The following is a 70,677-nucleotide window of genomic DNA, read 5'->3' as shown; positions in this document are numbered from 1 at the left end:
TTTTTTTTTTTTTTATGTCTGTTGCTACTTTTTCTCAGCTCTCACTGGACCGATTTCTTTCAATAATACGTCAAAAGATCACAAATCGTATCTAGTTGAAGACATTATTCTTAAAAAATGAAAAATTTTCCTNTAGTTGAAGACATTACCCTTAAAAATTTAAAAATTTTCCCTCGTTCCCCGCAAATGGGGGAAATATCCAAAAAAATTACAAATTTAAAAATCAGTAAATTTTGTCATTTTTCTCACTTTTTTTTCTTATAACTTCCATAACTTTTTCAAAATTGAACAAATTAACATAATTTTTTTTATACTAAAACCTTAGATATTTCCCTTTTATTTGATTTCATTTTTTTGAAAATCTAACACTTAACCTGCTCATTGGGCGGGATTTAAAATAGTAACTTTTTTACAAAAATTAACTTTTTCAACTTAATTTTTGAAAATGTTCCGGAAATACTGCGTCCTTTAAACATATATCAAATTAAAGCTTATTTTATGTACTATAAATTAAAAAAAAAAATTTGTCCCGACGACCTATCTTCTATGCGCAAATGGCTACCGTATTCAAAAATATGCTATTTTTCTATTAAAATTCTAGGTTTTGTATTTTATTTTATTTTAAAATATCTTATTAGGAGAATATATTGACTTTCATGAATATTATATAATTTAATTGACATAGAATAAAGTTCATAAGACATAAGAAATTAAACTTATTAAATTTTTTTTACTTTTTTAAAGTCGAAAAAGTAATTTTTAAATTTGAGTTAGCTTAAATAGCCAATTTTTTAGCTTCGATGCGAATTTTTTATACGTAAATACTAATTTTTAATAATATTAAAACTTAGAAGTGCTAGAAAAAGTCTAATTGCAGATTTGAAAACATCGCGAAAAGTTGATTTAGAATGGTATATTTTTGCTTCTGATGAAAGTTCCTAGTTCAGTGCATTTATTTAAAGTAACAAACAGATTTTATTGAAAAATATTGTATCAAGCACTTTAAATTTTTATACACGTAAAAATAAAGCAAAANTTTATAGTAACAAACAGTTTTTATTGAAAATTATTGTATCAAGCCCTTTAAATTTTTATACACGTAAAAATAAAGCAAAATACAACTTCTTTATTATTTTTATAATTTCTCCGTTTAAATTACAATATTAAATTATTGAATATCAATTTCATACTAAATTTAATAATTATAATTAGTATTTATTCATATATTATATTTTAAAATCAAAGAACTACTAATTAGGATATAATCAAAGATATAAGAGTTGATGTTGCTTTTGGAATAATCCACCAATTTCTCTAAATGAAACACTATCTACAGATTTGCATCGAAGCGTTTCTTATGATAGTGATTTTAATCACTGTCAAATATCATCTATACTTGTCCCAACTATGCCTTGTCTACACTGTGCCTCGACCCCACTGTGCTACCTTTTTTTTAAATAATTATTGTTTTTTTAGTCAACACTTAGAGCATATTTTTTATTATTTATCATTAATAACAAAAAAAAATAAATAACATTTTTTTTATTTTTTTCAAAATACTATTTTTAGTCCTTTTCATACAAATAATTTCGAAAAACTTTAGGACAAGTACTCACTTATTAAATAACAAGCATTTTAATACATAGNATATGAAATTAAACTTATTAAAATTTTTTTACTTTTTTAAAGTCGAAAAAGTAATTTTTAAATTTGAGTTAGCTTAAATAGCCTATTTAACTTAATTTAATTTAATTTAATNTAATTTTTTATAATATTAAAACCATAGATATTTTTCTTTCATTTAATATAAATTTTTTGAAAATATGACCCTTTATCTGCCTACAGGGATATTCAAATTAGCAACTTCTGTACAAAAATTTTAATTCTTCAACAAGTTTTGTAAATGTTTCATAAATACTCCAAGCTTAAACATATGCTAAAATAAAACTAATGTTATGTACTATAAATTAAAAAAAAAAAATTTGTCCCGACGACTTATTTTGTATGTGAAAAAAAATGGTTGCCGTAAATAAAAAAACTTGCAATTTTGGTGTTAAAATTTACGATTTCATATTTTATTTTTTCAACTTTAAATTACTATAATTATTTGAAAAATGTATGGATCGATACAATTTCTTTTTTCATATATATTTTATGTTTACTTCTTTCATTTGATATACATTTTTTGAAAATCTGACATTTGACCTGACCACAGGGGGGATTCAAAATAACAATTTTTACACACAAGTTAAACTTTTTCAACTCAATTTTTAAACATTTTCCGGAAATTTTGACAATTTTATTTAATTTTAAATTAAAGCTTATATAATATACTGTATTATGAAAATAAAATTTCAAGATATAGTGAACATGGTTATCATATTCAAAAATATGCTATTTTTGTGTTAAAACTCTGAGTAATGTATTTTAATTTATTTTAATAATGTATATTATTAAAAACTTTATTTAAACTTAATTTTAACGAATCATTAGTTTTAATTACATCTAATTTTTACAACTTTTAAGCTGATAAAGTTGATCGAACTGATAAAACCAATGAAATTATTAAAATTACAATTTTTACAAAAATACACGTTTATTATAGGGAAATTCTATGTGCAGGGCTCAAATGCAATCTGACGCAAAATTTTTTTTTTTGTAATTGTAGCTTAAGAGTTCTTCTACAACATGCATGTATTGGTGTAATCGTAATATTGCGTAATTTTGAGTTAAACTCTTTAAAAAAACAATGTAAAATAAGTATTTGCATTTTTTTGTGTGTAAAAAATTATTAAAATTAAAAAAAAAAAGAAATAAAAATTTTTTCTTAGTAAATTTGAAAGCCGATGACTTTTTAAACATTTTAAATTAAAAAAAAAAAATTAAGGTTTTTAATTAAGCAGGAAAAAATGATTGAAGAAATAATAAAAATCCTAGAAAAAAAACAAAAAAATACAGTGTTATGATATTTAAATAGCACCCAACCATTACTATATCAACTTTTGGCCTTAAATTTTTGTACATGACCTTATAAGGATATAATAAATAAAATTTGCTAAAAAAAAAATTTTTATTAGTTGATTTAAAAATGGTACTTTTGGCAGGCTAAATCAGCGTTTGGTCCTACTGTGCACAGGCGGCAATGATTTTTTTGCAATTTTTCCTTAATTATTTTTGAGTTAGAATTTTGCTTTTTGAATAATCCACCAATTTCTTAAAATTAAACTATATCTACAGTTTTGCATCGAAGCATTTCTTATGATAATGATTTTAATCAGTCAGATATAATCTATACCAGTCCCAACTATGCCACGCTCACACTGTGCCGAGACCCCACTGTGCTACCGTTTTTTTCATACTCAGACTGAGTATATATACGTAATCCCACAATTTTCGCTTAAACATGAAATTAACTCAAAATTAATTTGAACGTTCTACAATATTTTTGTTATAATTATTATCGCCGTGTACGCAAAAATAGACTTTAACAAACAAAAAGCAGAACTAGGAACCGAAATGATTTTTGTTTTTCAAAAATTTGTACCCTCTCTAGCAAGTTAGTTGATCTATATGAAATTTTTTACAAAATTTGTAATATTAATAATTGTAGAAACCGAAGGTATTACGAAATCGGTTTTAAAATCTTAACCGAAACTAAAAGTGATCTTATAAAGTTGAATTAAAGATTCAAAGACTGACTGATAATATTGTTTGTTGCTGTATTCATTTTTTCAACATATATTTTTCAAAATATTCAACATAAGAAATAGATAAACTAATTTACCAGTTATAAGAAAAATTGCCATAATCCGAAATAATTTCGGTTCCTTGCCATAGTTATAAGGGAAGCAGCAGTGACATTATTGTTGAGTAATAAAACACACAATATTAGAAGTAATAATAATGATAGTAATAATAATAATAATAATAATATAAGATCAAAAATACCAACGACGCATCTCCCCCCCCCCATTCGACCACCGTAATGATACGATGTACAGACAAAGCCGCACGTCGGGACTTCTCGAAGGGTTGGCGAATATATTAAAATATCCCGCTCGTATTCATTGTCCGCGTCATATAAGCAAGTGAGGGGTGAGAAAGCGTGTCTATTGATCCGGATCTAATTTATTATTTGTTTTATTAATATCCGCGAACAGGTGCTCTAAAACGGCTCGTGATATTAATAATGTGCTAGAGCGCTGTACACGAGCCACCAAAGTGATTTATCGAGCCCCAAATATTCGTGACATCCACTCGGCGACGGGTTCTGCAATCGCTATTTTATTAATATCCGTTGTCGCCAACAAAGTCTCTTCGGAAAGCGTCGTTTCAATTAAATCAATTAAACACAGACCTTTATTTTGTCGGTAGTAAAAGCCAATAAAGTGTAATATTACGTCCGGCATATAATGTAGAGAGATCATAATTGTCATTATGAGTGATAAAAATGTGTATTGCCAAACAATGGACGTGGCTCCACACGAAAAACGCGAAAAGCGAAAGCACCGAAACAAAAAAATTGATTACAATTACAGTTCTAAGTATGAAAGAGTTGACCGATAAATAGAATTTTGGAATCATCTATTTTTTACAAATTTTTCAACTCTTTTAAGGTTTGGTATTTTTAATCTTAACCAGAACGAATATGATGTTTGCGAAATTTTAAACCAATTTGATAACATAAACACGTGGTGACTTGTGCTTAACATTTCAAACATTCTGTATACAAAGTTTATGCTTTATAATTATCCTGCAGATAAAAAGTTATATGGTTAATACTTATCGAATACCTGTATATTGAAAATGCAGGATAAATACTAATGGAACACTTTGTATATTAAAATGCAGAGTAAATACTTATTATAAAACTCTTGAACATTAAAACTCTACTGGTCGTTAATAACCCAAACACCTGTATATTAAACATTCATAGTAGACTAATTATTTTTTTCCTACTGGGCAAATTAAAATTTTTCTAGTTTGCAATTTAAAATATAAGATGGTACTCCCAAATATTAATTATTTAAAATACGTCCCACAATTTTAACATATTTATCCAATCGGCATCCGAAAAAAATTGGAATATTTATATGTTTAAACATTTCATTAAACACATGGGCACGAAATAATGACAAAGGCAAAAATATCACTGAGATTCATACAGTAAGATATATTTGTTGATATTGTAAGTATATATTTTTTGTAGATTATATTATATATAACAGATTACAATTTAATCTGTCTAGAGAAACCAGTAGGGGAATTAATTTATTACTTTTATTTACATGCAAAGCTAAATAAATAAAAATCACTTAAAAAAATAAATACCTTTTATTGCTCGTATTTATAAACTTGAATATTTATAAAGTTTATCTAGAGTGGTATAATTTACAAATTATTATACGCATACAAATTTATAAATTAACAATAACACAACAAAACAACTGTTTGATTAATAAAATAATCCATAATGAGATTTTTATCATTATCATAAAATTTCATTGTCCAATCATCTTTTTTGTCGTTCCATAAAATAAATTTAAATTCATAAATTTTAAGCTAACTGTTATAAAGATATTAGTCATATTATGTGCTGTATATTTTATTATTGTTTGTGTAGTTTTGTGGTACAAAATAATTGATATTGCTTTTATAAACAAAATTACTATGTTACGAACGACGTACGCGGGTCGTCAAAGACTTTTGTGAATACCTGCGTACACGGTAGCAGTGTCAAAATTACAATCTTAATGTTTTAAATAATTTTTTTTACGTTCAAAAACTAGTTTGATATTATAATGTGAACGTTGTTATCCGTCTAACCGCGGAGTTCTGATTAATTATAATCGAGAAGTAGGTAGTGGTAGTTGTCTCATTTTTTAAATCTCTGCCAACATGTAATCACCACAGTGTTTTGTCTACACAAGGTATAAACTATAATATATTGTTAAAGGGGTTTATCACACGAATAAAAACATTAAAATCTGATGCATTCATTATTTTAGTTTTACATTTATGTTTCATTAAACTAAATGTTTTTTTTATTTAGATAAGCTAAAATAATACGAAATTTATAATTAATAATACTTTGATTGTAATAAAATATGTAGAACACAATAATTATATAATGAATATGGTATACATGTTTATTTATAAAATGTTAAGCAAATTTTATTTGATTTCACTTGATGTAACTATAATGTGTAAGTCAAACTATTAAATAAAGTTATTACTCATTGTAATACTTTGGAATGTTGTTGATTAATTTCAATAAAACTATGTAATTTGATCACAAAATTCTACTAGAAAATAACCATCTAAGGTGGGGTAATGTTTTCCAATATCTTATGTTAGCATACGTGTAAGGACTTATGATCTGTATAGGTCAAGTTTGAACGTGTGAATGAAGAGGCGGCGGTACTTTATATACGCATACTGCATAGCGTAAGTATTACTATTTTATTTTTTTGCAAAATATCGTCTCACGGGTAATATACAAAAGTACTCGAGGTTTATAATAAATATATATATATATTCAATTAACTAGTTTTAAATTGGTCGGACAGCGGCTGAACATAAAAGAAAACTTTTTATCGGAAGAATTTGCGGAATATCTTTTGAAGTGACCGATCCTCGTTTTCATCTCCCGTGTGTTTTTTTTTGCTATTCCGCCTGTGCGCTCTCATGTCACTGAAGCCGCCACTTCTTGATCACTGTAGTTAGAGGTACAGAGACTTATATCCCTCTGACCTCAGAGCATAAAATAAAAATACATAAACAAATACAAAATCGCCTCTATGATTCAGCAGCCCGATTTATTTATATAAGTACTTTACAAAAGCTTAATAGAACAACTAAAAACATAATTCACACGTGCATAAAACAGACACACGAACAACCACCATGTTGATTGCGGTTCCGAAAATAATCATTTCTTTCCCTCTTTCTCATTGAGGGAATTGATTTTTGTTTTTGGCACTAACTCGAACGACTTGGTTTTCTCTGCTTAAATTTATTACACGACTTGAATCGCTAAATACTCTTAAATCACCGTATCTGACTCATCACATTTGTAATGTAGAAGACTACTTTCATACATCTGCATTTCGTTTTAAGTATAGACACCCTATTATAAGTTATATATAATTATTTTTGTGTACAAACATAGTCTACATAAACAAATCATCGTTGACACCGTTTGATGTAATTTATTTAAATATAACAGCCGTCATACTATAAAACTTTTATTTTATTGAAGCTATTAAAACTATATAGCTAAAAATTGTATTTAACATAAAATTTATGTTTGAAATTTTTTTAATTTCAACCTCTACTATTTAAAACATATGAAATGTGTTAACGTTGATGATACCCAACTTTTTTAATTTTTCTTTTATTAAAATATGATTTTGTACAGCNAAAACTATATAGCTAAAAATTGTATTTAACATAAAATTTATGTTTGAAATTTTTTTAATTTCAACCTCTACTATTTAAAACATGAAATGTGTTAACGTTGATGATACCCAACCTTTTTAATTTTTCTTTTATTAAAATATGATTTTGTACAGCAATACTTATAATTTTTTTGAGTTGTTAGTAGAATAATTCTGAAACTAAAAGACTAAACCCTCCTAGTTCTTCCACTAATAAGAGTTGAGTTCGCAGCTTTAGGATACCTGTTAAGCTGATGATTGTCAGCAAATAATATGAATATATGTATTAGATGTAAGAGTGAATACGAATATTTTATTCGCTAAAAAATAAATCGAAGCGTGATGGATTTAGAACTATTAGAGTACTGTTGGTTCAAGGGTTTGTCAATGAGACCATGTCGCACTGATGCCAAACTATTCGATTTATTTTTATATTGCGCGTTTACTCTTCGGAGTACCATTTCTTATTGACAGAATTTGAAGCATGTCGTTTCTATACTGCGACTCGTAAGCACATGATGATGTTGTTCTGATCATTCGAAAATAATTACACTCTAACCGAATCCCCGTGCAAATTCCTGGCTGCATTTATAATACAATTTGCTACTCAATTAAATAGTACAGAATACCAAAATTATTGAATACAAATAAAATAATGTCGGTAAATTTGATAGTGTCATAATTTAAATATCAACATTAAGATATAATAGGTTCAGCGGTCGTGATGATTTTTGTACATGAATATTTATGTTCACTGCAGTTCACTACAACACAAGAGAATGTTATTGGACATATTATATACATTCTTTTTGTCGTCTACGGGTAAGATTTTATAGAACCGATAAAAAAACACAACCTTTTTTTTAACGAATGAGGACATGGGGTGTTTCTATTATTGTACGGTTCAAAACTATACACGTGCAGAGATAAAAATCTTTTTTACCATTATTTTCTCGTTTAACTTAGTGGAATGTAATAATATTTTTACAAATTCAATTGATAGTAGACAAGTAATTATAATAACAAAAGACCACTTTTCAGAAAGCTAAATGAAAACATTTTCACTTAGGTAATTATCTAAAAATAATTAAAATTATTATTTTAAACCTTTGAATGAACTTCATATTTTAGAGTTTCGAATAAGAATTAATCATTCAATTGTTGTAATGATTTAATTTACCAAATATATTATGTGTAATTAAAGACTTGTATTCAACACAAATTAAAGTTGACATTGCCTTGAGCGCCCCACATTTTATATGTTTGAGTATTAATTTTCGCTAATAATTTATTTTGTAATTGTCAGCTTAATGTTTTGCGCGCAGATTAGAATTACTTTAAAACAACTGCTAAGAGTCGCATTTTTTCTTTATACGACTCCGAATGTCAACTTTATAAAAAAAAAAGTTATAATAATAAAAAAGAATTTGTATTTTAAGTATAGACTGCAGTCAAAGACTAGAATAAATAATGATTGTAATATTATATTACAACCAATACAGGAGTTTATATAAATATATAAGATTTGAACTTTTGATAAATAAATTATTTATATATTAACGTATTTATAATCTGAGTAGGTAGTTTATTATTTCCTGGAAAACAAATTTGATAATTTAAGAAAATTAATTTTTTAAGTGAATTGTTCGTGTTTTTCTTGTGGTAAAAGGTATTTTTAATATCTAATCATTCGTGTTATATTGGCTGTATGTACTTTATCAAAATAATCAGTTTACAATTTTTCGTTGCGTTATATTAACAGTATGTATGATACATACGCGTTTGATTATTCTTATAACGATTAATATGAATTATTATAAAAATAATTAATTTATCAATGAGTGATTACAACTAGGAAGATAAAAATACACTGTAAATTACCAATTTTTAATTTTTATTAATCTATAGCAGTCTAACATGTATAATAAAAAAAAAGCTATCATAATTTAAGACTTAAATATATTGGTACATTGATAAATTATTTTAGTGTATCAGAGCATGTATGTTCTGATCATATCATTTTAGGTAATATATTTATTATCTAAATTATAAAAACTTTGGTAGGTATGATTAAAACGTTGAATTATATTAAATACATATTATGGACCTACTCAATATAGTTTCTAACATTGCACATCAACACTCGATACTAATCGTATTAAGACTATAACTAAACAAAACAACAATACCTATATTTACACATTTGATGAAATTTCTATAAAACATTAAATTAGACACCAAGAAAGGTATGGATAGATTTATTTCGTTATTGTAATTAATCACGTCTACAAGTACTATACACGAACAGCATTCATTTAAGCAACACAATAAAATCTTAATACATAGTAAAATTAGTTTAGAAATAAAACAAAATAACTCTAATCGATTTCGTTTCATGTGTAGTTTAAATTATATACTAATATAACAACAAAGAGAAAATTTGCTCATATTTAACAAAATGGCTACGAAAAAGAATTTATTTACCTTAAGCGTACTGTAAAATGAGTAGGCTGGGTACTTAATTTCTAAAAGCAAATAATGTGTTATCAGTGTTGTAAAAAGATATATATATATATACAATACAAACGTATGTAAATATACACAAATAAATAAAACTAGTTTATTATGTACAGTACATGTTAAAAATGGAATAACTTATAAACACTTGCTTCCTTCTTAAAACCAATATAGATCTTTAGATGTTTCTTGTACTTGTGCTTCTAAACCTGAAAAAAATATGTTGAAACTCTTGTAAGTTTTTTACTGCATATTTTTTAAAAATTTACTTCAATTAATATTAACTATAACCAATAGTGATAATTATAAACAAAACATTGTTCATTTAGTGACTTGTATAAATTAGGAAACGTAAGATTTTTCTATAAATTCGTTTATAATTAAAAGTTTCAATAAACTACCAACAAATATAAGTGAACAAATTAAAATATATTTGTCATTAAACTCTATCTATGCATTTTAATTGTGAAAATGAAAACATTTTAATATAAAAATAAGTGATGTCATGTTATTTGATTGTATACTGTGCGGTTACGGTTAGCAAGTAACTTTTTAATGAAGATGAATATATTTAACACGTCACACGTATATTAAGTTAGGCCAAGTACAGCTTTTCTCTGTATAGTTTTATTATTATTCATTTCGTTTCTTATAGTGTTGAAGTTGAGCAAGAAATATATATGTACATTATACACACACTGCTTTACAAGAGTAACTGTGCCAGTGACAGGGAAGCAGCTTTGACACAAGAAAGGAAGACGATGAGATAACGAACGAGATGTGGTAGCTGCGCATCTATATGCCGGAAAACACGGTTGTGTATATACAACGAGGGGTTGATGAAAAGGGGGATCCTAGGGTTTTATTAAAACGAAAGGAAGGTTGAGTTATGAGAGGAATTCAAAGCCGTTCATTTCACACACCACTGTGTTCCTCTACACGAGCCTGTCGCCAAGGACCGCCTACCACTGTAAGAAGTGCACTTTAAGTAAAACAGTCGAGTGACTTGAAGCGCGCAAAACAATAAAGTGAGAGCGAACGTAAAAAACGACTGCGTTTTTTCTTTTCCGGTTTCTTCCCGCGTAATGGAGTAATCATTATCCTCGACGCAGCTTTTCATATAGCAAATAAACGACGATGACCCCATTTCCTCCACTTTTGCTCATTTGAAAATTATTCTATAAGTTAAATCAATCCAATGCAAACTGTATGAGTCAAATAGGAAATTCGATATTTTTTTTTTTTGAAATCCATTTTAAAATTATATTGAGCTTCATAATTTTGACAACAATTTTAATCGACTATCAATGATAGATTAAAAATGATGATTTTTAAAAGCGTCTGAAAATACAAAATTTGAGAAGTTACTCGACAAGGATTGATTATATGTTAAGATTTAAACGATATTATCTAGTTAATAGAAATAACTTTTTCTTGTCTTTAAATAGCTGTATATATACGAGGGTAAACATTTTTTTTTTCAGTTAAAGTTATGTGAATTACCATCTGAAATAAAAAATCGAAATTTCTCTTTAAAATCATTATAAATAAAACATTTTTTTCTGAAAGAAATAGAAACCAAAATTAAATTAAAACATTAAAAATTTAATAATAATATTCTCTCTGTTTTACTCGTTAAAATCTAAAAAAAAAGTATCTTTGAAACTCGAAACATTTTGTTGAATGACAAATGCATGCAATATTTTATTATTAATCAGTAAACTAGTGTATTAAACATTATATTTACGAGCGCAATTAATTACACATTTTAGGCGTTAATAAAAAGCATACGCAAACTTATTAGCTGGTTTTATGTGCACATTTTATCATTTATGACCACAGTTGCCCTGGTAACGTGGCACAACTGTATAGGGTGTGGTCATCCCGAACCAATGACGCCGCCCGTTTAAAACGCGTAGCAAGTACCTACAACTTCAATCGATATATGCTTCGTTTTCTAAAAAGCGTACAAACGTACTCCTAAATTATAATATCATTGTAAATCATATTATAGTGATTTATAACAAATTACAGATAATGTTACATTTGCTCAAATATACAAAATAGAGGCGTTGTTTATGCCACACTCATCACTATAATAGCCTCGATTAAGATTTTAATTTAAAACGTTGATTATTAACACAAAATTAATTATTCCCCAATAACAATATTTAATACAACAATAACTGGTCATAAAAGTAATTAATTCAAAATCATTATTGTTTAAAATTTTATGGACATGTTTGTATATTTATGCAGCTTTAAAAAATCTATTTCGATAATTCGAATTCGTTAAAAACTATGCGTAGAGGTAATATCGAATAGAAAATCTCTTAAAAGTACCCTTATCGTATACAATTCACGATGTGCGTTTTAATTATAAATAAAATTAATACGAAAAAATATATGTACATATTCATTTATTTATGATTCTATAAAAATGATAAAATGCAAGTAGTAATTGTTAAGCAATGCATTTCTAAATATACATTTAATTATTTTTGTTTTTTGAAGTAATCTATATAAAGGGTTATGAGTCAATTAAAAAGTTACGTAGGGAAATTACTTTCATTGTGTTTATCATCTCAAATGTTGTCACTTTCCGTACGCCCAATCTTCAACGTAGGCATCGTAGACAGCAAAGTTGTTAATTAATTAAAGGAGCCAGAAAACTTAGTTAACATATTAAACTGACTAAGGTTACTATAGAAACAAAAAGTAAATAAAATTAAGTGTAAGTAAACTATTTGCAGTTTTATGCATAAAATTTCAATTTAAACGCATCTAAATCGTAGAACTGTACACTTGCATATTTTTTTCATAAATTCATTTACTCAAAATATGAAGCCAATGAAGATAACATAAAAATAATAATACTTTAAAAGAAATTCGAATTTCAATTACATTAATTAAAGTACTTCTCAAAAACATGAAGCTATTGTATTAGTAAATTCATTACAAACTCAATTAAATCATCATGTTATTCTTAAATTAAAATTTAACATGAAAACATTTAATTTGAAAATTATAGTGATGTTTAGTCCAAAATTTTCATACTCTGAGTGCATTTATCAAAATAAATCTTTTATACGTCTAGAGATGGCAGTCTCGATGTAGGTCTTTAGTTCAATTAACTTTATATGGACGATGTGATGACGTGCTCGACAGTTTCAAATCGTTTGTCAGCAATGCAGTTGTAGTCACGTGACCCGAAGTCCATGAGCCGACTTGTTTTTTTTTTGCTTTATCATTATTCTTTTCGCATAGGTTTCATTCGTTTTAAAAAGAACAGAAAATAAAAGGCAATTGCTAAATTATCGTCCATTGTGTCGGTTTTATATTTATTTATAATCGTGGCCTTGTAGTTGCAATACAACTATTGCCTAGTTATTCTGAAGTTACCTTAATATTTAGACATTTCTGAACTTTTCCTTTATTGCAATCTAAATATCATTGTTTAGCGTGATTTCGAATGAAAACATTTCTCTAACATATTTATGTATTTTTACTTAATAATTTTTTATATTTATGCCTTTACAGTTATGTAAACATGCGCAACTAACATTAATTCGATGTTTAACTACACCAACCACTTATTTAATCCATAATAGCAACGGGAGACCAATTTACCAATTCAAGATAAAGGGATAATAGAAACTCGTTAAATTAAATTAAAAATTAGTTATTCATAATTAGCTTTTGTAGTGGATGATTAAAAAAAGGTCTTTTCCTAAAAAATTAGGCCTCCCAATGACAGAAGTAGAAAATTTCCCCTTTTGAAATTTTTTAATTTAAATCTGCCATTTGTAACACTGGTATTATAACTTAAGTGTTTCGACAATTTAATACTTAAACTAGTATATTCAATTAAATAAAATTAAAACTATATTAAAAATATTATTAATTTAAAAAATAAAAATATTAAACTCAAAAAGCCACAAAAAATTACTGAAAAATCGCGGATCCATAATTCGGAAATGATGTTACCATTATCAATGCTAAACCCAGTATGTGGCTTTTTGATTTTAATATTTTTAATACAGTTTCAATTTTATTTAATTAATTAGCCACGAGTGATCGATTTTATTTTAAATTATACCATACCTGGAACAGTAGGGTATGATGAATAAGAAGCTCCAGTGTCTAAAACTGGATGATGAGCACTATTTGGCCATGGCTCCATACCAGGTTTACTATGATATTGATGTGGATGTGGGTGACTAGAAGAAGGAGGTGGCGGTGGTGGTGCTAACCTAGAAGTCGGTGGTGGTAATAAAAGACTGCTATACTGAGCAGCCATATTATGGTGGTGGTGATATTCATGAACAGCTCTGTAAATTAAATAAGATGTTAAATTATTTCAAAGCCCACACTAATTAGAGAAGTTAAATCGAATATTATTTTTGCATAAATGTAACATTTACCTATGATGGTGATGGGCAGCCGCTGCGGTATACTGTTGGTAATGGGTCTGCCAAGGATCTGCTGGAGTTCCAGCAGTGCTGTGATGATGATATACCGTTTCGGGATGGTAAACCTGACTAGTTGAGTGATGTGAATGATAGTTGCTGTTCCAAAACGACGCCGGGAAATTTCTAGATGACATCGGTGAAGAATCTATCAAAATAAAATATTTATGGAGTATATTAAATTGATGTATTTGAAAACCTCATTTTGTATTATTCTATTTTATTTGAAATAGAATCATTCGGTGATTAGATAATTTTACAATAAATGTATATATGCAACGGTGATGCAAGAGGACGATATGAAGTGGTTATAACTTTTAATGTATCAAGATCCGACACTGAATAAACAAATCTAAAATAATTAGGGTATTATATCCCCTTCTTAGAATAATATTTGAATCAGAAGGCAAATTTGAGGTATGATAATAATTGATCACTTGTGGCCAACATTATTTGAAATTAAAAATATATTTAAAATATAAATTGAAAACTAAAAAATTAATAAAAATATTTTTATAAGTCAAGTCTTCTTTTCTTCGTTTTCCTCGCCTTGATCCCAACTACTTGGGGTCGGCCAATTTTTCTAAGTTAAGTAATCATACAAAAATTGATTGATTGATCCCCTGCCAATACACAATTTTTAACAACGACAACTGCACTTTTGAATAATTTCCAGATAATATAAAAATCTAATTTGTTTTACTTTTAAACACAGCAAAAGAAACTTCAATTTTTTTTTTGCAATAACTCAACAAATTATTGAACGAATATCTTTGTTGTACTACTGTGTAAAGTAATTTGTCCTGTAGAATATTCTATTAAGAAGTAAATTTTCAAAACAAGTTGAGTTGTTATATCGTTATAATAGGTCTCTCAATTAATTACTGTATATTCAAGTAGACGAAAATATTTATACGGAATAAATTCCCTTATATATTTTTCTAATTATACCAATTAATAAAAAAATATTTAAATCTCATGGGGACGAGAACTTTTAGAGATTTTCATAAACCAAAAACAAACCCTCAACTTCAGTTAGGATCCTATCGTTTTTGTCTCCGCGTATACTCATAAGAATTATTTTAAAATCGAATTTAGAGTATTGGATCTTACCTATTTTGCGCACCGCGCGGATAAAAAGAGAAAAGATACCGATCGGAGTCGGCGTTTGGTCACAAAAGACATTCGGAGAAGTGCAAACGAATATAATAACGTATTGAAACGTGTGTAAAAAAAAACATTCAATAAAATATAAAAAACAATAAGGAATTAAGAAGCGAATAAAACAAGTGTGTGTATACAAAACTGGTTTGGTCAAGTCCAATATAATTTACAAATCTACTCGACAACACTGCACACACATACGCATACACAGACAAACTACACACACTAGTATAAATACACGAGCTTCTTCTACACCTGTAAAAGACAACAATAGCTCTTCCGAGCCGAAGAGTAAAATAAATAACTGAAACAGTGGACCCGTGGGAAAGCCCGAATACAACACATTATTCGTATTACAACCGAACACCCGACTTCTATAAATCTTTTTCCAAAATGACCGCGCGACACCGTTTGCTCACCGCCGATACAATTTCAATATTGAATTATTCCATAAGTGTAAAAGTCTTTAAGCAAATTTTATTTTAAGGTACACTGGCGTATGTATACAGATACGACTTCAACGATGAAAACATAAAAAACTCCTTTCCAATTCGGAAAAAAGTATTCAGTATTCTAGAGCGTCAAAAAATCCCACAAGATTTAAGGGCCCTAATAAATCTTTTGTAGGGATCATTTAACTAAATTTGATTACAAACGTTATTTTTTTAAAAGTTACAAATTTTGGAATATAATACCTAAAAAAAATCCGCAATACATAAAATTAATACGATAAAACTATATTATTCTCAAACCCATTTGGAGGAGGGGTAGTATTATACTGCCCTGAATTCGCCACTGATATATGAATCGTTATTTTGATTTTTGATTTTATGTAACAAAAATTATTACAAATATTATTCGTCTTACAATACCTAAAAAAGGGTTAATTTTTTTTACAGTGTGTACATTTTAATTCACTGGTAGAAATTCGTAAGCATTTATTAAATTATTTTCTTTTAATTTATTTTTTTATTAATTAATCGTATAACATTAATTACTAATTCAAATGACAAAACTAGTAATTAAAGTTACTGGACGTTAAATGTAAACATTACATTCAATGTATGGTCATTAATAGCTAGTTCATCCGGGAATGTACTTGTTAAATATCAATAAAAACTTTTACTAGTGACCTAGAAAATCAACTTTGAAAGTAATGGTTTTTGTTTTAAAGTTTAATTACATTGTAAATATGAAATGGCAACATTAAGGGAACTGGCTTAGAAAAAATATACAGGCTTCAGCATATAGGTAATAATTATTCATATTAATAATCTGATTTGTAAAGCAGAAATTAACTATATACAAACACTTTTATCTCAGTGTGTTTGTAGTTGAATAATTTAATAGATGAAATCTATTTAAAATGTAACACTATATGAAATAATTTAATTTATTACTAAACTTAATTTATTTAAAAGTAACCTCTCGATTAAGTTGACTGTTTCGAATTCATCGCTTAATTTTAACCTTTAATATATTGAAGCTTAAAATTATGACTTTAGCTTCGTATACAAACACTGTAAGAAATGATCCTAAAATTCTCATACGTCAGTATAATATTTTTAACGCACACACGTCATTGTACACACAAATATACATTTTTAATAACTACTTATCCAAACTTTCCTTTACGCTGTATACATTGAAAACTTCCAATACATATATGTAGTAATTCAGAACATTTTTCTTATGAGTGAAGCTATAAAAGCATAATTTTTTATGGACAATCTTAAAGAGCCTTATTCAATACAGCTTAATTTTACAACAAGCATAAAAAGTAGATTTGCACAAAATCAGCCAACACGATTATTTTCTCAAGATAAGTTAATAATAGTTGCCACTAAAAAATATTATTAATCGTTGTAGATCCGTGTACTTGAGTAATGTTCGAAATAATCGTGTTATGTTACAATACAATACAGTATTGTAAAAACGTTCACGGTCGACGAGCGATCAACTCGGATCCATTGAATGTATTAAAAATCGACATCAACAACAATGAACATCGAAACATTAATCGCGTAAACATTGCAATTTGGATTGTGTTATTCGCCGCACTTGCACGTGTAAGTATATATGACGATTGTAACGCGTTAATAAGAACCAGTTTTGGTGAGAAAGGAAGACACGGCATTCCGCGACTAGAGGTGTTTGACAATACGAAACCAAAGCGTTTTCTGATTAATTAAAAACCTTTTAAGTGACACTCGTTTTTCACACGGTTCACATTGACAAACTTATCAATAATAAACAAACGTTGGCAAGAATAAAACACATATCAGAAAACCGAATTTCTGTGGCATTTGATGTGCATTAAATGAACATTACAAACCTTTGGTCGAAGTTTGGTGTGCGCTGTTCAGCTTTTGATCGCTGTTTAACGCCCTGGAAAAGTGTTCGTCCACTACGGAAGCCACGTCTCCTGTGTAATGGGTAAATACCACGCAGTTGACGGACACGTACTGCGCGTGTGCTGCGGTGCGCCTATCTCGCGATCTCGAGTCGTCCACGTTATCTTCTTCATCGTCCATTTCGATGCGTACGCCTATGACATCAACAAAAAAAAAAAACCACAAGTCAGCCAAACAACTTAAGCGAAAAAAAACTTTTCAAATCCATCAAAAGTTCATTAAATCTTATTTTCGGGTTTCGTCTTAATTTTGTTGACGGTGAAAAAAATCACCGTTTAAAAAACTGTTCCTCCCTCATTGTGAATACATTAACACCTCGTTAAAAGAACCGTGGTCTGAATTATAAATATATCACACTCGAAACAAGGGCGATTTATGTGATGAACCGCGTATTCACCGGTTGTTTATTATAACGTTGTTTATTAAGATGGTCGTGTTCTTACAACAAAAAGCAGATTAATCTCAATATTGCGAATATAAAGCGGATACCGCCTTAGCAATTTGCGTTGCCATAGTGTGTTAATTGAAAAACCGTTGGGGCGAATACGCATTGTCTTTTGTAATCACTTTAAACTTCTTAAAGTACACGAATAATACACAATGTGTATTGAGCGTAAACGTTGGTGCAAATCTGTTGGAATACAATAACACTCGATGAAGAGAATTAACATATAATTTAGTAAATCGATCGAGTTCATTTATTAAATAAAATTAAAACTGTATTAAATTATTAATTTAAAAACTAAACGCTGTATAGCGTTGATAATGGTAACATTGTATCTAAATATGTATCCGCGACTTTTCAGTAATTTTTTGTGGCTTTTGAGTTTAATATTTTTTAGTTTTTAAATTAATAATAGCTTTAATTTTATTTGATTAATTAGCCACGAGTGATCAATTTCTGTTATTCATTTATTAGTTCATTTCTAGAACATTTATAGTCCCGCTTCAATTTAAAATATTCAAATTATAAAAATAATTGTGTTATGCAAAATAAATATTATAAATTAAAAACATATTGATATAAGCAATTCTGTAAAAACAAATGTGTGTGCAAAGGCTCATGATTTATGTACTTCTGACGTTAGAGAGGACACTATTGGCATACGGGTCTCCAGATTAATAGCTTCGATAATAAATGAAGAGTAAAATTAAAAAAATTGAAAACTTTTAGAATTTACTCTGTAATTATTAACTTTTACAGAAAAAAATTAAGTGGAGACTAACATAGTAGTACCAGTATAGATAGAATTTTGAAAGCGGTTAACATCACTAGCATTAAACGCTTCGGTGCAACTATTAATAAAGAAAGACAAGAAACATTTTTTACAAATTTTGACTTATCACAGAAGAAAAAACCCTTTAAAAATTTTAAAGTGGTTTAGACTTAAAGAACACAGACAATATATTACAATATCAAAATTTTAATTAAAAAAATGTGTGTAAGATAGGCTACTACATTCAAATTTGTACAAGACTGTTAATTATTAGTTTTGGTTTGATTTTTATCAAATGCATATTAGAAAAAAATTATTCTCTTTAGTATTATACATACAATTTTCATTTAATATTGTAAAATTAAAAAAAGTTATAATTGTGGCTATAGATTTTTGTAAATTGTTTCATTAGTAAATAAAAAAATGTTGCATTTTTTTACTTTAATATCTAATTATCAACAGTAGAATAATAGTCAAAATGATATTTTTCTTTTAATCTTATATTACATAAAGCTATTATACTATTTCAATTTGAATAATGTATTCCATTACGATTATAATTGTATAAATTACAATCAATACCTTTTCCACTACGTATCGAAGCTAAAATGTTAAATGATATATTCATTTAATTGATATTTTGTTAAACGAATGTTTTATTGGAATATAAATTTTGCAATAAATACTTTTTCGGTATAATTTTTTAAATCTTATTACAATTTTATATAGAATTATGAAACTCCAATAGCTGAAGAAAAAGTCAATATAATATAGTTCAGTAGTTTATAAATACTATCATACTAATCATAATTTTCAACAAATATCCGGGACATACTGAATTCTAAATTTATGAGGGAAGTGGTGCTTGACTCCTATGCTCCAATAGTCTCTTCCCTTCATCTTTGTAATCTTTGTATACAGTAAAAAAAAGAACACTTGATTGACGATCAAGCCTGTAATAAGAGTAATCCAGTAAGTGTCGTGGCCCACAGGTTTCCTGGTTTTTTAGATTTTTCATTAAAGCTAGTACAAAATATAGAACTCAGATGGTGTCTGTAATATAGGCGTCTCAGTTAAAATGGGATTCCGGAATTATAAATTTCAAGCATTATTAATAATTTCATATATATTTAAATGGAACAAATAAGTAGGGCTCCAACAAAATAAATGCATTTTTAAATATTGTTAATTTATTCCGAAAACATCAGCCAATAAAATTTTTTATTGGTTTGAAAACTTAGCAATGTGTTGTTACCATGGTTAGAGTTTTAAGGAGGATTAGGGAGATATCCCTTCTTAAAATTAAAAATATTTCTACACTACAATATAAACTGGCGACTAGGGTTATTATATTTTAAGCACTGTATTATAAAACACCATGAATGTCAAAATTTACATTGGTCTTATAGAACATTTTAAACGTTTTAAATTATTTACTCATGTTTTAAACGGTTTTTTTAACAACCCCGCCAACAACAAAGTTGCACAAACTCGAGACTGTTCAAAGAAGCTTCAACAAAATGTATAAACGCATATATTCCGGGTTTATTACTTATAAAAAAATCAATTTATCGTCTCTACTTAGAGAAGTTTGTTAGAATTAATAATGTACCCAATATTGAGTTAAGAGAACTATTTTGATTATTTTACAATTCAAGTCGTTAGGGCTATGATCGATACACATTTACATAAAAATGTGATACTAAAAGTTATATCTGTAGTGTTATGCAATTTTCAATGCTACTCTGATGGTCTTTGAAAAATATTTTTATAAAATTCAGTTATTCATTGATGATAACGCGACAAAAGTACGCCCATGTGAGTATGAACAACGTGCGGTAAATCTTAAACAACTATTACGTTTATATTATTATTATTTATATATTCAAGCGATAATAATTTTAATTACCATCTCGGGACGTTTCTTCCTCTTTGTGCACTACAGAAGAGTTGTTGGCAGTTGCAGGTGATAACGCTGGACTAGAGATTCCGCCAACTGGTCCCACACTAGACGCTCCAGATCCGACGCTGCTGTGGTGTGAATCTGCATGCTCTGCTAAATTTGTCCATCGATTAGCTGGCGAATCATTACCTCCAAGTGGAGAAGATGTAGATGGTTGTTGATGCGTTTCCAAAGTTCTTAGCTAAATAAATAAATACCAATAGATAAAATAATAAAAAAAAATTTTTTTTGGAAAAGCATTATTTATAATAAATTTATGAAATTGTAATGCATTTTAAAACAAAATGATATATTATATTGAAATTAAAATTAAAAGATTGGTCCAAATTTAATAAAAAAAAAAAAAGGAAACTGAGCTCCACTGATAACGATATTTACTTTAATATTCTGCAGAACTAACAATCTAATTAACTTTTATCATAAAATGTAAATAATTAATTTTTTTTTTTTTTTAGTGATGTACAAAATGAATAGCGATAAATAATTTGTTAATTACATTTATAGCTGATATTCATATAATCATATACTAATTTTAGATTTATCTCAATTGGTACGAAGGTAATTTGTAACAGATATTGAAGACTGCAGTTATTCTATAGATTAATGACATTTAATTAGTATTAAGCCGATCGACGAACAGAAGACAGCAGATGTCGTGTAACCGGTTGAACGTAGACGAAAGAGTTGAGGGAACATGTGAAAAAGTAGTAGCCCAAAGTTTTTTCTTCCGAAAAATATCAATTGTCTTATCATCATCATCATCCATAACAGACCATTGTAAACATTATATACACACACATAATAATAGTTAAAAAAACATAAAAAAAACCTAAACAAGAATAAATTGTAAGATGGACCAGATACTGCAGGAATGTGGAGTCGGATCTGACTTAAAAGAGCATTCCTCATGTCCCAGCACACACCGGCTTCCCTGATGACCATAAATCAACATGGATACATACTGACCGCCGGTGTACCGAACTACGGTATATTTCACTTTTTACTTCCACACGTTAAATATCGTTTGGTATTTAATACATAACTGAGAACGTTCATTATCAGAAAGTTTAAGCTTAGAACGCATCGTTATTTAGAATTTAAAATAATATTTGCGAATATTACAAAATATATTAAAATGCTATATAAATAATAACATTTTTTAGAAAAATAAGAAAGGAACATTATTACAAGTAAAATAACGATGCAATTACTTTTATTTGTTTTGTAATGTGTATATATATTTTTTCATCATGGGAACCGTGCGGCACACACAGTAGCCCAACAATATGGAATTCTACTCATCCCAGAAATTCCAATTTGTTCATTAGACATGGGACGTTAAATATTTCAAATGTTTCTCCGTTGAACGCATTATGTATTTCACATGCATGAGAGTATTCCTTACCGGTTGTATTATCTACCCAATATTCAGATCGGAATTTTTCTTGTAAATATTATAAAAAAATATTAGTGCGACTATAAGTAAAAAATTATTATTATATTTTAACTAAACAGCTAACACTACGTACGAATAAAAAAACGGAGACAATATGCGAATACAACGTTCCATAAACATTGTGTTTGAACGAAAATTTATTTCGGTACGAATAGAAAAAATATATTAAATTTTAACCTTATAACATAAAATATTGTGCCAGAAGAATAAACCTATCTAAAAATAAAAGGAAATATTCATTTATTGGTGAATTTCTTTCTTTATTTAAAAAAAGTAAATACTTTTTTTAAGTATTTATCTTTTTTCTTCAAATTTTTATTAGCACATAAATTAATAATTTACTAGCCGTTAATGTATTTATATGTATTACCGCTATTGTGCCGAATTAATGAAAAATATTTGTAACTACTAATTTTTCAATAACGCAACCAGATGAAAGTTTGCGAAAACCATAAAAATGTATTTTTTATACGCTAGAAAAGCTAGTGCTAAAACGAATAAAGGTTTTAATAACATTTTTTTTCATATTATTAAAAACAATTCTTGGAAAGTACATTATGCTCCAAAACTATCACGTCTCAGAAAATAAGGTTGTTACACAACACACATTACGCATTACAAACATAAATTACAATTGAGGAGATAATTATATTAAATTAATGTAATATAATTATTATTTTTCTAATTCTACTTTCAATTCAATTTTGTTATCCTGAAATAATAAATAATAATTAAAAGTTTTTAGAATACTACAAAAAAATATAATGAATGACCTTAGTTTTTTGTACTTTTCGTGACACGTCTACAATTATGACTTCGAAAATTAGTACTTTACTCTAAATAAATATATTTAATAAAAACCAAAGATGTCAGGTAAAATAAACTGTTCCTTTTAAAGATAAGCGATAAATTAACTCTTTTTCCCGAAAAAAAAATTTTATTTAATAAATTTACTTTTCGATTATATATAAAACTGCAAATGTTAATTAGGTACTATGTACTTAACGAAACTTAAATACTGTAAATATACATTTCCACTTAAATGTGTTAAAATACTAAGTACCCAATGAACACTATAATACACACATGGTGTATTTTGATACAGAAACGTTTAATACTGTCTTTTATACATAAATATAAAAACCTAGAATAAAATTGTCAACATCAATATTGTCCGTTGATTATTTATGTAAATTTGCGTAAATACGGGTTTGAATAACTTATACAGTCACTTGCAAGTTTAAACAATCTTGATAAATACACACAGAAATATACAAAAATAAAATATGACCATAATCATATAATCTAATGTTACTAATTTACATTTAAAAAAAAAGGAAATGTTGTGTTACAAAACTTGGTGTATATTTTATGAGTAATAAAAATTAGTTTTAAACTCTTATTTTGTTTAAAATTAAAACTATATTAAAATATTATTAATTTAAAACTAAAAAATATTAAACTCAAAAAGCCACAAAAATTACTAAAAAAGTAATCAGTAAAAAGTGTCACTATGTGTTAAGCGTTGATAATGGTAACATTGTTTCCAAAATACGTAAATGCGGTATTTCAGTAATTTTTTATGACTTTTATTTCGAGTTTAATATTTAATAGTTTTAAATTAACAATATTATTAATATAGTTTTAATTTTAAGCAATATTAGTGATCAATTTTTATTATATCTTATTTTGTGGCATAGCTTGATGGTCTATTAATATTTGAGTTGCAATTATTGATGAAATTAAATCTTTATTGGTGTGGATATTAAGGAGCAGTATTAAAAGGGCTTTTGTTCCAGTTATTTCTAAATGTGTAAATGACTATTTCTCAATTTCGAGAATGTTCGGTAAAAGTAAAAAAAGATTTTAGGGTGCAAACATTGAATATTACTCCCAATGAAATTTTTTTTTAACATAGACCTAGACGTTAGTGAAAATACTTAAAAAAAACCTTCAACAATTAAATAGTAATAATTTTTTTTAAGGATTAACAAATTCATTAAATTGGCTCTCAAATCTGATAATTTAGACATCACATCGTTTTTATAAAGAATTTATAATCAGACACGACTCCTATGACTTAGGGGACTAATTTTTAATGTTACAACCCAATTTTTAATAGCAATAATTGTAATACAATTAAATATATTCATAATTTTTTGACCCAAAGTATCAGACTAAAACGTGCTTCAAAAATTATAAATCTATGATAAACATAAAAATTTTAATTTAATACAAATGAGAGTGTTTTAACTAATAATATACCTAACACACTAACCACTGAATAAATTTATAGAGTGCATGCGAGATTAAAAATTCTCAAAAAAAAGTTACTCGTCTAGTTATCGAACAATTAAATTGTAATAATTCTTATTACAAATTAACTAGTAACATCTAGATTTTTATAAAATATTTTATCTTCTCTTAAACTTTAATACTTTTAAGGATATCACATAAAAAACAAATCTATTAGAATGAATTTAAGTTCAAAACGAAATTTTGATTGCTTATTTAAATATCAACAATGATCATGATTTCATAATACAATATTTCATACTGTAAATCTACATCATTTCATTTTAGAGATGAATATTACTATAAAATAAGCCCCCCGTTCCCTTGGCCTCTGCCTATCTACGTCGCTGAATGTCATAAAAGTGTTCTACAGTTTGTTATTTAGTCATGCATCATAAATCAACAAAATTTACCTAAATTAATATTTTAAATTTATATTTACTGAGAAATTTTTTTTTATTATATAACAAAAATATAGTAGAAAACATAATATTATCTACATACAAGAAAAGAGACCTCAATCAATACCAAAATTTTTACATGGCGAAGGACTAAAGGTCTTTTGTTTTTTGCTTATTACATACTCTTACTAACGCCAAAGTCATATACTGTTAATAGTAATTTTCTAATGAGGAGTTATAGCCCCTTTAGTCTCTTTTGACTTCCTAACTATTCTTAATAATTTAATGTTATTAAATTAAATTATGTACCCTTTTAACCAAGAATCATGAACAACATTAATTGTTCTAAAGACTATTCTGTTTCGCTAAATTTTTAAATAAAATGGATTATTGTGTTCTAAAGCACTTTCTGTAATATTTATTGCATAATAATTTTCTTGAATACATTTTAAAGATAAACCATAATTATTTTACATAATTGACTAAATTATATAATCACATAATATGTCCAATATCAATTTTTTGTCGCTGTTCTTAAAATAATATTCAAATACGACTTCTAAAACAAAAATTAATTTAATAAAAAATTCAACAAATTATTTATTTATTTTATGAAAGTTAAAACTACTATGGAATACAATATCATATTGTTAAACTCAAGAAAAACAATAAAACGTTGTCATTTTAAAAAAGAATATTGAAACATATTTTTAGTTAAAAAAAAATTATCTGCTATATTTCCTGTAATATTACAAAGTTAAAATAACTTATTTAATTTATACAAATATGAGACATTTCCATAATTACTCGTCGAATTACATCGTTTTATCATAGAGATGACGACAAATAAGTTTAATTCAATGATTATTTAAATTTAAAACCTATTTTTTGTCTATCATTAACAAAAATAAATTGAAAATAATAAATAAAAATTTGTATTACCCGATCATATTGATGAGTGAAAGGGGCAAAGTGGTGGTGTGGTGCTCTGGACGGCGGAGCGGCCGTACCTGAGGATCTCTGATATAAATACGGATAATACGCCTGATACATAACCTCTGTGCAGCTCATAGTCCGCACTCGGTACACGCCCGGCACATTTACAACGATTAAAAAATTCGTAAAAAATTAAATGGGCGATAATCAAAGTAATTAATACAATTATATTGAAAATAGTCTCGATTTGTTAGGTGAAACGGGGTGTTCCTTTCTTTCTCTGATATTGAAGTTGTAAATAAAGACTTTTTGTTTTAGACACACGCAAGTATTAGTGAAAACTAAAAAAAATCACCGCACCAATAAACTAACACACGTCCAATGAATTCAATAGAATACTACACTGTTTACTCAGATACACCGGCGAGATGACTGCGTGCGGCTCAGTGTATGCGCGGAACTGTTGTGATGATTTGTTCCGGTTGTACCTCGTGCGATGTACAGTCCATTGAAAGGCTTGGTTTTCCTGTTCCAGTGACACGCCTACCTCGTCCAATCAGATCGTGTCTTTGGCCGGCTACTCGGTACAGGAAGCAAGGTCGCTCGATTACCCCGTCCTTAACACCCAACACATCAACTCATTTTATCGTCCTTTAATGGGACCGCGTACACGTCTGCTATGAGCAGCTTTATATAATTATAATGCTTGAAGTACAATTAGTGTAAATTAAAAACAATAATTACATCACCCAAAGGACACTAATTCAAAAAATAAATTTAGGTTTTTCTCTCACAACTACCATATTTAAACTATCGTAGATAATTAGATGTAGGCAATTAGCAAAAGGCTAAGACATTTAAGTGAAGCCATCTTGAAGCCAAAATTATTGTAGAGTAAAAAATTATTTCAGTCAACTGAATAAATTTTTAAACTGTGTGACCTTTTAACGAAGTTTTTTTCTTTTATGGCAACCTATTTATCTAAAAATTGCCGACTAAAACTATAAAATACTGACTAATAGTGTATTATCCCCACAGTACAACTTAAATAAGATAGACTTGCATGAAAATAATTTTAATACTGTGTGCAGCAAACACCTAGATAGAATCTACTTTCAAAAAAAAAAAAAAATTTTAACTACTTACGCTCTCGAATTAATTCTACCCAATTATTTCTAATATTTAAAAATATATTTCCTACGCGTGAGGGGATTAAACATAAGAAACATGTATTATATCCTCTTAAAATTAAATAGTGAACACGTGATCATTATATTCCTTGCGGAAAGATTCATCCACTTTCCCTTCTAAGGAGTACATTTTTATGAATGTCATATTTTGATAAAGTTCTATATTATGCTTCCATCACTCTTTGTTATTATTTCGTATAAGGAGTTCATAAGGCATTGCGCAATTCACATAATTAATATTTTAGGTAGCATTTCTTAACGAATATCAAAATTTAATAACAGAAATTCATAAGAACTAATGCATTTGATCATTTGTACAGCGACTTATCGCGGCCGTATATTGATCACGTTATTTGTACAGTTTGGTATTCTAATTGTTACTAGGAAACACGGCGAGATTCAAAACTACTCTACAACGCGGTAATCGCATCATGATGACACCTTGTCATAGTACACAAAACTCTTCCAATTAATTCAATAAAGTAGAATTTGACGTTTTTATAACATTTAGTCTATGGTGGTTATTTGCAAAAATAAGTCGCAGCTTAAACAATGTGCATTACTACTTCATTTGTAAAAAGTATTTTACTTAGTGGTAGTATCCAGCGTTTGCTAGTGATTTTAAAGGGGCAGTAATTCAATAAGAAAATAATACAATTCAATAAGATAATTAGAATAAATACTGCATTACTATTAATAATTCTTATGAATTCTTGATACTGGAAATGAATTGAGTGATTGTTTTTTGTATTATCTATTATTTTAGTATTTATTATTTTAACGCCATCCTTTTACTCCTCATACCTGTGTATAAAAATAGTACTATCTTCTTAAATAATATGTTCAAAAATTATATAACAACCAGTCATTATCTAAGTTAAATCATATCTCAGTATTATAACTAGTTAATTTCGTATATTTCCATTAAAAAGACCATGTTGATTTAGATTTTAAAGGATAAGAAGAAGAAATAGAACAAGATTTTATCTTCGATACGACTATAAAAAGTTTTAGGGTTTAATTTGTCATACTTTTTGATCAACAATACATCAAAAGACCACAATATGTATTTAGCTGAAGCTATCAGCGCCATCATTTTGAAAATTTCCCCTCAATAAACAAAAATATCGTAAAAAATTACAGTTGTTATAATACTATTCATGTTAATTTTTTTAGTTTTCACTTTATATTGAAATAATTTTTAAAACTAAACGAATTTTTATTGATAATACTTCAAACATTTGCCTTGCTAGCAAGGAAAATATTGTCAACTGACAAAATGCTATTTTAAAATCCAATCATTAATCAAAATTCTGTGAGGAATTAAAAACATATCAAATTTTTTTTCTCTTCAATTTTTCATGTTTTAAAAAACTTACCTTCTCTAAACCTTTTAAAATTATCTAAAATCACAAAGTCTGGAGTTATTGAAAAAACCAAAAAACATATAATTTTTGGTAAAATTAGCAAATTTTTTAGTTTTTCATTGCAACCGATCTCTATGCCATTCAAAGCCAAATAAAATTTAAGTTCTTTTATGTACTATAAAAAAAAAATGACTTGTCTTCTATGAGTAATCAGCTTCCAAATTAGATAGCCATGTAATTTTGGTAGATTTAATAAATCACTGAAACTATTTGAATAATGATTGAATCAAAATACAATTTTCAGTGGTAACATTTAGAGCAAGTATCTCTTTATTTCAATATACATTTGTATGCAGTATTGCACTCGGAGTATAAATTAGGGTGTGGGTTGAAGGGTACCTACACAACATTATCATATTAGAATGTGATATATTAATATTGAAAAAATTAGTTTTTAATAAATATTTAATTAGCTAGCATAACACAGCAAAATGTCGATGATAATCTTTTTTTTTCCATATGCAGTCTCCATGCCTTTAACATATATTATTTATAATTCATCTTTCAAAAACCAATTTCTATCTTAAGACTTTCTTTTTACCGAATCATAAAAATACACAAGATTTCTCTTTTAGGTGAGGAATATAATCAAGAATCGACCAAAAAGTATGTAGAGAAGATTTTGTGAATAGTAAGTCGTCAATATATATTACTAATTTTGTACATTACCAAAATGTTATTTGTAATTTCAAAATGGAAATAATAATCTAGAGTAACAATTCAAATTGAATCATATTCTTTTGGTTTTTTTATTTCTAAAATTGTTCTGGCATCTACTGGAAATGTGTTAAAACAGTGGTAAAACTTTAAAATTCTTAATAATAATTATAATGCATCGTTAGTTACATTATAAGTAATAGACCATGTTACTCATTTTTTTATAATAGTATGCTTGGGATCTAAAACTTTAATCATATCATTAGAAGGTTTATTATTGTCAGATTCAGAGCTAAAAGGAATATTGTCAACATTTTCATGAATTGATAAATCAAAATTAAAGTCATAAATAGGGTTATAAAATAAGATCAAGTGAATCATTATACGTATAGTGTTAACAATTAACGACAAACTGCAGGACCAATAACTAGATTAATATCTAAAGATGGTTAAGTATGACATTGGTATTAAAAAGAAATCGACATTTTCACAACCTCATCTGAAAGTTTCCTGTTTAGTAAATTATTTTGGTATAATAAATAAAAATGTAATAATAAGAATGTAATAAATATTAAATTTCAACAAGATATATTATAAAGCGTGATTTTTTTATCATGTTTTCTATATTGCCAAAATTGATATATTTATAAATGTTAACTCGCAACACTATGCCTTATAGACAACTATACTTTAAGCATGTCTGTTGATAAAGTAATAATTAATAATAAATGGTCCGTATCGGTGATAGCGACGTCATAAAAAACCCAATTAGTTACCTGTATTTGTAATCCCTCATATATTACGTTTATTAATTTAAAAATTCGAAAAAATTCAAATCCCATTTACTATTAAAATAAAACTTCAAACATTTTATCAAATTCAAAATACGTTTTCCCATTTGAAAAAAACCATGTTGACACACTTATAAGACATAAGGGATGAACTTAAAAAGTATTAATTAGCTAATAATTTAAAGATAATATATAACTAAAAATAACCAAAAAAAAATAAAATGTTTAATTATTTTTATTGTTAATAATTGAGTGGGTTAAATTAAAAACATCACTTTGTATAAAAAATATTATTGTAATTTTTGTGTCTTTTTGAGTTAAATGTATTTTTATATTTTTTAGTTTTTAATTTATTTTAAATATATATTTTTACTTTAAATATTATCCATAAGTGATCGGATTATTATTATAAAAGATTAATCACAAATTATTTTTACTCACTGAGGATAGATAATTAACAAACAGTTCTATACTCAAACAATATTGTCAGACGTCAATAACACAATATAAAATTTTATTACAACATGATATACAAGCATCGTTCAAGCGCCCTTCCGTTGGCATGAATACCCGTACTATGGTCAGGGTATTGCGTGCATATGCAGATATTTCGCATATAGATGATAACAAATGGAATTTCCCAAGTATGCGATATTAATAAATTGAGTATCAGATTAAATTGCTGCAGCAATTTAATTCATGTATGTGTGCATCAAGTTGATTACGTGTCAGATTCAACGGGGATCACTCCAATGAGACACAAGTCTTTAGTCATTTGGAAGCCTAAAATTTAGAAATTAGCCAATTAAATATCTCTCTAATTTTCGCCTATGTACAATAATCTATTTTAGTGATTAAACATTGTTCAATTTCTAATATATTAAAATATTGCATTTATAATAATTTTTATGCATATAAAATTATTTATTTTAGTTGTATTTATATTTATATTAACCCGAGTTAAATCAAACAATTATTAATTTTTCATTTAAAATCTAATAAAAACATAGTTAACATTAAATTTCAACTTCAATTGTACATTGTATTTTCATCTTTAAATAATTGTTATTGCTGCTTATTTAATTAAACTTAATTGCCAAAATCTAACAACTTGAAATTTTTTGAAAAAATACATACATTTTTTTAAATATTAAATAACAAGAATTACACATTTAAATCTCAACATTAAATTTAAGTACATTTGTTAAATATTATTAAAACATAAAATTTTCATATTATGATTCCAATAAAAAATCATTATTTATTTAATGATTTTGATTCACAAATGTTATGTACGTATGCGATTGAACTGTTTCACAACTGCCTAGGATCCTTCTAAATGGAAAAAAAAATATCAGAAACGAATTTTTTTTTGAAAGCATAAAAAATGAAAATTAGCCACATGTTTTAATGAATATCTATTTAACTTCATTCATTACCATTTAAAAAATAAAATCTTAAAAATAAACTCTTCAGACAAAACAAATAAAAGTTTCCTAAAATTTAAAAAATATTAAATAACATTTTTGCCCCAATTGTACAGAATTATTATAGTCATCAATTTTAAACATTTGTTCCAGACAATTGATATACAAAAATTAAAGACTATTATTTTTGCTTATTTATTATTTGTGAGAGATATTTTCGGAAGAGCTACTTTTATTTGATTGATTGATTAATTGATCTAAATCTTTGTATAAGTTATTCTAACATTTTATTATTGTTGAATTAACCACAACATTAGTTATAAACATTTAAAAATTGTAAATGGTACACGTGAACAATTTATTTAATCAAGTTTAAATAAAAAATTTTAACATTCCAAATTTAACTTAATAATTTTTATTATTTTGACTTTTATTGGCTATCAACATCATTTTTAGATTTTAATTAATTTATTGAAATGTATTAAGGAAACAATTTTATTGAACGATAGATCGAACACATGAACAGTATACGCACTACGCGATAAAAAAGCAAGAGTACCTACAGTTACTAGTACGAACTACAATGGAAATTTGAATAATGTAGTTTATAAAAAATTGAAAATAAATAAAAATAATCTTTTAATATCAGTGTAATATTCGGCTGATAGTTGTCATTTCGTCAAACGTCCGCTTGTCGTCGTAATTTAGATAATACATTAAAATTAAAAATAAAACACAAAAATACATATAAATATATGCACCAACGGAATATTACTACACACACATAACTGTGAACTGTACATGCTGTACGAGGACACGCAGTATGGAATACCCACGATTAACATAATTTAGACGAACATGGTTATTAATAATTCTTTTGAATTTAAATTGTACTAATTTCAATGATATCAGCATTTCGACAAATGGAAACTATTTCTATATTACTTAACGATAAGGTATTATTATTTACTCTCTTTAAAAACACGGACCATATTATACAATAACCGATGAATTACCCATTCAAATCAAAATTTCTGTGATGACTGAGAGGGCAAGAGAAGGATGAGAATCTGTTCTGGGGGGGCGACTGTCCACCCACGTCCCCCTTTGACACCGTCTCTGGGAATAATCCATCAATTTTTAAAAATTAAACACTATCTACAGATTTGCATCTAAGCATTTTCCTATGATAGAGATTTTAATTACTGTCAGATATACTTGACCCAACTATGCCACGTCCAACCAACTATGCTGGGGTTTTTTATAATTATTGTACAACTGACTAAACTGTAAACCCCGAAATTTTAAAATCTCTTTGAATTTTTGTCAGCGGATAATTTTGACTGGAGTGTTCATGTTATCAATAGTGTATCGATAAGAGACTCGTATAAGTGTAGAGGTCATTTTCGTGGTGGTTTTGTTGAATTATTCGTAACTGCTAAATTTCATATTGTATTTTTATAGGTTTAAAATCTTTAATACCGGTAAGTTAAAAAAAACAATTGTAAAAAAATTTCTAATTATACTAATGAAAGGCATCAAATTATATAGAAAAATGGCAGTATTTTTTCGATCACGGTTGGTCACTCAACTTGCACAAGGAACATCAAAATGCTTTTCTCGAAACTATGCCGATCAAATGAGTTTTACATTTGCTGCTGCAAATCAAGTAAGAATTTTTTTTAGTTTTAAATTAAGTATTAACATATCTTTCAAATTGTTAAAGTGAAAATAATCTAATATAATAATAAATCATTTTTTTTTAGTATAATTTCGCGTGTTTAATTATGTAACTTATTTAAGGTTTACTATACAGAACAAAATGTTAAACAAGTTGATGTACCATCATTCAGTGGTTCTTTTGGTATTTTACCTAATCATGTGCCTACATTAGCCGTTCTGCGACCTGGAGTTGTAACTGTGTATGAAAATGATACAGTATCTAAGAAAATATTCGTTTCAAGTGGAACGGTATATATAAAACTATATAAACTAAAAATTACAATTAGATAAAATTGTTATTTTTAAAATCTCTTTCAATAGTTAAAAGATATCTAAAATCTATTCTGAATCGTATTAATAATTTAAATCTAATTTTGATTTTTTGATAAAAAAATATATTATCTAGTTTTAATATCAATTTTTTTCCCAAGTTTAACTTCATAATAAAAATATAAATTAATAATTTAGTTAATAAATAAATTATGTTAGATTTTTTAAGTTGAATGAACTCTCTATAATAGGAGGAATTAATTTTTTTTTTTTCTATTAGTCATATTCATTATGTACAATTATTAATACAACAAACATTTTAAAATCATAAAAAAATTGTTTTTTTTACATAAATAAAACTTTTTTATAGGTAACTGTAAATGAAGATTCTAGTGTTCAAGTTTTAGCTGAAGAGGCTCACCCATTAGAAGATTTAGATGCGTCAGCTGCACGTCAAATTTTACAAGAGTCTCAGAGTAAATTAGCTACTGCTTCTGATGAAGTTGCTAAGGCAGAAGCTGCCATTGCTGTTGAAGTAGCTGAAGCTTTAGTATTAGCAACAGGAAATTAAATTATTATAAAATATTGTATAATTATAGCTTAATAATTCGTTTCAGAATTTTTATTAAAAAAAGTAGATTGACTGAAGAAAATTGAACAGAAATTATTTAATTAACTGTTTTTTTTTTTAATTTCAACATATTTATATATAAATGAATAACTCTGTTCTACCATTGCAATATATAATTTATTTAATTATTCTCATTAAAAGTCAATTACCATCATCTTATCAATCTTTTGAAAATAAAATATTTTAAATAATTTATTATAAGTATAAACAAAGTTTTAGTCTTTTTTGTATCCTAGTTAAAATTACATTATTGTTAGTAGGTAAATGATAGAATATTCCATTCATTTTTAATGCTAAATTGTGTATTGCCACAGTCATTAACTGTACCATGTCATTAAGAACTTGTAAATTGATCAATTTAAACTATAATAATCTTAATCATTAAGGCTTTAATATTTATACAAAAAATATTAAGAAATTGTGCATAAATATATATGAAAAGTATAAAAAATATGCAAGAAAAAATTAAATATTTTACTATCACATTAAAATTACAAGTCTTTTTCAAATCTACATGTACAAAGCAAAATTCAAATTACATTTGATCACAAACTTTTCATCAATAATACTTAAACATGTATAAATTTTAAATCATAATTATTTTGAAAATTCATAAATAGCAAATGCTTAAATTTTTAATATCAGTAATGACATGTTGAGAATTATAGTGACAGAGAATTTCATAATAATGTTGAGCCATACTAAAAAAATCTAACAATCACATGTTATGAACTTTTTTATTTTTGCTCATCACATAATTTTAGAATAGAATATTACTGCCAATAGAAGACCATTTTGCCCATTGAGAATAATCATAATTATTACTATAGTAGCTAAACTAATGATAGTTTTGTATAATATTTTTCAAGTGTTTATATTAAATATAATATAACTAATTATCAAATTAATTTATTTACCATTGATTAAGATTCTTGTATTGTTAAGTTAGCTGATATTTTCATCAAACTTAATATTTCTCACAAAACCTGTTCTGGCCTAGATAAAATTTCTTATAAATTTTTCAATGAACGTAAATTTGTTAAATATACCCTTACTAATGAGACTAAAATTCTGATATTCTTCCATATAGATGAAAAATTAGTCATGTATCATCTAGTTTTAATGATAGTGATAGATCACTTACAAAAATATATAGTCCAATATAATGTATAATAAAAATTGATCACTTGTCACTAATATTATTTAAAATTAATACTAATATTAATAATATTCATTTAAAACTAAAAATATATTAAATTCCCAATAAAAGTCACAAAAAATTACTGAAAAGCCACATAGACGTATTTCGAAAACAATGTTTCTATTATCAACACTATATATACATATGAGTATGTGTTATAGTACTAATTTTAAACCAATATAATGTATTGTTCAAAAAAAAATTTGAATGAGAAACATTGGTGTAAAACTGGCGAACCAACCACAATACATTAACTCCTAAGGTCTTTAGTGTTCTAAATTCATGTTAAAATTTAATGTAAAGCAATCACTGCTTATTTGATTGTAAAAAACTGAACATTTTAATTTTTAGAGTTTATTTAATAAATTCTTATCAGCTAATCTTTATAGTATAAGTACAATTTGGAAAAGTCTTATCTTTACCATTCTTTAATTTTATTACAGATCCCCGCAGAATGAATTGAAATTATAATCATTTTGTAATATATTTACACGTTTATTATTATATAGAAATATTTTTAAACCGGGTAAAAATTAAAATATACCCTTTAATCATTTTTTTTAATGACTCCTATGCCAATCTTCAAATTTAAGTTATCTGATAAATTAAGTTATCATCCTGATTAATTTTTAATCGTTCTGTGACTAGAAAAAAAAATACACCTTATGACGGTTTTAGGTACCCGAGTTCCTACAATATAATTATCTGTACTTAGCCAGTAAATTATTTCATTGTCGTCAGTCTATCATTTTTATATATTATTATATGTAATTCGAATTATCAGTAGAAATAATTCAGTAATATCGAAAATTTTAAAATTATAGTTACGATTTATATGCCGGTTAATTTAGTTATTGACATTAACGTGAACACAATATTTACATTAATTCAAAATTGTGTATTGTTATTTGAGTTTTTATTTTATTTATTACATAATATTGATAAATGCTAAATATGGCTGATGGTCAGGCTAATAACCAACGTCGTAAATATGCTGAGAATTAGATCATAAGCAACGGAAAACTCGAAAATCTTGTTCAACTAGCTCAAAGCCTATTTGCAATGAGCACTCAATAAATAAATCATTATGCGAAACTTGCAATCAACAAGAAACATAAATACGTTATAATATTTACTATATTCACTAAATATGCAAAAAATAACATTTTTATTCTATTAATATTTGTACCTATTTTAATGTTCAGTACAAATAATTATCAATGGTAATTTAACTTTTTTTAGCTTCGATGCAAAGTTGAGAAGGTATTAATTTTACTATGTGTTTTTTTTATTTTAATTTTTTTTGTGTCTTGCCACCTTTTCAGCTATCACCGAACTGATTTCTTTCAACAATACGTCAAAAGATCACAAATCGTGTCTAGTCGAAGATATTACCCTCAAAAATTGAAAAAATTTCCCTCGTTCCCTGTAAATGGGGGAAATCTCTTAAAAAATTACAAATTTATAAATCGCTAATTTTTTAAATTTTTTTTATTTAAAACTGCCATAACTTTTTCAAAAATAATCAAATCAATATAATTTTTTTTATAGGTGCATGATGTCTTTACCTATCATTTATAATATATTTTTTATAAATCTGACCCTTTACCAGACCACAGGGGAGGATTTAAAATGACAACTTTTTTACAAAAAATTAACTTTGTCAGCTTAATTTTTGAAAGTGTTCTGAATGTGAATTACTGACACTTTTATATATATCTTAAATAAAGCTTATGTAATATACTTTATTATGGAAAAAAAAAATTCGGACTGTAGTTTGTTTTCATGGTGAAAACTAACATTAAAGTTAGTAAAAAATTTTTATTTTATATTTTAAATTTTATAATGCTATAACTTTTTGAAAAATAAATGGATCAATACAATTTTTTTATGATAAATACTATTTATATACCTCTTTCATTCGACTTTTTTATTAAATAAAACCATTTCCATTTATATATTTATTTTTTTTATATATTACACTTATAAATCATAAAACTTGCAATCAGTATATAAATAAGGAAATAGAAGATCATGTAGCTTTGGACTAATACACCAATTTTTTATAAATTATATATTTTCCAAATACAAAATATAAATTTGTCAAACTATACATGCTATGTAGAGATGTCACAAAATGACTAACCATACATACTAAATATTTAGAAGAAAATAAATAAAAAAACTGGAAAGAAAGCCAGGTACCTTTCCAGTCTCATACTTGTATTATAAATGTTATTAATTAATAACAATATTTATTTATTTAGATGTAGAAAGGAATATTTTCAAAAACAATTAATAACCACTAAAATATTAATAAAAATTTTAACTATAATTATGAAGAACCATACTATATAAATATTATCTAAAATATTCTAGGTTACAGAAAAAAAAATGTTTAAAATACAATTTTTACTTAAAATCATTGAGCTGATTGTAAATGTTTAAGTCGCAATATTTTTGCTCGGTTTTACTTTACCTGTTGACCTTAATACTTATTTCACTTTATAGGGCAATCATATTTTGAAAGGCTCTACTCAAGATCCTTATCTGTATTATGAGACTCCCTTATGAATAAATATTTATTATACATACATTATTCATTGTTTTTAAAGAATATTAAACCAATATGTTTATATATTTACTAAAATTTACTGAAAATTGCATTTAAATAAATTGATATTATTTAAATTTGCCGTTCATTGTATTGTAATTCAATATAGTTACCTATTACTTTACTTGTAACTAGTAATTAAAGAAGTACATCATGCGTGTTGGTTCTGTTTACTGGACAGAGCAGATCTTGATAACTAGATTTATGCTTGACTCATTACTTTGATTTTTATTACATGCAATGATCTCGTTTTGAACATTACAGAACCGTATCCAGTTCCCCCTATGATGTTAAAAGATACGCTCACACATGACTAATGACATAATTGTTAATACCACACTCGCTGTGCGAAGAAAGTCACCTTACAGTGTGTGTTAAGCTTACACATTGATTAGTAATTTTCTGAGTATAGCACAACAGTACTGTTCATTTGATTTTACTATTTTAAACCTGTTATTTTAAAATATTCAACTATAACAAGTTATAAATTAATTAATTTTTCTGAGTAATTTTCTTATTCACAATGAAAGCAGCTTATTCCATTTTCTTATTTTTTCTTTTTAGTTTATCTTTAAGATATACAAATTGTCAAAAGCAAGTTGTAAGTATTTATTTTCCGTGCTATTTAAATTAAAAATATTTTTATCGTAAAATTACAATAGACAGGGAAATGTAGAGCTCCAGAAAAAGCTCCTCAGAATCTCGAAAAAATCATTAATACTTGTCAAGAGGAAATCAAATCAGCTTTACTACAGGGTAAAATAAATTTTAATTGCTACAGTAAAAAGTGAATTCCTTAAATAAATGTTAAAATACGTTTGTTTTATATATTGAAACCGCATCATGTAGTTTTTATAATAATAAATTATACACATGAGCTACCTACGTCAACAAATCTAAGTTTTGAATGAATAAAAATTTTAAAATGCTTTTATGAGAGTCAAGTATTCCAAGTTAGAATCTCTTTATTCTAATACGATGATTTTTTTTACACATTGATAACTCAATTATTTTTCAAATTGCAAAAATGTTTACAGAAGCATTAGATATTATTAACAGTGGCGGATCTTTAGAAGAAAATTTAACGCCGATACAAAACCGACCAAAACGAGATACCGACAACGAAGAACTATCTAATGAAGAGCGGAGAGTTGCCGGGGTGAGTTAATTTATTGATGGCATTTAATTTTCTAAATTATTTCAAATTTTGAAGTAATAATTATAGAGATACAAAATATGTATATTATTATGCACATTATTTTCTATGTTAAATTTAAATATTTTACTTTTGAAATACTTTAATAATTTATCCCGAGACAAATATTTCAGATTGTCACTTAAATTATGGTGGGATTTGAGTCTTCCTACAAATATACCATGAAAATGATTAAAATCTATAATAAGTATTGAATGAGGGTTGATCCAAAATTTTTTGAAAGGAAAAATATTTTTTAGACTTCAAAATTAATGTTTTGCTTATTTTATTGTTTAAAATACTTTTTCTTAAGTAGGCGATGGTGGCCCAATGAGGTGACGTACACCCTTCCCCTGGATCCACCACTATGTTGAATTATAACAATACCATTTTCTCCAGCCTAAAAAAACATAAATCAGAAAAATATCTAAAAAGATAATTAATAGTGTATTAACTTAATATTATTATGATAAAATACAACCTAAAAATTACAAAAAATATATTTTATATTCTAAATATTTATCGTCGTCTCTCATTTTAATAAAACTAATTTGTATTATATTTAAGTTTTAGTAAATTAATTTTTTTTTATACATATATTTGTCCTACATTTTCAATTGGTAATGAAACATATTATTAAAAATATTATAAAAACTGTTTAATTTTTAACTTTTTTAAATATTTTTTAAACATGCATTAATAACAACTATTTGGCAATTAATTTCTTCATTGAAAATAACAATGTACTTTTGATTTATGTTTCTGTACATTTTTGATGAATTATTGATCATAATCATTTCGTATATAACGACAGTAATAAACATTCAATAAATTGATCATTTTTATATAAAATAATAAATTTTTTATTTTTTAAATAACAGGAAAATATTTATTTATATATTAATATAATATTTTAAGTTTAAATAATACATTAAAAAAAAATGATGGGAACATTTAAAATTTTAAATTTATCTATGTAACATAGTTGTATACAGAGCGTTCCGAGGGTCTTAAACTCTCTTTGTTAAAATGAAAAACAATTGAAATCTTAAAAATTAGAAACTAAAAATAGATTTTTTAATAGATAACTTAACTTAAAACTACCACACTTCAAAAAAATCACAAATACATAATGTAATATGATGTAACATAACTAGAAATTCTTAATTAAACTTGACTAAAAAATACAATGATTATTAGTATAGATGTATTAGTTAACAGCAAATTTACTGTAGATATATTTCTACTTATAGCGTATATGAAACTATACATTTATAACTAGTAGCTGAGAACATATAAATTTGTTGATTGTTATATATCTTATAAGAGATCCCATTCACTTATTACATAATGAAAAACCAGTTTATTTATGGTCGTTGAGTTAAAATCCTCATTGCTATTTTATGTTCATTAATAAATATAAAGTTTGTTATTGCTTAAATTAACGCTGTAATAATCATTATTTTTTTTTAGTGTTTGCTCCAGTGCGTTTACAAGAAAGTGAAAGCAGTGAGTACATTTTTTGTTATAGCACAATACTATGTTAGTCAATTAAAATATGGCTTCTAATTTATACGAAATTCACAACTTTAAGGTCGATGATTCAGGATTCCCAATAGCTGATGGATTACTACAATTATACAATGAGGGAGTTCAGGATCGAAATTATTATTTAGCTACAGTAAGTGCTGTTAGACATTGTATGTCTATAGCTCAACAATTAAAACAACTTCAACCATCACAAAAATTCGGTAAATATATCTACTCACAAATAGATATTGAAACTTTTTATTATTTTCATTTATTTTTATTATTAATGTTGTTTTATAATTTGTTGTTATTATTTTTAAATACTCGTAATACTCATATTCGTGAAATTTTCATAATTTTTCCAAGCCATTAGGAAAACGAAATTTAATTACATATATTGTCTTTATCCACTAAAATATCATCTTATTATGCACAAATTCACCAGAATTCATAATTCGGCTAAATAATCTCTATCGCATCAATTTTTTTTTACAATTGCGATTTTGGAAAATATTTTTACATACAATGAGAACAATAGAAACCCGTTTCCTGACTTACTGAACACCCTGTACATGTAATTAACTATTGAAATAATAAAAAATGTATAGTTTTGAAACCTTTCTTACGTAAGAAATTTAAATAATTTGATTTCTATGAAAGAAGTTTAAGCACATTTGTAGAATACTTTTTTTTCTTGATATTTAATCAGGCGAAATAAACATATATAATTTCCATTTAAATAACTAAAATTAGAAGTATTTATAATATGCAAGGAAATAATAAGTTGTAGTTAATTTCTTTACTACATCATAAATCAAGTTCAGATAAACTTTTTTGTAATTTTTTTTCGATGTAATTCAACAGATAAGTATAAGCATTATTCATTGTCAACCATAATCTATTTATAAATTTCCCGTTTATTGATTATAAGACATTTACATTATTAAAGATTACTAAAATATATTATAATAATGATAAAAATAAGTTTTCAAATAATTCTCTTTAACTAATGTCCATTGTTAGTCATGGTAAAAGAGTGGGACAAGGAAATATTTGTGTGCAATCAATAATAAGTATACCCAATTATGAAATTTTTAACTGCTTAATATTTATGCAATAAGAATTTAAAAAATTAGTTAATGTAACCATAAAAAATTGATCATAACTGTTAGTACATGTTTTTCATGAGATAGGCATAATTGTAATTAAAGACATTTAATCGATATGGCCGTTTAGATAGTGAGTAAAAATTGATAAAACATTTTTAGTACTATACATGATTCAATATGTAAAATTTTTTAATATGCAAATGTTTTAATATGTATTATGTAATAATTATTATTAAAAACTGTTAAACATCCCGTTATAAAAATAAAAACTGAATTAAAATTGAAATATTAAATTTAAATGTTGTTAATATTTAATATAAACGTTTAATTTTCGTTTTTTTACAGATGATGGACAAACTTGTGATTTAGCTTACGAAATGTTTGAATGTGTCAGTGAAAAAATTGATGAAGTATGTACTTTTATATATAATTAATAGAAATTTGGATGTTCATCAAAAACTATTGAAAGTATTTCATTGTATATAATGTTTTAATACTTTTTTTCCAGAGCTGTGGAATCGGAAATCAACATGTTAGTTTAAGTCAACATTTAGTTTAAGTTCCAAAAATTTATTTGATACATAAAATAAAGGAAAAACTAAATTTATACACATATGTAGAGCAGATAGTATGATCTTTAAAAAATACAAGGTTTATAATAATCACGCTAGTATTTGCACCTGTAAAAATGTTTTTATGGAAATATGGAAGGTTTTTTCTATTGTATTTATCATTATAAGAATATGTCAGTTAACTATTATATATGATTTATATGTTAACCCAAAAAATGAACAAAGGGTATTAATATATACCCTATGTTCATTTTTACAAAATATTATTTTATATTGTATGGAAAAATTGATCTTCTTAAACTTTATGCCTATTTAGATTTTAAATGTAAAATATGTAAGATAAATTATTATCATAGTGTTATATTCTTAAAAATATTTTTGTTAAACAATTTTTTATTTCATAATAAATGCAAAATTATACTATTATTACTAATTAATTTTTTATTTAATAAAATAAAAGTTGTTTTTAAAATTCGAAGTACAAAATTAGGATTTTGTTTTTTCTTATAGGTTATAAGATAATTTTTAAATTATAATTATTTAATTTAAATAATTTGTATTTGACATAAGTTCAAAGCACGGAATCTTATCGGGATTAGAAATTTGAAATGTTTATCAAATCTGAAAATATTAAAAATATCTCTATTATGCGGTCTTTAACATTTAAGGAAATGTAAATAAAATGTAATTTGTTTTGAATCTTACAAATAACTATTCTAATAATTTATATGTAACTCTCCGTCTTTGATTTTATAATATTAATTATCTATAAAAACCTTGAAATTTTTTATTTAATTAACTGGATAAAACCAACATTCTGAAATTATACTAAACCACATTTCAAAAGTTATTTATTGAAATCATTCATCCTTCATCTATTGTTACGCATACATTTTTTATTATGTTTAAAACTATATAACAACTATTTTTATTAAAATGAAAATAAATTTATTGCGACTTTTATTAAGTAGAATATTAATAGATGGTAGAACAAAGAAAAAATAGTTCGGTTAAAGATGACACTTTTCGACATTTTTTCGTATATTAACTATATTTAATCTTACAACGTGAATTCCCTTTCAAGTATTAGTTTTAATTTATTTCTAATAAATCAGTACCATAGCCATATTTTTAACCAATTGATAAATTAATAAACAGTATAGGACATTACTTCTACCAAAGTCTAATTTCATTTAACAGCAAAAAATTTAATCTTTATTCCGATAAATTATGGGAACTGAAAAGACATGGGTATATTTATGAGACGAAGACTTAATAGATACTTTAAATAAATTAATCTTTTTATACATTTTATAAGTTTTTTTTACTCTCGAATTTCCAGTCTTACAGACCTCTAAGTGTGACCAACACTATTAGAAAAATGTTTAAACGAGTAATAAAATTATAGTTAAAGGTCTGTAAGACTATGGCGATTTGAATGGAAAATGATTTTTTCTAAATCATGTTCGAATATTTGTTTGACTAACTGTGTAATGTTTGTGATTAAAACTGATGTACTGACATATTAACACAACTTTGTTTCAATTTCTGTTCAAAATATTGTACTTTTCGAGGTACATTTCGATTAATTAAAAAAACAGTAAAGAGTCATTTGATTAATGACTCATAAAATTAATAAGATTTCTTAACTCATTCATTATCATTTTTCGAGTCATCGTAGAGGAAATTTCAAAATAATAGCTGTCTATTACTGAAAGTAAGATTCATTTCAAGGATATTATAGAAGTATTTAATGGTGTTTTCACAAAAAAAACATTTTTTTATTTTCGAATATACTTTGATTTGTTTGTAAGCGTATACTGTTTAATATAAATAGTACATAAGTATTATTTTTCTAAGATATATGTCAATTAAATAATTTAAAAAAAAAAATTTAACACTGGAAATATTTCTCTAATAATAAAGCACATTATGAATACTGTAATACTTTAAATAAAACTTCAGTTAGTTTTAGTTTTAATTTTAGTTATTAGTGAAGTGGACATAATGACCATACACACAGACCTGTTGGTCCATTGTGCAATCATCATTGGAGGTATGCACAATAGACCAAATCGTTATCACCGATTTGATTTGGTCTATTGTTATCATTGAAATTTTATTACATTATATCTATCATTATGAAATAAAACTTAACTTAATCAACTATAATTAAAGATTTATATTTTCGAAATTAATTTTTTTATCAGTTTTTTTGACACGAACTACTATGTAATAATATATAACATTTTAAATTATATTAAACTGAACAATTCCAAGTGCAATCAATTTGTATATTCCTTTTACCACAAAAGCAGCTGAATATGTTGACGCAAAGTTGCGGTTAGTGTTTGTATTTAAAAACAAGTTTTTGCTACCCACGAATTATACCATTCTGTTTTCTTATAACGCAAAAAAAAATTGAAAACTCTATTAATAAAAATACTAAAATTAATATTTAAAAACTAATTCTTTGTTTTTTGAACATTTAGTATAATTTTATAAAGAAAGTTGTTTAATAGAACTCTTTACAACTTAAGTTAATGGATTTATAAAAATTATAGGTTTTGATTTTATTAATTATTTTAAGGATCTTAGGTAATTATTAGTTTTATTTTCTATAATTTAACCTGATAAATAATTATAAATATTTGCAAGTTATAATAAGTAAAATTAGTTGTTTAATTTATAAAAAATAAAGACTAATTTAGTAAAAGTTTCTTATTTAATAGATTAACAACGTTCAATTTCGGTCTAATAAATGGTAGTGTAATGAAGAGTTTTAAATTCTAAATGTTTAACAATGGAGAACAAAGTGGTGTTTGTTTGTAAATATTTCGAATATTAAACTTTAAATTAACAGTATCAACATCAATGGCACCTATTGACCGTGACGTCAGTTGTATCATCCTTCTATCTTCACGGTAAAATGAGTAAGACCTTAAGATTCTCAGTAAATTATGTTAAGAACTAAAAACAGCCGGACACTTGTTTTTTGGCGCCATTCTAGTAATATCATAGTGCCAGACATTACTAACTGTGTATGAAGTCTTTACATTTAATAATATTCGTAGTAAGTAAAATCATATTTTATTAATCCAAGCCATTAAATTATTTTGATTAATTAATACTTAAATACATAATATATATCACTTAATAATATATAAGAACTTAACAGAAGAATTTATAATTTTCGAATGTGTGACAAAAATTTGAAGGTTTTTCTTAAGCTAAACACCATAAATTATGTTTAAATAAATACGAATAAATTGAATTACTTTTACCCGTCCCTTGTTTGTCTAGCGATACGGTATTTTTGTCCAAAATGATAAAACACAAGAAAATTACTACATTGTGATCATGAAAAGTCTTCATATTAGTGTCTTACACTTGTCTTTGAAGTTTCTAAATTAAGGAAAAACAATTAATTTATGTAAAATGATTACTTGTTTGAGGTAATAATCCTGAAATAATTTTCCATTCTTTATTTTTAATAATAATCACTTTTTTTATAACTCAGTTACGACATGATAGAGTAAATCATCCATAGTAATACATATTACTATGGATAATTCATTCCTAAAAGGAGTTAAATTTCTTCAATATTCCATGCTTTTGATAGGCTCTTAAAAAAATTTTAAAAGCGATTTATATAGTTATTCATTTACTAAGGTATCTTAACTCAGTTTTGATCATTAACTATTATTATGTGAATTTAGTATATAAAATCTATCCCGATTTATAAAAATATAATGACTTATATATTTATATTATAATTTATTATTTTTAATAATTATAATAAACTTTTTTGTTATATTTTTTATTTCTCTTAATTTTTATAACATAATCGTGTTTTATTTATATTAGAGTAAAAATCAGTATCATATTTATTCAATTTTTCAGTTACCAAAATTACTTGAAAACAATTTTTGTTATTAAAAATTAAGCAAAAACATTTGTTTTTGTAAAATCAATATATAATATCAAAATTATATATATGATACGAAATAATATTAAGTACGCTATACTGTATGTTTAGTTTAGTATAATATTATGCAATTTTGTCGAATTTATTTTAGTTTAATGGAATACGTAAATGCAATATTCTTGCCCATTTTTTATGATTTTCTCATAATTCAAAACAAAAGAGCGGTTTAAATAAATGTTTTATTGTAAAATTATTATTTTTAAATTATAAATGAGGGCATTGACGTTATTATTTTGCGTGTATTTTACGCCGTATTAATCATTAAACTTAAATTAAATTTTCTATTATAATTGTACTTTTGTCTGATTTTCAATATTTTAAATTTAGAATTATAAACATGAGTTGTTTAAAGTAAATTCACTAATGAATCAACGATTTGAGATTACTTAGTACTGTTGAGTAATACTTTATTTTCTAATGTTATACCGTGAGAATAGTACCATTATGCATACATGGTTGTGGCCTCTTTTTAAATTAAAGTGTTGTATGACCCTGTGATATTTTTATATCATTATTATTCTATTAAAAATAGTTATAACGGAGAAAATTAAAATCTAATGGGAAATTAATAAAGTATTATTAATGCAATGTCGTTTTTTTCTTAAATTACACTAGATATCTTTAAAGGTCCCCAGGTGAACTTATAAATCTAATAAACTCATCTAATCATAATAATTATAATACTGTTAACTATTTATTTTATGAGAATAATAGTTACAAATTGGAAAAGCCATTATTAATTTATACCGACCAATTTTATATGTCGTTTGTATTTAAATCCATTGAAATTTGTTCAGAGATGGACAAAATATTTGGTTTCCATGTTTGAGTTTACTATCCGATTAATCAGGTATGAAGTTAAGGTGCGGGATGACAAAGGATAGGTTTTTTCATAGATCCCACACAATAAAAGTCATTAACAAAAACGTCAATCAGTTGCTTGGATTCAATTCTGCAGTGATAAATTGTCCCATAATCACAAATTTAATTCTGTGAATAATAATTCAAGTATGTCTATTGACATATTTTCTTTCAAATAGAAAACAATTCACAAAAAAAAAAAATTGTTAAAACTTAATTAACACCATTCATTGTTTTAAGTTTATAGGTATTTTAAATTCTAAATGTTGTAAATATACAAAAACATCGTTCGCTAATAATTCTAATATTTATAATCAGATTTATGTATTTCAGATTTAGTTGTAGGATGGCTACATAAATTTTGGTGCTCTCATATTTTTGTTTTGTAAAATTTTTTAATAAAAAATTGTTACGAAAATTGATTTAGTAAAAATTCAAGAGAAAAAAATGCTCCCCTTGCAGACAATAATGAGTATACACAAAGGGAAATGAAACTATTAATTTATTTATTTATTGTCATAAATTTAAAGTTTTTGAAATTTAATTTAATTAAAGTAATCCTTCAAATACAACGTAAAAATATTAAATAAGAAATGTAGTTAAATGAGAAATTGTGCATATTTACATCTGTAAAATGTTTAAAATCTTTTATAATTAAGGCAAAATCAGTGATAATTTTGAGATTCAAAATGTTCTTAATAGTACTTACCTATACGCAATATTCTAATAATAATGTTATAACGTAATATTCAATCTTCACATTTTTCATAAACATAAGCCTAATATAAATTTTCGCGATCGAGTATATTATTTTATTTAGCTCAAACAATTATAAAATTCTTTCACATGAAGCATGTACATATAAATATATGTGTGATAACGTACATTTCTTAAAAATCTTGTATACTGTACTCAGTAAAAAAAAATAACAACTTCCTATATAAGTAAAGAAAAGATTATTTTTCATTTGAAGAATAAGGAGAAAACACATTTATTCTTTCATACAGTCAAGTGACTCCTTCTAAAAGATTTTTACTGAATCCGTGCCAAAGAAATTTTTGATTTGGCCTTGAAGTAATTATGATTTTGGAAGTTATTGAAATGTAATATCTTACGCCACTTCTATCTTAAGATTTAACAAGTTAAGAATAAAATGAAACGTGTTGACATTTTGGTAAAAATAATAAAAATCACACGCTCATGTTACGTGATACGTAAAATTACTGACTTTATTCAAGACTGACACAAATCTATAGTTTCGGCATTCAGTCTGCCACAATACGTTGATGTTAAGTGAAATTATGTATTTTTAAATGAATTTTTTTTTTTCAGAGCGATATGCCTTTTTTGATGCGATTGATTTTTGCGATTTTTATTGTTTATACAGCTGCCGAAGAAAAAAAAGATTCTGCTTTAGACAAAAGACAAGTACCAGTTAACGGCGATTTTACAGATAGATCATCAGACGGGTCTTATGCGTTCCGGTACGCAGACAGCAATCAGTTCCACACGGCAGCAGCAAATAAAGACAATGTAGTTGTCGGCAAGTACGTTTAAATGACTACATCACATTATAATATTATAATGTTGATGTTCTATTAAATAATATAAATTATTTAATGGAGTAACACTAATAAATGATAGATTTCACTCGTCCGAGATTAGTTAGAAATATTAAATCTTGATACCATTAAGTTTTAAGGGGTATTATAACATCAAATGATCTTTTATTTTATGGGTATATATTTTTATTAGATGATAATAATTAGGAGCAATGGCATACCGATATTTTTCAATTTAATGACTTATCTATAAATCATTTTTTGTCGTTTGTTTAATTGAAATTTAGGCTTAGTCTAATCAATGAAACGATAGGTTAAACTATTTTAGGTTCTCTAAAAATACGACTGATTAGAATTGTTTAGTAAAATAAATAGATTAAGTTTCTAGAACCTATAAATTTTAAATATACGAAAAAATGTTGACAAATATAAAGAAGATACACCGTGGTTAATTAACCTTATCATCTTTAATAACGATCATCAATGCAAATTTTATTAAGAAAAATGTACTAATAAAATAAGATTTAAGAAGTTATCGTACTATTTTGATTTAATTTGAAACATCTACATAAATAAAAGATTCAATAAACACACCTTTTTAAAAAAAAGCTTGAATTTCAAGTTAATATTTTGATTTTTACAGTTTTGGGTCTAGAAATCCAGAAACAGGACGTATTGGACAAACTTCTTATTCATCAGGTCCTCGCGGTTTTCGCGCACAGGGTCCAGATATTGCAAGACAGACAGACTTATCACAAATACGGTCTCCGTACATACCACCAGTTCCCATAGATTCTTCTAAATATGATCCAGCGTACGATAGATATTACGATCCAAATGAAGATGCGAGTTATAAGTACACTGTTCGAACGCCTACTTTATCCAAAGCGGAGACGTCCGATTCCAGAGGCCGTGTTATTGGCGCTTATTCGTATCTTGACGACGTCGGTAAGAAGTACTATATAGTATTAAGTATTATGAAATGTCAAACATTTATATAATTATAATAACTATAAATTATAATTATGACAATTTGTAATAAAAAACGCAATTTTTTTCAAATTGTTAAAAATATACATAAAAACTTTTTGAAAACAGAAAAATTTTTCAGGTAAACGACATGACGTTCAATATGAAGCTGGAGCCGGAACTGGATTTCACATAAAAACTGCTCATCCAGATTCGATTCCTTTTAATGGTGTTTTTTATAGTGGTCCTCCGGGTAAACCGGGTGGACTACCTCGTGGCACTTCATCTGTAGTGTTGGGAAAAGACGGTTCGTACGGGTTTACAGCATCTGGGCCGGATCAAAGGCGATCAGAAGTTAGTGACTCAAATGGACGTGTTCAGGGCTCTTATACATACGTTGATGATAAGGGAGTGCAACGTACTGTACAATATGTCGCTGGTTCAGGAATAGGATATCGTGTCATTAATAACTCGCCGGTTTTACAACAGTTACCGTTTCCTGCCCCATCTATTTTGCCCCCTTCATTATTAATTACCTCTACACTTTCACCGAGTAATTTTGAACAAGATTTATTCGGCTCGACATCTAGTACGACCTCGTCACCATCATTATCAAGTCCCAGAAGAGATACAGAAATTAATAATAGTTACAAAGGCAACGACAAAGAATCTGATTTTTTGTCGCCTGACAGTTCTTTGCCTTTAGGTTCAGCTTTTCCCGAAGATGACCCCCTGCTGCCCCCAAGAAAATGGCCGTTAGTATACAAAAATAAAGATGAAGAATCGTTTTTTCAATCATTAGAAAAATTTAACAAAGTAAAAGAGAATAGTCAAAAAACGCATTTAGCCGTACCGGAAAATTCATATGGGCAATTAAAACCGATAGTAGTGGATCAGATCAATTATGGAGAATATGGTGGCACAGACTACCAAAAACCTCATCACAGTAAAGATACGGTTGAATATGAAAACAACAATTTTATTGGATTTCCACCAGGTACTATAGTTAAAGGTTATGTCCAAAATATAGATATATTGCCATTTGGATACAGAGTGCCATCTCCTTCATATGTCTTTGAGAAACAATTTGGAAACACCGATGACATTCAAAATTCAGTGCAAAAATAATTTAAGATTTATAACTTTTTTATCATTGATATGATAATTGACAAAACTACCTTTTTAATGAGTATGTAAAAATATTTACTAATATAGTAAAATACAGCCGCGTTAATTAAATTTTCTTAGTTATATATTTTATTTATTATTACATTAATATAATCCACGATAAAAAATTATAAATTTTTTTATTTATTATTAACAACACTTTATTTTAAGAAATTAGTGGGATGAAAATTAGTGGTACAACTAGGAATTTTTTCGGGAGGAGTTAATTAAAAATAAAAAAAAATTGTTTGCCCATTATTTTTTGATAAAATTGATTAAAAAAATCTTCAACCAAACAATTGATTAAACATCGCAATAAATTTCAAGAATAGTGAACCATTGTCACAATTCCCTAATCTTCCTAGTTGCACCACTATATACAATTATGAGTATGTACATATAGTTTTAATCAAAACTAAATTTATTATTTTACATTGTTACATAGAAAAATTAAATATAAATAGTTACTTCTTACTTTTTCTGTTTTAAACTTTTACACGTGAAATTAACATTTAATCGTTATTGTTTTAATTAGTTATATATGATTTGTAAACGCATTATAATTTATTAATTATTAAGTTATGATCCAAAATCATGACGCCATTTCATCCTTCTATTTTGAAACCAAACTTTAACCTGAAAATTGAACTTTTAAGTTTAACCTAATTATTGTTAATATTAACAAAATTATTATATTAGCATCTTGCATATTGAAATAGCATATAATTGTTTGACGACTAATAAATTGTATATAAAAAAAGTTGGATTTATATACCAAAAAATGAATTTTTCTTCCGCATCTTTTTGTATATAAATATTTATACTTTTTTATATGATCTCTTAGTAGCCCATTCATTATACCGCCACTTCCGTCGAAAAAGGAAATATTAAATATTTAAAATATTTAATTCTTAAAGCTACAAATATATTCTGTGAAAAAACCACAAATATGTATTTTGACAACCAAGTTATCATCAGTGTTAAAAAATAAAAAAAAATAAGCTTAAGCACCTGTTTAAAGTATAAAAGATGGTTAAAACAGTAATTAATAAGTGAGAAATCAAGAAATATAAGAAAATAAATATAATTTTAGATAAAATAAAGATTATTTTATGAGAAATCGAGTGATTATTCCTAAAAGAATCATCCTAAGATATATACAGAGTGATTAAAAAGTAAGGAATTTTTATGAACAATGAGAATAATAGAAACTTTTTTTTAATTATTAAACACCTATATATTTATATATTTAAACTTAATTTGTACATATATATTATACACAGCATTGTATTCTTATTTTAAAGCACAGGCCAGGGATGTAATTGAACGAGTAGCGCAAATCTTAGAATTATCTTTTATAAAAACTAGACATATTTTATTATGAAGGAGCATATGTTAAAAAAAAATTTCCCTGCAGGGGACGTATCTTTGAAAATTTGCCAGTAGTGAAACTAAATCTCAATATAGCCTTGATTATACATATATATTCATTTTATAAGAAATTTCAGTACAAACTCTATTAACTATACCTGTTAAAACTAGAAAAATAATAGTATAACAGAATTTTTGCTTTAAACATACATTTGTAAATTTAGATATTATACAAAAAAATTTTAGGATTTGTAACTAAAGTTATAACATTATAAACAACATAAGATTTTAGATCTTTTTGAGGCTGAAATTATTTTTGATACAATGTTTTATATTTAATGGTAAAATAAGAATCTGTGTTCTATTTATGATAATATATAGAGAGTCTGTTAATATTGGGCTTTTATTTTAAATGATTGAATATGAAATATTAAGTTTTTTTTTTATTGAATAAAAATCAATTTTCACTACATTTCTGAGATCATTACAAATTAGTTTTTAACAAGGAATCGGCTTGCTCAAAGTATGGCCTGGTCGGCAAGAGTGCAAATTGATCGGCACCAGTTTTCATTATTTTTATTTTTAATAATTTTATTAATTATTATGACTTCGATTGTATTAATTCCTTTATGATAATTTATATTTTTATAGTATTAACATTATAACTACGCGTCAAAAATGTTTAGCTACTGGAAATTTATCAAGTTCTTGACTTTTAATTTTTCTTAAATGTTCTTTAAATCTACCCTTAATATTTCTTTTAGTTTGGCCCATTCACTGAAACACTTAACAAAGATTCCATTTTATATTTTAAAAATGTAATAAAATAGAAAGGGGGAACTATTTTATTTTTAAATTTACCTAATAAATCTTTTAAGTTATTACTCTTAGAACTCACTTATGTAATCCTGATGTTTTTGAAAATTCTAATTAACTTATTATAAATACTCTGATAATTAGTTATTTAATTACATTTGCTCCTTTTCACTAAAAAGTGAATTACCATTAGGTTTCTTTGCCAGAATAATTTTGTGGCTTTTAGAATCTAGTATTTTTAATTATTATTTATTTAATTCATTTTAGTTTATGAAATTCGACTTTGTTAAAATTATTAGTTATAAATAAGTTAATAGAGATAAATTAGTTAACCTGTGAGTCATTCAGTCCTAGCGCAGTGGCTAATTCTTTTCTATTAGTTTTGGTTATATACTTTTCAATCTGGAAATAATGTTCAAGCCACTCTTTTTGTTTTGTAGTGAATACAGCTCTTCCTCCTTTCTTTTTCTCTAGTATAAGTATAAAAAACAATATTTTTAAAACTTGAATTAAATTATGCCTTTTACAATTAGTTTTTAATTATTAAATGATTGGATTATTGATATAAACTAACAACTTTTATAGGACTAAAAAATTATCGTTTGTTCACAATTATTTTATCGAAAAAATTTTCAAATCAAGTTAATTTGTAAAATAAATAAATTTGAGAGGAATTTAATATTTAAATTTTTTTTTTCTTTGCAAATTATTTATTACTCAATTAAAGAAATAACATCTTAATTTTAAAATAATCACCACCTTATGTAACATAATTACAGACTTTAATAAATGAAGATTACGAGGGTAAATAATCCCCCAGAAACAGTGGTGTAGCAAAGGAGAGCTAAAGGGTCTGTATTCTTCTCATTAGTTAATTATTACTTTTAACAGTAGGTATATAACTTTGGCGCTAATAAAAGTATGATAAACCCAAAAAAAAAACCTTAGCCTCCCCCAATCATAAATCCTGGCTACGAATGAATCCACATTTTTTAATCATTTAAACAGTTATTCAACCTTATTATTATTATAAGACATCAATGATAAAATTATCATGAGAAGATATTTATATACACAATTAATTCGTACTCAATAAATATAAATTTGTTCATTTTCTTTAATAGTAGTACGTTTAAATATATTAATATTTATAATTTTGAATCAGTTAGTACTTTTATTGGAATAAATATTATATAAGTAGATACGTAAAAACTTACGTTGTTTATTGAAACAATAATTATCCAGTATCCGATCAATTCCAAAACTTAGAGGTTTAGCTGAAGCTTCAGAACAGTTAGTCTTTAGATTGTTCATTTTTGAACTGAAAAATACATTTTTTTTCTCAAAGTTTTTAGCAATCAGTCAATAAGTGTTGATAGAGTAGGGGAAGATAATAAATTTAAAATGGCTATGGTATTTGTCTGCTATTTTTAAACGTTGTTACTACATTGTTTACGTCCTCTGTGGTTTATATTGTTTATAAAATTATTGAACATTTTGACCGCGTATTAACACATTTTTTTTAATACGTAACAGTTGTGACCAACTGTTACAAGCAAAAATAAATCTGAACTACATCAATTATGTTCAACTGTTTTTTACAAAGTATAATTGTGAAAACATTGTGTATCCGGAAGTGAATTTCAAATACATAAGAGAAACATTAGAGTTATATATTAAACATCCAGAATCAATAAACAGAAAAAAATCAAGAGAGAAATACATATGCTTCTAGTAATTCTTGCAAGGATTACAGCATGTAACATCACTGTAACAAAATTATATTGTTATTAAAGTAAGTATTGTATACAATGCAACAATACTTTTTTTTTTCGATCCAATTGTTTTTAAAATTGAAAATTTAAACCTAAGAATATAAAATATGATAAGAACATGACAGTAAAAGATATTTTAAATAGTTAATACCGAATGCATAATTTCCCTGTGGATTGGGGATAAGAATACTTCCATGGCCCCTCTGCCAGTCGTAAGAGGCGGCTAATGAGGTTGTGTCAGGTGGACAGCCGGCGTAAAAATCTTTGTCAAAAAAAGTATGAGGATTCCTGAACAAAACTTAGGCGGATCGTGTCAAGTGGAAGTTTGGGATAAGGGTGGCCGACCCCAAGTAGTTGGGATGAAGGCGAGGAAGAAGAAGAAGAAGAATACCGAATGCATATCGTCATTTTTTCGACTTTTACAAATTTATCTACTATGGCATTGAGTTCATTTTGTTCACTAGTTAATATAAATAGACCTATCGTTGGTCTAAAAACATTTTACAATAATTCGTTGCATTTATTTCAGTTATAGTGACCAGGGCCGGGCCGATCAATAGTGGCGCTTCTGGCAAAATGAAAATTTTGCGCCCCCCCACCATAAAATAATTAATACAATGTAATCATATTTTATTAATTTTCAAATAATATCTTATTCCTTTAAATACTAAGAGCATATCTTTTGTCTCTTACATTTACATTTTACATAAAAAAAAAAACATAATTATTAAAATTTAACTTTTCTGGCTTTTTTGGAAGCAAATTCTTCAATTACTAAAGTGTAGTCCATTTTAGATGCAATTTCGTGTTCGATTGAAAGTATTGCTAAATTTGTTAGACGTTCTTGAACCATGGTGGAACGAAGATAATTTTTTATGATCTTTAATTTACTAAAACTTCTCTCGCAAGTAGCTGTAGTAACAGACATTGTTAAAAAAATGTATATTATATACAGTATATATATATATATAGCTATATCGAGTATCGACTATTAAATTTGATGGAAAGATAAGACTATTTTTAGACACGACGAGCCGGCGAGTGATTATCCGGTATTATTGTCGCCCGCAAATTGTATTTTTAAATTTGTTTATTACCTGGCGACTATGAGTTAAAGCGAAATAATTTATATCACTTTTTCCTCACAATTATAAATTATACTTACGGGCTACGTGTATAATTAATATGGACATTATTATACATTATACTTGTTTAATACTAGGTAGTTCACACTTTATAGTATCATTTCGGTAACGTCGTATTTCCATCCAATAATAGTTTTTAAATTATTATAATATTTTGGTTTTGATTTTTAAAATCTAATTTAATGACTTCATCAAATTTTGCGCCCCAATTCTCACTAGATATTTTGCGCCCCTGGCAGGCGCCCANATATATATATATATATATCAGAAGTATTTTTATGTGAAACTCAAGGGGCGGTATCTTCTTTCTTTGAAATTCAGAAAACATTTATTGATCACTTTTTTTATCATTACTTTTTAATAAAAAAAAACTTTAGCTTAAAGATATTAAAAGATATACTTTTGCAATATTTACGTTATTCAACTATACGAAATTATGAAATTATAGTCTAATATTAGGAAAAATAAATAATTTAATCTTTAAAAAAAGCATAGATTTGATTTTAAAATGATGATCGTCAAGAAATATCAATGAGATGGATTAAATACTCAAAAAACAAGTAAATTTAAATTAAATTGGTTCATAAATAGTGTAGCTAGTAAGGCAATCATTCCATATTTTAATACAAGACATGATACAGTGTTACAAGACGAAACATAATAAAATCTTGGGTGTTTTGATATTACTTAAGGAATTTATTAAAAACCATTGAAAAAATATAAAATTCCAGTGAAAATTGAACTTTATTAAAGAAATATCAAGCCGAGTACAAAGATTTCTGTTCTGAACATAGGAAAAAGAAATTAGTATTTATTATTTTAATTCTTTACCATAAAATGGGATTTCAAATTTAAAAAAAATGTTGAACTTTATAGATAATCGAAAAAGAATAGTTTTTATTAGCGTAATTTGCATGGAAGCAGTAGGGGCTTCAGTTTTCGCAAATGAACTAAAATTCATTTTTGAAAGGAAAAGAAGGGCAATAAGTGAATATTATAGAGATTATATTGTATTATAACTTTTTTTTTTTTTATATGCTTATTTAACCCAATAAGGGCCATAATGACCTCCTCCAAAAGAGGTTTCTTAACCATTTATACTCCAGGATGGGTGGTTAGTCCGTCGGCGGAGAGTGGGAAGGCGACACCAATGACTGAAGTGATCTCTCGTTCGGCTAATGAAGCCGTCCGTCACCTAGTTTTGAACCTCAGGCAGTGCTTGACGCGCACTGCCGTTACCGACTCGACCACACCGTCCCATATTATAACTTTAATAGTACTTAATCTATAGTCTTATTCTCCTTCTCCTTCCTCGCCTTAATCCCAACTACATGGGGTCGGTCACCCTTATCCTAAACTTCCACTTGACACGATCTCCCACATCATCTACGCTCACGTCAGCTGTCCTCAAATCGCATTCAATAGCATCCCTCTATCTCTTTTTTGGTCTTCCTCTACCTTTTCTTCCTTCAACATTCATTTCTATAACTGTTCTTACAGCTTCCGATTCTTCTCTCCTCATAACATGACCAAACCATCTAAGTCTATTTTCTTTCATCTTATCCACGATTGATGCTACACCTATACTCCTTCTTATATGCTCATTTCTTATTCTATCTTTTCTAGTCACTCAACTCATTCATCTAAGTATTCTCATCTCTGCTACACTCATTCTCTGCTCTACTTTCTTATCAACCGTTCAACACTGATCCATACATTATAGCTGGCCTTATTACAGTCTTGTAGAATTTACTTTCAGCCTCATTGGAATTTTTTTATCGCATAAGACGCCAGACACTTCTCTTCACTTCAACCCAACCGCACTTAATTCTATGTCCTTATATCCTGGCCCTTACCACCACTCTTTTGCACAACTGACCCTAAATACTTAAAACTTTCCAGCTCTCCAATCACGTCCTCGCCTACTGTCACTGGTCTCCTAATTTCATCTACCTCGTGTTCTTCATTGTCAAACTCGTACTCTATATACTTTGTCTTACTTCTACTTATTCTTAAACCCTTTTCTTCAAAAGCTGATCTCCATACTTCTAGCCTTTGATTAATTTCCTCCCTATTTTCTCCTATTAACACTATATCGTCAGCAAACAACATACACCACGGCACCTCTCCTTGTATTTCTCTAGTAATTTCATCTATTACTATAGAGAATAAGTAAGGGCTTAGAGCAGAACCTTGGTGCACTCCTACTCTTATCCTAAAACCTTCTGATACTCTTACGCTTTTTACCCTGATACATATGCCATCATACATATCTTCTATTATATTAATGTACCTTATTGGGACTCTTTTTCTCATTAATGACCACTTTAAATCTACTTTAAAGATAGTACTTAATCTATAGTACTATCTTAAAATTATGTTTTATATTAGCTTCGACGCGAAGCTTAAAAGATATTAGTTTTACCATAATACGTTTTTTCTTTTGTAACATTTGCGTCAAAATAATTAAAATATTATATAATTGAAATATTCAATGCCGAAAAAAAAAAAAAAAAAACCCTTATATTTTTCTATGAATTTTAAAACTGCTATAATATTTTAACTGATCCCAAAGAAGTTTTAATAAAGTAAACTAGAGACAGTACGCTTTCTTTTGATATACTTTTTATGAAAAACCTGAGTACTGAATGGATTTAAATAAATCACTCAAACATGCAAAAAAATTGTTCTACTAAATTTTTAAAAATGTTCTGTAAATTCTGTCAACTTTTAATCTATATGAAATTAATGTTATTGAATTATATTATATTAAAAAAAAAACTGTACCATGCCGATTTTTACTGTAAGAAATCAGCTACCAAATTAAAAAAAAAGTCTTTTTACAAAAAAAAAAGTTCTAGCTTCTACCTTAAAACAAAAAATATATCTATACTATTATATTGTATTCTTACAACTAAATTGCACAAACTTGGATCTCAATAAAGTGGCTACAACAAAAATTAAAAATACGTATAAATCCGTTCCTTATTGATAACTTATTAACTAATTATTGTTTTCTTTAGTTTATAATAATTAGTTATACAAAATTATATACAATTTATTTCTAACATAATTTTTTGTTAGAGAATATATATATATATATATAATATATATAACGATTACGAGTACTATTTACTCAATTTTAATTCTAAAATTGCTCAATGGCAGTTCTATTAAAAGTGGATTTAGATAAAAAAAATTAACATTAAAAATTTTGTATAACTTTTAGCTAATATAATAGTATTATCAAGACTAGGGACCGAAATTATTTTTTAAATTACGGTATAGTTTTGGTTTTTATTTTATTAATAATATAAGTTTCGGTTTTTAAATTTATTGATATTAAGGTTTAGGTTACGGGTTCGCATAATGACGGTTTAAAACAGATTTTAAAGTAATAAAAATAAATTTTTTTTTATGTGAAATAAAATTTCGGAGCGAGTTTCGTTATTAAATGACGTTTTACACAACCAATGGAATGGTAACCTATAGATACATTACTGATTGATCATATCATAAAAATGAAAATAAAAATTTCCATGAAAGAAATTTTAAGTTTAGTATTTACTCCTGAAGGATAAATATAAATCTATTTAATAATATATTACTGTAATTTTTTGAGCTAAGCAAAAATTTTATATATTCAAAACTTTTCCAAAAAACTAGTGTCATAATTTTAATGAGTCACTCTATACATAATGTTGAATTTTAATACTTTTTTCGTTTAAGCAATTCATTACGTAGATTTATTGACTTATTATTTGTCCTAAAATTAATTTAATATGAAAAATATACATATAAAACTTAATAAGAAACGAACTTTTTATAGAGTTAAATGAACTTTACCTAAAAAGCATATTAACAAGAAACGAACTTATTTTTTTAATAAGTATTGTCAGAGTCATAACATGATATTTTTTGATGAAAAAACATTAAAATAGGTCATATTTTCTACGGAAATCTACTCAATAAGTTTTCAAGTTACAATTATTTTCAATGATACTTAACTAAAAATTGAAAAATAATAACTACAATAAGAAATATACGAATGATTCATAAAAATATATTTTTCAAAAACTCAAACACCGAATTGAAAATTGATCTGTAATATTGGTTTTGATTTGGGTAATGGTTTATAAATTTTTTTTTATGTTTCGGTCCCTAGCCCTGAGTACAATTTGTTTTTATAAGATTAAATAAATTAATGTTATTGACATTCAATAAGCAAATGCAATTAATCTATTTATAAGTTAAAATATCGTACCTTTTTTATAGATATTCCTTTACATCGTTCATCAGAGTTTGTAGATCAAAATACAAATGCTCCTAATGCTATGGCTTTGCGGAGAACAGATTTTTTAGAATCTTCAAGTGGTAGCTCAGTTCAATCTGCTTTTCAAATGTCACTTACTGTCTTATCTTTCCTGGCATTTGGGGGGTACGTGATCAGTTTAATTGCGCAAAACATGCGAAAACCCAGTCAATTGGATGGTATGACTGTACCACAACCGTTGAATGCTATTGTTGTTAATCAAAATAGACGTCCATACAGACCAATAGCTGCAACAACGGTTAGTTTTGGTCGACGTAAACGCAGTTAAAGATATTTAAAACTTAAATTATAAGAATGAGAGATAATGTTAAAATTTATACATGGTTTATACTTAATTAAGAAAATTTAGTTTTCATTGTAATGCATTAATTCTAAGATTTGGACAAGTGCGTACATTTCTGAAAATAAAATGTAAAGAAAATAAGCCAACCTTTGAAAGTACAAAATCTAAATATATGTATAAATATTTATTTTTAGTTCACAAAGACAATAATAGTTTTTTTATTGCTATAATTAGTGGTGTGGTGTATTTAATAGAGGCACAGAGGCACGAACCGCCATCGATCTGCAATGCTGATGTAAAAATGTTTGTTGATTTTTTTGTTTATAGTCTATTCAAAATGAGTAAAATATTTTCATGGTAGCTTGTCACTTGAAAAATTGTATTTGTGCCGCATTCCTCAATTTATACATATCTTACTACAATAGGCGTAAAGATTTTAAGATAAATTAATTAATTTACTAAAAACATAGTTAATTATCGAAACCAATATTCTCATAAAGCATTTGCGTTCAACATAAATGTTATAAACATGAGTTTGGAAAGGTAAGATAAAACATATTTTTATTTCTTAAATTTCACAATTCATAAAATTTAAACTTAACTATTAGCCTGAGTTGATGCGAGTTTTAATACAAATAAAAAGTTCAAGTTATTTATTAAAAACTTTATTAACACTAACTTCATAAAAATTAATCTTCAGTTAAAAAAAAAAATAATGAATTTTTCATATTATTTTGATGGTTAAAAGTTATTTTAAAAAATGTACAATTGTATCACTGATATATTTTTTAATTTAATTCTTGGAAAAGTTAACCGGTGACTCTTTCCTAAGTACATTTTTGCGTTTATGATCGTCCTTATTTCCTATTACTACTAAGGTAGCTGCTTTGGTTACAATAACTTATATCAAGTTAAAATACATAGGGAAAGAGAGAACTTCAAAGATAGTACAGGAATTAATAAGGTAACTAGCTGAAAAAAATGTTTCTAATAATTTGAAAATTTATAATTCATTAATTATTATATGTTGCTTATACACATAAAAATTTAGATATGTAAAAATTGTTTAACATAATAAGAGATAAATAATTATAGCAATATTTAAATATAAAAATATTTAATCACAAAATATTAAGTAATAACTGTTCATATTATATTTCAATAAAAAAATATCACAAGAATTTTCAACTAAATATACTAGAAATGTGAAAATAAAGTTTAAATTCAAATATGTATTATTTCAACTATTTGTAGGAAAATATATCCTATGAAATTTTAAAAATTAAAAAATAGTTAATTTTTTTAACAGCATCTAAAATATAATAAAAAAGTAAACAATTAGATCTTATTATAGTATAATAGTATTTACTTGAACTAAAAACATATAAATTAGTATAAAAGTAAAAAATGCATATGGTTTAGAATAATCACAAATATCTTTAAACACTTTTTATCAAATGTGTTTTTTGAATCCACACATTACATACACTATAAGAAAACAAAAAATATATAAGTATGAATATTCATGGTAACATAATGAAAAATATAAAGTGCTACGCATAAAACAAATACATAATACAACTAAAAAAAAAACGTATTTATTAACAAATAGTTTTAATTTGAAAGTTAAAAAACGTTTAGTTTCACTCATCTTAAATTGAATTTATTTTAAGTGGATTTAAATAGAACAAACTTTTTTTTTTGTGTCAAAAGAAAAATGTTTTATAAAAAAATATTTCACTTTTTAAAGTTATAAATCGTGAAAACTTAGTAAAAATATCACTTATCAAACTTCAATATTCATGTCTGATCGTAATCCTTGATTCCTCAATTTTTCTTCAGCTTTTAATATTGGTTCTTCAGTTCTTGTATGCCAGACATATACCTAAATATATTTTAATTCATTTTTTATAAATGTTTAATTACATATAATTAAAACTTAGTGATATAGAATCAATTACTTTTTAGGTAAAAAATTAGTTAATTTGATTTTATATTTATTCAATGATCATCATTTCATTATATTTTCTTACGATTTTTTTATAAATGAAAAATTTATAGGTGTCAAATTAATTATGAATTATTAGAAAAAATTTAAATTTTAAGCTGCCATTGTCTAAAAAACAAAATTTTCATAGAGGTTTACCCTACCCTGCATCAAGTACCAACCATGATCTAATAAATATGTTTATTAATATACTAAACATGTAATGCGTATTTGATGTTTTTAATATCCTAATTACATTTATATAACTTTTTTGTAGTAAAATATATTTTCCTTAGAAGTCTTACCATCAAAATTAATTCATGCAATGTAAGATTAAAAAGGTTCTTATATTCACAATTTAAACTAAAATTACTTTTTCAAGGGTAAAATTTTACCCATCTAAGAATACAGTAACTAAAGAACTTGGTAGAATATTAATATTAATACATCTATATTTAATACAGTACATTAATATTTCATGTAAAATTTAATTATATTTTTATAATACCTTAGTGCAATTATCAGCTAAAGGTTCAAGTTTTTCTTTTGTAATTACTTGTGATAATATAGCACTTTCTTGATAACCCCGACTTACAGACCACGAAAATAATACTTTGGGATAACTAAGAAGTAATTTTATATTGATAGCAAAACCTGCCATATCAACAGGAAAAGGCCGTTCAGGTCTCCATGCACTATTCCATCCAATTACTTTATTATTTATATCAATCAGTGGTTTTTCAACCAATAGACCGCCAACTAAACCAACTGGCCAAACACCAACACCTTTAACTAAACGTATCTAAAAATAATAAACACATAATAATGGAATATTTTATATAGAAGAAATATATAATTTAAATGCTATAAAACTTAAATAAACATTTAATACTATTTAATGTTCTTTAGAATTTTAATTAATAGTTTAATCTGAATTTATAATTTAACATAAAGTTCAATAGAAAATGAGTCATGCCACAAAGTGTAAGTACTAGGGTATGATTCTATTACTTAGGATTTGTAGATTTCCTGTATCTTCTACAACAAGCATATTTTTTTAGAGAATATGTAAAAAAAAAAAGAATATAAAATAAATTAATAATATTAGTTTAATGTGAATATTTAATTTTGATTCTTGATAGATAAGTTATTTATACACCAGAGGCTTATTGGATAAAAGAAATACAGGTTTATAGAAAATACATTTAAACAATGCATTTTAAAGTAAAATAATTTATAAATTTAATATAATTAAAAATTTATATAATTTAAATAAATTATTTATATAATAATTACTAAAAATTATACAGTATATTTCCACTATATTAAAACAGAAGATGTCAGAAAATTTTCTCAATCATAAAATATTTTTGATTTATATAATGAAACAAAAATTATTTAATAAATAATCACATGTTAATTATTAGATGGAAAATAAGGTAAAGATTAAAGTACTTTAATTACCTCATTAAATAAATCAACACTATATGTATTATCATCATCAGCAAAATAAACAATTCCATTATAATTTTTTCTATTTCTCCGTTCTCTTAACCACTCTAATGCCAAATTTCTTTGCTTTACTCCTCTAGGTTTTTTCCATTTTGGTTCCTAAACAATTGTAATTTTATAATAGTTATATATTTATTTAATAGTTAGCATTTGTATTAAAACTTTTTGGTGTATATTTTCTTGCTTATAGCTCTGTTCAATTGAATAATATATAACATTTCACTGTTATTAAAATAAATTCTAAATTATTGTATTTTGGATATTTAAATTTTATTTCAAAATTCAAGTTCAAATAGACTTTTTCTAATTTCAACTAATTTGTAAAAGAAAATAACTACGAACAAATAAATAATTTTCATTATTATTATTTATAATTTTTATCTTTTAAATTATATAATTTTCTTTTTCTATATTTTATAGAATCCTGTTTTTCAATTTCCAAAAAAAATGTATTTGTTAATTTTTAACACTTTGTATTTATGAAACCCACTATTCCTTCTGCCCAGGTATAAATATGTTAATATATTTTATAATACTAGTTCATAAATTGTGACCGATCAGTCATTTTCTTAGCTAGATCCAAGGCTAGAAACCGAAATAATTTGGTTTTTGGCTATTTATTTTATATATAGTAAATTCTACATATAGATACAAATCAATTTTTTGTTTTGTACAATTTTCAAAATTAATTGTAAAAAACCAAAAATATTATAAGACTGCCTTTGAAACATTAATTGACTTCAAAAAAAAATAAAATCCAAAATTATATTGTATATATTTTTTTGTTTTATATAGATATTTCCAGAGTCATAGTTAAACAATTAAAACTAACGTGAAATTTGAATAAAAAAAAAACATGTTGATAATTAAACAACATAAAAAAAAAATAACAATAATTCATTGTTTTTAATTTCAAAACTACGATTGTAAATACTTTTTTTTAATTTTTAGGGCCAATCAAACATACTAATAATGTTTTATCTATATTGATGTATTCTTTTAAAAGAAATTTACATATTAGAAAAATTTACTTTAAGTTTTCTCTTCCATTCTACTGGAGTTGCAATTGATAAATGAGTATAATTCAAATGACTTTTTAAAAGTAAATCAGCTACTAATGTTGACTTAGTTTCAGCATCTTCAACGATAATCCAATGAAAATTATTAATTAGTCGAAATGTATTAGATAATCTACAGAAATAAAAATAAATTATTAGTTCATAATTTCAAGTCTTCATATGTATGTATGTATGTATGCATACATTTATTTATTTATAGATTTATATACCTAGTTAATTCTGCTTTTTGAACAGGTCTTTTATATGTTGGTGTAATTGCATATATTATAGGATCAGTTGGATTCCATTTATCACAAATACTTTCAAATTTTACTTTCAAAGCATTATAGTTACTAGATTTTATTTTAAGCTGAAAATCATCAAAAAAATAGTAACCATTTTAAAAGAATTGTCCAATTAAAAAAAATATTATTATAGAAAACTAAGAACAAAAATAGATTTAAATTAATTTTTTTATTAAATTAAATTGATATATTTTATATAAATATATTAAAGATAACATCAATAAAAAAAACATGTCAGCAATAAAATTGTTTATTAAATTTACTTAAATAAATTGATTAAATAATGAAGTACATGTTTTATATTATATTGTGTTATATAATTCCAATTCTATTTATTAATGTGTGTTAAAAGATGATTATCTTAATATTCACTCCTTTTCATTTAATAGCTCATTAGGTTTGCTTCAAATAAAATTTAAACAAAAAACTTATTTAGTAATACATTACTAAATACTACTATAATACTGTAATTCTTCCCTTTCTTAACAGTTACTATTTTTGAAAATCCAATCTCTTTCCTAATCATAGGAGAGGGGGTTTCATAAAGTAGTGCTTACAAATTTAACTTTATCAACTTGACTTATAAAACTAACATGTAAAACCTGACACCTTAATTAATATAATATAATATATACTATACAGAATGGAACAGATCTAACTGACAACTCACATAACTTATAATCATTACATTTTATACTTTTTTTTTTTTTAATCAATTTTTACAATATGGAACTATATTTAAAACATGTTTTATGTTATTTTTCACAATTACAAAACATATTTTAAAAATTAATTTTTTCATTACATTTTTTTTTAAGATTTGAAGAAAGCCATTTTATAGATAAATTTTAAAGAAAAATTTTGTTACCCAAAACTCTTATTTTAATTCAGTAGTTACATTTATACAGCATTTTAAATTATTTAAATTTTGATTTTTTATACAAATTTCCTATGGTATCAAATGTTAGTCCATATTATGTAGTATGTATGGAAGTAAACACTTATTACGTTATTTACTGGTAACAGTATATGATTTCTTTTTTATAGTATATATAGTTATATAATATAGACTCTTAATGCTGATTAAAAATTATCCTAAAGACTGGTTTTGGTGTAAATGGCTGATTTTATATTTCATCAAAATATTATTATAAATGTTTGGAAAATATATAAATTGAGATAAATGTTTTTTTTAGATATAGTATTTTTATACACATATTTTTTAGCATTGATGCGAAGCTGAGAAGGTATTAATGTTACTATGATGTGCGTTATATTTTTTAATCTGTTACCACTTTTTCTCAGATCACACCAAACTGATTTCTTTCAATGATACGTCAAAACAAAACAAATAATATCTAGTCGAAGACATTACTCTCAAAAATTGAAAAAATTTCCCTGATTCCCCATAAATGGGGGAAATCTTTAAAAAAATTACAAATTTAAAAATCAGTAATTATTGACATTTTTTCATTTTAGCTTTGATGCGAAGAGTAGAAGGTATTAATTTTACTATGATGTGTTATGTTTCGAACTCTATTTTATCTTCACAGTGAAAATGACAATCGTATTCTATTTTTGTGCTCAATTTTATATTTTACATTTTTAATTTTATACTTTTATAACTTTTTGAAAAATGTATGGATTGTTCCATTTTTTTTATAATAAGTACTAATATAGTAGTATATATATATATATTATAGTATATATAGTACTTCTATATATACTTCTTTATGCAACATACTTTTTCCTTTATACAGGGGGGGTTCAAAACTTAAAAATGCATATAGAAGTAGAACTTTTTCAAGTTATTTTTAATTTAGTATATTAATATAATATATTCATATGTAACCTAATAATCAAACATAAATATTTGTTATATTAATTAGATGGATTTCGTTATTATTTAGGCCATATGCAATACTAATTGTAAATTTAAAATCAACGCAAAAATAGGTTTAGAAAAGTGTATTTTGGTCACAAATGAAAATTCCTTGTAGACCATTAAATTTATTTATTAATAACAAACATTTTTCATTTTTTAAATATTGCATCAAGACCTTCAACATTTATATACATTTGCTATAAAAGTAATAACTACTTTATAATGTCTTTGTAAAAATTACAATACTAAATTATTAAATATCCAATTCATACTATATTTAATTGTTATGATGAATATTTATTCATATATTACACTTTTAAATCATAAAACTTGTAATCAACATATAAATAAGGAAATAGATCATGTTGCTTTTGGAATAATCCATCATTTTTTTTAAATTAAACACTATATATAGATTTGCATTAAAGCATTTTTATGATAGTGATATAAATAATTTCTAAAAAAAAAAATTTTTAGTTTCATCTATATCAACATACTATATAACATACTATATCTATATCAACATACTAAACCAATATGTTTACCCAAAGCTGATATATCCTATGCAAACCACCCCCATCGACCTTCTTGATAAAAATTTTCTCGAAAGTGTGGATATGCTGGTAAGGCAAGGAACCAGAGAGATATGTGGCCTTCCCGCTGACACTCCAATCCCGGTATATTATACAGGAAGGAAATATCGGGGCCTCGGTATGTTAAGAGTGACGTGGGAGGCTTCTATACAACATATCGCCATCGCCCAAAAGCTAGCGCTCATCCATGATCCACACCTACTAGCAGTTCGTGATTTATGCCAGGAAGAAACACAGTCTCGCGCACGCTTGGGTCCCGTAACCGGCCTAAACCCGCGTGCGATTCGCACTGAGCTAAGGTGCAATGAATTCAAAAAATGGAAGGAGCTAAGACAGAGAGGAATAGGTGTACTATGGTATGGCAGCTGTACTAAAACTAACGCTTGGTTATCAAAAAAAGGCGGGCTCTCAAGCGGTGAGTGGACGAACGCCATCAAAGCGTCAATGAACTCGATGTCTAACCGAGGAACAGGAGGTAGGAGTGTCGGCAATCCCCATTGTAGGAATCTAGCCTGCAATGAGAATAACATAATTGAAACCTTGCCCCACATCCGAGGATCCTGCCCCAAGACTGAACTTCTTCGCAACAATGCCCATCACAAAATTCGTACCACCTTGGCCAATTTATTTAGAGCGAAAAACTTCGAAGTACACGAAGAAGTGTGCTGTGTAGCACACAATGAAGGGGCAAATCAAAACAGAAGAGNTAATAATGGATTTTTACAATTATAATCAAATTTTATAATACACTCAATTAAATACAATTTTTTAAAAACTTTTTAGTTAGTTTTTTTAATTAAAGTAAATTTACAAAATTAATTAAGTTCTGAATATATTAATTATAGAAATTAAATCCTGACATGTTTAAAAACAAAAGTTTATATAATATAATTAATTAAAAAAAATAGATTTATTCTAAATTTTTTATATATAATTAGATTATTAATTATTTAATACATTTTTTGACATAGTGTAAAATAAAAAATTACCTTAAGTTGTGTTTGATCTAAAATTTCCTTTAACGCTTGATACTGTGCTGCATCTAAAAAAATGTTTATGATAATGAAAATAATCAATAATATTTAATGCATCTCAAAATAAAATTTTAATTTTTTAAATACCATTCCCAAGAATAAAAGTTCATAAATTGCAAGATTTTTTTATACCTTATGGATAACAGAACAAATAGACCTCGCATTATATACAATGATCAAAACAAAATATGCTGAGTAATTTTTTTTTAATTTAAAAAATAAATAATTCAATTTAATGATATTTTTGAAAAACTATTAAAATTGCATAAAACTTCAGCCTCTCAACACATTTTTATGAATATGTAAAACAATCATAACCCTGACTGCCAAAATTAAAAAATAGTCAGGCTACTTTTTGTTTTTTAATATTGAATACATTATTGACACTAACAAACTTCTCTATGTAAATTGTAAATAAATTTCAATTGAAACATAAAAAATCTGATAAATTTCGATCTTAAGTTTACAATGTCTAGTCTAAGTAAAAAATAAAATGTTTAAAAATCACCTTGTTCAAAATGTATGGGCATTATACACATTGCTTGGATATTCTATTACAATGCTCAATTTTTTTACTTTACAAAAATACATACATATATATTCATTTAACTTTGTGATTTCATAGACACCTAAAAATTTTGCAGGAAACTATATTCTATTGCTTTTCACTAGAAATGCAACACTTGTATGTAATAAATTGAATATATTGTAAGATATCTTCTATGCTTTGCAACAGTAACCATGATAATTAATGTTCAATAATTTTTGAGGTATCAATAATTGTTTTTAAGAAATCGAGCAAATTATAAAATGAATTATTCAAAATAAAAATTCACATACCTCGTCTTTTAATAGTTATTACCCATAAAATGAATAAAATAAAAAAACCGAAATATAGAATAGTTCGCTTTTTATTAAACATATTTTCTATAGTATTATACTTGTAAATAGTCATTTTCATAATTTTCTTATGTACTTAAACACCATAATATATTATTATTATCGTAGCATTGTATTTTGGTATTTCGAGTATTTTTAAAAAGTAACATTCAACATATTAAATTATTAAATAGTAGTGTTCTATTTAATAAAGATAATAAGGAACTTACTATCTATGATAAATAATCAAGTTAACTATTGTCATTTTATTATTTTGATATATGTTTACTATAAAAACATTTTGTGTGATATCATTTTTACAGTTAACGTGGTAACAAGAAGTTCAAAACTCGTATGTATCATAAAATAAGTTGTTACGATTTATAAATTTTATGCATGGTAACATAAATGTGAGTGTTAAAGCGAAAGTACTGTAAGTCAATTATTTTATCCTATAAAAAATATTTATAACGAAGTAACAGAAATTATATAGAGGGTTAATAAAACATTGAACTTATGTTAAAAAACCAATTACTCAAGTATCATT

General features: G+C 25.9%; 6 protein-coding genes across 11 annotated transcripts; 3 read left to right on the top strand and 3 right to left on the bottom strand.

Annotated features, from left to right (window-relative positions):
• Positions 1-9,316: 9,316 nt before the first annotated feature.
• LOC126903933 (protein vestigial-like) lies at positions 9,317-26,756 on the bottom strand. Of its 2 annotated transcripts, XM_050682511.1 has the most exons (6): positions 26,278-26,755; positions 21,130-21,364; positions 17,925-18,137; positions 14,381-14,573; positions 14,061-14,287; positions 9,317-10,165 (listed from the first exon to the last, which is right to left on the bottom strand). In XM_050682511.1, exons 1-6 carry the CDS (start codon positions 26,404-26,406, stop codon positions 10,116-10,118), a joined length of 1,047 nt encoding a protein of 348 aa, XP_050538468.1. In that variant the 5' UTR covers positions 26,407-26,755; the 3' UTR covers positions 9,317-10,115. The 2 variants fall into 2 exon arrangements, with proteins under 2 accessions (XP_050538468.1, XP_050538469.1); XM_050682512.1 differs by lacking the exon at positions 17,925-18,137 and having other exon boundaries at positions 26,278-26,756.
• Positions 26,757-33,114: 6,358 nt separating this feature from the next.
• On the top strand, positions 33,115-34,427 carry LOC126903934 (ATP synthase subunit delta, mitochondrial). Of its 2 annotated transcripts, none has more exons than XM_050682513.1 (4): positions 33,115-33,247; positions 33,315-33,432; positions 33,567-33,734; positions 34,126-34,427. In XM_050682513.1, the coding sequence occupies exons 2-4, from the start codon at positions 33,319-33,321 to the stop codon at positions 34,324-34,326; spliced, it is 483 nt and encodes a 160-aa protein (XP_050538470.1). In that variant the 5' UTR covers positions 33,115-33,247; positions 33,315-33,318; the 3' UTR covers positions 34,327-34,427. The 2 variants fall into 2 exon arrangements, with proteins under 2 accessions (XP_050538470.1, XP_050538471.1); XM_050682514.1 differs by having other exon boundaries at positions 33,138-33,247; positions 33,299-33,432.
• A 4,060-nt stretch (positions 34,428-38,487) lies between these two features.
• LOC126904623 (general odorant-binding protein 70) lies at positions 38,488-43,040 on the top strand. Of its 2 annotated transcripts, none has more exons than XM_050683796.1 (7): positions 38,488-38,799; positions 38,864-38,957; positions 39,239-39,360; positions 40,870-40,905; positions 40,991-41,147; positions 42,381-42,445; positions 42,544-43,040. In XM_050683796.1, exons 1-7 carry the CDS (start codon positions 38,725-38,727, stop codon positions 42,592-42,594), a joined length of 600 nt encoding a protein of 199 aa, XP_050539753.1. In that variant the 5' UTR covers positions 38,488-38,724; the 3' UTR covers positions 42,595-43,040. The 2 variants fall into 2 exon arrangements, with proteins under 2 accessions (XP_050539753.1, XP_050539752.1); XM_050683795.1 differs by having other exon boundaries at positions 38,491-38,802.
• Positions 43,041-44,523: 1,483 nt separating this feature from the next.
• On the top strand, positions 44,524-51,626 carry LOC126904581 (uncharacterized). 2 transcript variants are annotated; one of them, XM_050683715.1, is made up of 5 exons: positions 44,524-44,663; positions 45,340-45,680; positions 48,789-49,003; positions 49,662-49,966; positions 50,130-51,626. In XM_050683715.1, exons 2-5 carry the CDS (start codon positions 45,651-45,653, stop codon positions 51,113-51,115), a joined length of 1,536 nt encoding a protein of 511 aa, XP_050539672.1. In that variant the 5' UTR covers positions 44,524-44,663; positions 45,340-45,650; the 3' UTR covers positions 51,116-51,626. The 2 variants fall into 2 exon arrangements, with proteins under 2 accessions (XP_050539672.1, XP_050539673.1); XM_050683716.1 differs by lacking the exon at positions 44,524-44,663 and adding an exon at positions 44,824-44,950.
• LOC126904591 (homeobox protein DBX2-like) lies at positions 51,222-54,779 on the bottom strand. The gene is made up of 3 exons (XM_050683734.1): positions 54,559-54,779; positions 53,675-53,811; positions 51,222-51,790 (listed from the first exon to the last, which is right to left on the bottom strand). Exons 1-3 carry the CDS (start codon positions 54,653-54,655, stop codon positions 51,734-51,736), a joined length of 291 nt encoding a protein of 96 aa, XP_050539691.1. The 5' UTR covers positions 54,656-54,779; the 3' UTR covers positions 51,222-51,733.
• Positions 54,780-61,983: 7,204 nt separating this feature from the next.
• On the bottom strand, positions 61,984-70,330 carry LOC126904586 (galactosylgalactosylxylosylprotein 3-beta-glucuronosyltransferase I). Of its 2 annotated transcripts, XM_050683727.1 has the most exons (8): positions 70,092-70,329; positions 69,760-69,880; positions 69,207-69,259; positions 65,665-65,804; positions 65,408-65,567; positions 64,329-64,475; positions 63,373-63,666; positions 61,984-62,762 (listed from the first exon to the last, which is right to left on the bottom strand). In XM_050683727.1, the coding sequence occupies exons 2-8, from the start codon at positions 69,788-69,790 to the stop codon at positions 62,664-62,666; spliced, it is 924 nt and encodes a 307-aa protein (XP_050539684.1). In that variant the 5' UTR covers positions 69,791-69,880; positions 70,092-70,329; the 3' UTR covers positions 61,984-62,663. The 2 variants fall into 2 exon arrangements, with proteins under 2 accessions (XP_050539684.1, XP_050539683.1); XM_050683726.1 differs by lacking the exon at positions 69,760-69,880 and having other exon boundaries at positions 70,092-70,330.
• Between the last annotated feature and the right edge of the window lie 347 nt (positions 70,331-70,677).

Source organism: Daktulosphaira vitifoliae, unplaced genomic scaffold (assembly GCF_025091365.1).
Source record: "Daktulosphaira vitifoliae isolate Bord-2020 unplaced genomic scaffold, ASM2509136v1 Scaffold_4, whole genome shotgun sequence".
NCBI classification, from domain to species: Eukaryota; Metazoa; Arthropoda; class Insecta; order Hemiptera; family Phylloxeridae; genus Daktulosphaira; species Daktulosphaira vitifoliae.
The sequence above is the reverse complement of the archived record's forward strand: the minus strand, read 5'-3'. Positions and strand labels throughout refer to the sequence as shown.

Bases quoted from the DNA above. Each gene is read 5' to 3' on its own strand.
- LOC126903933 (XM_050682511.1), bottom strand. From the start codon at position 26,406: ATGAGCTGCACAGAGGTTATGTATCAGGCGTATTATCCGTATTTATAT. The intron at 14,288-14,380 runs GTAAATGTTACA...TTTAATTTACAG, and splicing joins GCTGCCCATCACCATCATAG to AGCTGTTCATGAATATCACC. The intron at 10,166-14,060 runs GTATGGTATAAT...TATTTTTTTCAG, and splicing joins ATCATACCCTACTGTTCCAG to GTTTAGAAGCACAAGTACAA.
- LOC126903934 (XM_050682513.1), top strand. From the start codon at position 33,319: ATGGCAGTATTTTTTCGATCACGGTTGGTCACTCAACTTGCACAAGGA. The intron at 33,433-33,566 runs GTAAGAATTTTT...AACTTATTTAAG, and splicing joins CATTTGCTGCTGCAAATCAA to GTTTACTATACAGAACAAAA. The intron at 33,735-34,125 runs GTATATATAAAA...ACTTTTTTATAG, and splicing joins TATTCGTTTCAAGTGGAACG to GTAACTGTAAATGAAGATTC.
- LOC126904623 (XM_050683795.1), top strand. From the start codon at position 38,725: ATGAAAGCAGCTTATTCCATTTTCTTATTTTTTCTTTTTAGTTTATCT. The intron at 38,958-39,238 runs GTAAAATAAATT...AAATGTTTACAG, and splicing joins CAAATCAGCTTTACTACAGG to AAGCATTAGATATTATTAAC. The intron at 40,906-40,990 runs GTGAGTACATTT...CACAACTTTAAG, and splicing joins TTTACAAGAAAGTGAAAGCA to GTCGATGATTCAGGATTCCC.
- LOC126904581 (XM_050683715.1), top strand. From the start codon at position 45,651: ATGAAGTCTTTACATTTAATAATATTCGTA. The intron at 45,681-48,788 runs GTAAGTAAAATC...TTTTTTTTTCAG, and splicing joins TACATTTAATAATATTCGTA to AGCGATATGCCTTTTTTGAT. The intron at 49,004-49,661 runs GTACGTTTAAAT...TGATTTTTACAG, and splicing joins GACAATGTAGTTGTCGGCAA to TTTTGGGTCTAGAAATCCAG.
- LOC126904591 (XM_050683734.1), bottom strand. From the start codon at position 54,655: ATGAACAATCTAAAGACTAACTGTTCTGAAGCTTCAGCTAAACCTCTA. The intron at 53,812-54,558 runs GTAAGTTTTTAC...TACTTATACTAG, and splicing joins TTATTGTTTCAATAAACAAC to AGAAAAAGAAAGGAGGAAGA. The intron at 51,791-53,674 runs GTTAACTAATTT...TTCAATTTTCAG, and splicing joins TAGGACTGAATGACTCACAG to GTTAAAGTTTGGTTTCAAAA.
- LOC126904586 (XM_050683726.1), bottom strand. From the start codon at position 70,212: ATGAAAATGACTATTTACAAGTATAATACTATAGAAAATATGTTTAAT. The intron at 69,260-70,091 runs GTATGTGAATTT...ACATTTTTTTAG, and splicing joins AATAACTATTAAAAGACGAG to ATGCAGCACAGTATCAAGCG. The intron at 63,667-64,328 runs GTAATTAAAGTA...TATTATTTTTAG, and splicing joins GTGTTGATTTATTTAATGAG to ATACGTTTAGTTAAAGGTGT.